This window comes from Cupressus sempervirens, chromosome 8 (genome assembly GCF_028749045.1).
Source record: "Cupressus sempervirens isolate cs-2001-9-10 chromosome 8, ASM2874904v1, whole genome shotgun sequence".
NCBI lineage: Eukaryota > Viridiplantae > Streptophyta > Pinopsida > Cupressales > Cupressaceae > Cupressus > Cupressus sempervirens.
In genome coordinates this window covers 295,329,096-295,401,184 of record NC_143125.1, presented here as the reverse complement: position 1 = coordinate 295,401,184, position 72,089 = coordinate 295,329,096, and the positions used below count along the sequence as shown (strand labels likewise).

General features: G+C 35.2%; 1 long non-coding RNA gene across 1 annotated transcript; it reads right to left on the bottom strand.

The window, feature by feature from the left end:
- Positions 1-16,875: 16,875 nt before the first annotated feature.
- Positions 16,876-54,915, bottom strand: LOC149542589 (uncharacterized). Its single transcript, XR_016355479.1, has 2 exons — positions 54,476-54,915; positions 16,876-17,519 (listed from the first exon to the last, which is right to left on the bottom strand). It is a non-coding gene; the product is annotated as an uncharacterized LOC149542589 (long non-coding RNA).
- Positions 54,916-72,089: the final 17,174 nt, after the last annotated feature.

The window sequence follows — 72,089 nt, the reverse complement described above, 5'->3', positions numbered from 1 at the left end:
CTTGTGTCAAGTGTTCATTACTTGCTTATGTGTTTTGATCATGTTAGGACATGTTAGATCTATTATTACATGATACTACATGGTTAATCACAAGGTTAAGAATAATGAGTTATATGGTGAATTATGTTTAGTATGGCTAATGTTTGAAGTGGTAAAAGTTTTTGGAGATCTTAATTCATTCCACACACCCCCTCCCCCCCCTCAGCATCTAAATTTCCCATTAGATTTCCAAAAATTGGCATCAAAGCTCAGATTTGTAAGCAATAATTATAACCACTTAAGAGTCAAAGGTCTTGGAAATCAAAGCCTGCAAATTGGGAAAGGTGATTGAAAATCATAAACTTTTTTTGCACATTGCATTAGGACAAGTTAAGGTTGCAAAGGAAGAACTAAGGAAATACTTGAAAAGAAGGAAGGAGGTGGCAATCTAGTAAAATGACAAACAATACTAGGAAGTAAGCATTAAGACTTACGTGATGAAGGAAAATCTAGTGAATTTGATATAGCAATAGCATATCTATTGGAAAAGAACATCAATCTAAATGAAGAAGTAAGAGCACTAAAGAGAGTACATGAAGTGCACTTAGTAAGGTTATGTGAAGTCATGGAACAAAAGAGAAAATTTGAAGATGATAAGGAAATGGTTGATGAAGATAAGAGATAAATGGCTACAAGACCTAATGAAAGGGTCGCTAAAATACAAAGTTTGATGCAGAATCAATTTGAAATGGTACTCAGTTATTAAGTGTCAATCATAAAATTTATAAGAAGGTGGAAAAGGTTGCATACTTGAGATTAGAAAATAATCAATCGAAAAATGAATTGAGATGTGAAAAAGAATTCAATGAAAGAATGAAGAGATCAAAAGAGGGTGTGAGAATACTTTATGCACAGTTAAAAGTCCAAAGAAGACATCATGATACTACTAGATTAGGTTATATTGAGTACATATCATCTACTAAGGTGGGTCATCAAAGCATGGAGAACAAAGGAATGGGAAACCAAAGAAAAAGAATCCTACGTGTTATCATTAGGGAAAACTGGGTCATACAGTAAATTTTTGTAGGAGAAAAACTGGTAAGTCCAATCCTAAACTTTAATTTGATGGTTATTGCCTTAATTGCAAAAAAGTATGGATACCAAGCATATGAGTGTAGATCAAAGATTAGTAAGACACAAGTTATATCTAGATTTAGAGGTTATTGCTATACATCTCAAAAGTATGGTCACAAGGTACAAGATTGTATATCTACTACAAAACACGGTTGGACACCTAAAATTCAATGCAAAACAAATAGGTAAGGTAATGTAATAAATTGGGATTACAATAATTGGGTAACTTGTTAGTTATGTGGCAGGAATGCATATTTTGCAGTAAATTATGCAAAAACATATTTAAAAGGAAGATATGGAAATTGGAAGAACTTTGGTATGGTATCCTTTCATTGTTAAAAGGTCAACCACCTAAGAAAAGGTAGCAGGAGCCGAGCACTAGCACCCAATGATGAAGAGAACAAAGGAAAAGGAAAAGTTAGTGTTGAAAGAGCAAGAATCCATATAAATCAAACCTGGAAGAAGAAATCTAAAGGAAGCACCAGTTCAAATGAAGCAGTTAAATCACCCAATTTAATGGATCAGGTCATTCCACTACCACTATCTAAGATAAAGAATTAAAGTATGGAACTGCATTTAAAATTATTAAATTATACATCATTTTCTAATATTGAAAGCATGAACCAAATGAACATAAGATGCATAAGAACATATTTGTAGTATGAAGAAGAACTACCATTATCAACTGAGTGAATGTATTTGGACACCAAGAAGTGAAGTCAGTAATGACTGAGTGTTAGTATTGAAGGAATTTTGAGAAGTGTTACTACCAAGTTTTGTACTAGTGGCTGAGACAACCTGTGATGCACCCACTCTAGGCATGGAACATTTATGAGGCCCTAAAATTGCATTTTCAACCTATATAGAAAATGTTATCATTCATTTTGATCACTTTGTATTCAAAATGTGAGAAGCAAGCTAAACCTAAGTAATTTCTATGTGTGGTTAAGGGGTTCTGAGAACATTTTAGTGTGTTTTGTCAACATTGGAAGTAGATTTGTGATAATTTGTGTTGAGTTGAGTTCATGAAATGGAGTTACAGTTGGAAGGAGAACCAATTGAAATTACTAGGTAGATCATTCATCGTCTCACTAACTATCCTATTATAGATAAGGTCAAAACCATTTGATGCTAGGGCAAGGAGGTTATTCAGGCTAATACATTAGTGAATTGGAACAAACGCGGGCTAACAATTTCAACCATCGAAGATGCAGAGATCAATTTTTGTAGTTAGGGTTATTATGCATAAGTCTTACCAGTTTAGCTGACTAGACAATGTTCCTTGCATGGATGTGGATGTTTCATGGAAGATAGTGAAGAAGGGTCATCGTTATGACCTTGCAGACCTACAACTGAAGCAAACTGGTCAAGAACCTAAAGAGAATTACCAAGGAAAAGAATAGTATGTGTAAGTTTGTCTCTCTTCTTGAATGCATTTTCTTTTATGTTCAAAATTTATTCCCTAACATAGGAGATGTAACCTAGAATAAGAAGAATCTTGTCACACAATAGATAAATAAGTTTATTGATCAACTTGGTAATAATTTTGAAGTATCCATGGATGGTTATTTTGAGAAGTATAAGAGGAAAATGAAGAATAGGACAAGGATCCCCAAGTCATTAATTGACAAGTATTATGATGATATTTATTTTCTAGTGGATACAGACAAAACATATATGTAGGCAGTTACACCAAGAATAGCTTGGTTAAGGTGATTAGGCTATGAAATCAACATTGATGATGCTAGTGTAGCCATTACAGCACTATTGGATAAACCTATTGATAAGGATATTGAGCCGTTCAGAAGATATGATACTACCAAGATGAAAATTCACAATGTAGATAAATGTTCCCAAGATGAATAAGAAGAGGAAAGCATGATAGAAAGTTTGGAAAGATCATTTAGGGAAGGTGGGGAACTAGAAAAAGTACTGCAGATCACCAAGAGCAAAGCAGAAGACGTGGCAATTGATGAAGAGGAAGGCAATGAAGAAGAAGATGTTGAAGGTAAAGGGAAGGCAATACCTTCTACTGAGCCACGAGAAAGAAAATGCAAGAAGAAGGTCACAAAGCCTGCCCCAACAACCCAAAGAGTTACAAGGCTAATTACAAGGGAATCTATTACAGAAATATATAAGCCTCACAAAGGAATTGCTAAAGTTACTAAGCTTGCACAAGGCAAGAGATTGACATAGAAGAAAAACATCACATAAGAGGTTGAGCCAAGAAAACCTACAAAGGAGAAAGGTTATAATGTCAAAAGATGATGATGAAGATGAAGAAAAGATTGATTTTTTTGGCATCAATCAGTTCAAAATTGTAGTACATAAGCCACCTCTGAAAATTGATGAATTTTGTGACAATATCATGGGGAGTGTAGGTATGGTTGTATTTAAGTTCGTGAAGTATGAAAAATTGGATGAAGTGGATAAGGCTAAGGTTGAAGAAGAATTTCTTGATATGATGGAAAAATTCAAGTATATGCCATTAGAATTAGGTAACATGGTACCTAATGAACTATATAGAAAGATAGATGAAAGATGTAAGTATGCACTGAAGACTAGGAGACAAATTGGAAAAGACACGCCTACCTATATTATGCCAGAACTAAGCAAGAAAAAAAATTTAAAGCCTTGAGTGACTACAATTTTTTTTTATTAAATCCTAAAAGAAGAGCACTTTTTATTTTGAAAAGTAAAGTACAAAATGTAGTGGAAGAAAGAAATTTTATATGGAAGAAGATCTATGGACTAATACTAGATGATGAGAAGAAAGATGAGTATGAGAAAAATAAACCTAAAAATGTAGAGTTGGATGATAAATAGGAAATCTATGATGACACAGAACATCTTGTAGACACAATTCACAGTATGGTTCAACAAAGTGAAGGTCAAACTCACCCAATTATGATTGAAGATGAACCAAAGGTAAGCCCAACAAAGGATGTGTCACATGAAGAAAAATTTCTGGTTGAATCTAAAAGAAAGAGTGAAGGTTGTATGCAGACCGAGCCAAAGAATATGGATGAAATTCTACCATCCAAGTCATCTCATGAGATCTTGTTGAATCCAAATCCTTTGATAGTGCAAGTGAAAGATTATCCAAAGATTGGTACATAGGAGAGAAAACATCAGGTAGATTTAGCACTCTCTATTTCACACAGTCAAGATCATACTCAAGGTGATATAAATGTTATTCAATTCAAGCAACAGAGTCAACTGGCTAATGAAGGTGATAACACTCAAAGGAAAGAACAGAAAGATGATGTCAAATAGGGCAATAATACTGTTAATGTAGATGGTGATAAAGATGAAAAAAGTCAAGATGAAAAATCACATCAGTCTACTACTAGTGATAGACCAATTTTCTCAGGACCTCTGAATGGGGGAGAAAAGGGGGTTGGATAATGGAGTTCCACTACTGAACTCAAAATTGAAGATGATAAGGAACAAGAGAATGAATCTGAGGAGAGCAAGCCTGAGGAGACAGAGCAATATGTAGAACCTCAAAAGGCTAAGGAGAATAAAGAGGCGACACTTAGGTAGAATCTAGAAGTACACACACAAGGACTACATCAAATAATATGGAGTTGTAGCACCCCAGATTCCAAGGGAAAGAAATTGTAGAAAAAGATGAAGTAGTCTCCACTGAAAGGTAAATCAATTACTCTTGATGAAAAGATCATGATTCCTAATAGGGATACTTCTAATTTAAGTGGTGAACACATGAGAACACTTAGTGACTTTTTAGACATAAAGGCCAAGCAAGAGGCGTTGAGGAAAGAGCATCAACAAAGACAGTTACTCTATGATATTAAAGATATATTTCTTTAGACTGTTGATGTAGAAAAGTTAGATGAAAAGGGCCCCTTTATAGAATGGGTGGTTAATATTGTTAAGAAAATTAATGATCCCGACATAGACACGAGAAAAATTGATGCAAAGGCTAGAGAGAAAGTTTGAGAACGGAACAATGGAGAAAGTAGCAACTAAGATTGCACTCAAATAGGTTGAACTCTCCACTCTTGTTACTGATTTGGAAACGTTGGTGCATAATGTAAACAAATTGTTTACTAAATTATGTAATGTCCCCATGTTCACCAAATATATCAGGGAGAAGATGGACAAGATTGATGTTGATCTGTAGAAGGGTGGTAAGGATTTGAACATGGACCCTAGTTCCAGTTTAGTATATTTTTCTAAGATAAGATTTTTGTAGGGCAAGAAATCAGAATTATTGTATGTGGAATGGAACATAATATCAGAGGTCACATCTATTCAACAATTGTTATTACCTAATTTGGAGGTGATGCAAAGACATCTACAGATTGCCAAAAGTCAAAAAAAAATCTATAGCTGACAATATGGTGAACTTAGTAGCAAAACTAGAGATAGAGGAACAAGTTCTTGAGACACTCAAGAACAATTGGGACAACAAAATGGCTATTATCTTAAGATTATACCAACCATTAATGGATGCATTTGTTATAGTCCCTGATCCAAAATTAAATTTCACTCTTCAGAATAAATAACAAAACCAATGGGGGAAATGTGTATGATCAAGTATAAAGGGGGATAGATAGTTACATATGTTGTATTGGAGTAAAAAGGAGGTAATTTACTAATCTAATGGTGAACAAAAATATTTTGAAGTTATAGCATACTACATGTAGACCAAGCAATAGGTATTGAGCACACCCTAAGGGGTAGCAAAATGTTTTGAAGATTTTGGTATGTTTTATTTGTTATCATGATAAGTCTTTTTGCAACTAATTCCAAAGGGAGGTATTGTTTACCATAAAGGAAATCTTGGTATTGTCTATTAGTGAAAAACACTTAGTCATTTACAAGGCAAAGTTAGTCAGTCAACATTGTGACCAAGCCACAACAAAGGCCAAGCTACAAAGAGTATAAGTGCACAAGTTTTGCATCGAGCACATAATAGTCTAGGTTTTACAAGAATAATTGAAGATAACAATCTATACATCAAGATTGACGGAGACCATCAAGTAATAGTTTTGGTCTATGTTGATGACATCATCTTTGGAAGTAGCAGTAATAAGATGTGAAAATGTATTTGCAAAAAAATATATAGTAAGAGTTTAGAATGTACATTCTTGGCTAATTGTCATTTTTCATTGGTGTATAAATCAACCAAGTATGTCAAATAGATGTTGAATACATTCAAAATAGAGAATAGTAGACCTATAAGTACACCTAAGGTTACAAATTCTAAATTGAGAAAAATTTATGTCCCTTGAAGAAACCAAATTTCATATAGATTTCACATTGGTAGCTAAATGTATGTAACTACATCAAGGTTAGAAAATATGCAAGTAATTAGAATGGTAGCAATATTTCCAATAGCACCTAGAGAGACTCACATTTAGGTAGTTAAATTATTTTTAAAATATATAAAAGGCACTTTATATTTTTTTCCTATGGTATCCTAGAAGTCAAGAACCAACTTTAAAAGAATACATAAATGCAAATCAGGAAAGTTAGCAAAACCCAAATTGGCTTTATCAAGGGTAGATTTTTCCTAAAGAACTTGCTAACTAGCTCGGAGGGCATGGATTGGGAAAGACATACTAATTTTACTTTTGGTACATTTCTTCTACACCTTAAGAAAGCTTATGCTAGAGTAGATTCGTCATTCGTACATATGGCCCTTGAAGCCTTTTGATTTCCATATAGCTTCTACAATATGGCTAAGACCCTACTAAAATATATATCTTTTCTCAAGTTGATGTTAGCAATTCCTTATTTGAGACCTTTGTTGTGGAGAGGTATACTATAGAAGGATGCCCACTTGCCGCTAAAATCACTTTTATTGTTTCTGATGCTTTAGTTTACCTATTGAAGGAGTCTTCATTGATCCCTAGGATTAAAGTTATCTCTCTCCATCATAAGGATGACCTACTTAATATGCAATTTTTTTATAACATTGTCCTATTTTTAGAGCTTGACAAAGGAAATGTGGGCTAGTTTTTATGCCAAATTTGAACTTATCATTCTCTACTAGCAGTGCTAAATTGTCTAATGTAAAATATATTATGCTTCATCATCATGATTCCCCTCCACCCTCTTCCATAAATAAAAGGGGTTTACGAAGTATGATATCTAATAGGGAGGGTTACCAAGTTGGTTATATAATCAGGGATCCCATTTAGGATGAATTTTTGTTAGAAAGATTAGTAGTAGGTTGGATAAATGGAATAAACATTTTTATCCTTTGTAAGGAGGACCTAGATTTGTGACAAAAAAAAAAAACCTTTCTTCTTATAGCTTGTACTATACTTTTGTTTGGCTCTTAATAGTTATCAATTTATTGAAATTCAAAAGAAAATTAAATTTTGCAATCAGGTGACAAAGGAAAGAAGAACAAACACTTCGTCAAGTGGGAGTGATCATGTTTCAATAAAATGTACAAGGGTTTGTATTTGAAATATTTGAGGTTTCATTGAATAACACGTATTTTAAAATATATTCTTAAAGCCTTGATGGGGGATGATCCCTAGAAGGTGCTAGGAACAATGTTCATCTTGTCCCTAAGAAGACCTAGTGTTGGAAGAGGTTACCCTTTTGTGACTTGCTTACTTGTAATTTCCCAAATGTTTATGTAGACTCTATTGTTTTTAGAAGAATATGGAAGAGTTGAGACTTAATGAAAAAGTTTTTTATTAATAATGGTATATTCAATCACAACAAAGAGTTTCATAGTGAAAGATCAATTTTTTCAAACCTTGAGATTAAAGGTAAAGCTTTTAATATTGCTTCAAGGTCGTTCCACTAAGATTTCATCCTCTAAAAAGATTAAATATTTTAAGGACATAAAGAGTGAAGGCTAGCTAAAATCATGGGCCTCTTTGAGTTATAGATTTTGATTTCCTCCCAATTGGAGGATTTACATTACTCTCAAGTAATCTTGTAGAACCCTTCAAATATTCAAAGATTAAATATAAGAAGTTGTGTAACGCCCCGCCAGGGGATCCAAAGAATTAACCTAAAATTTCACTAAGTTTGGTAGCACTTTTTTTTTAAATCATGAAAGTAAAACCATTCATAACATAGTAGCGAAAGCAATAACATGATTTATCTGAAAGTAAACATACATAATAGGTTACATTCTTCAAGGATCCCTTAATATTGAATCACATCTAAATTAACTATTTATGATTCCATCTAACATCACATCCTCGTGAAATAATAATGATAAGTCCAACGTTCTTAAAACAATATACTTTGTTCCAAATGTCCTTTTAGTAAATTATATTTCAGAATGCTCAATCATCCACTGTACATGTCACAGAGTATGAAAGGCTTAAAAGAATATACATCTGTGAAAATAAAGTACATCATCATCCTAATTCTAATCCATGATGCAATAAAGTAAATGAAACCACATATCATACATGATACATCATCATAGAAGATATAAACATCCATCATGAAAGATAACCATATATCACAAACATAACTAACTAAGTGCACAGTTCCTCCCAAACGTAAATAGCATCATAAGACTATCGTGGGCCCTAGCCATCCCTCTGTGCGTAACATTCCAAATCACTGAACATATCATCGATATTATCATAATAGGAATGTCACTCCTAAAATATACTACATCATATGCAGAAAGAAATCTAACGTGCTACAACATATGCATAAGAAATCTAATCATGTAAAGTAGAGCATAAGATAAGAAAACAAACATCATCTATCATATGCTAATCATCAATATAAGGATATGTGCCCACCATCATAATCCATGAACATAATACATCAGCCACGGTGTCTCGGACGAATCTCAAATGGTAAGAGTGAAAAAGTACTACCACCCGACTGCGTGAAACCTAAATGGTCCACTCCCACCACGCTGAGGAGATAGTCTCAAGTCCCAAACAGGTTATCAAATCACATAGCACAAGTACTTTCTAAGTCCAAGAATCCTAAAAGTATACTAACTCAAAGGTTTCAACACAAACCGACATCTAATCCCAGAGGCACAACAAAGACATGTAGGAAACCTATATGCAAGCAGGAAAGTGTCATCGCACGGATCACGCTAGAGTTACCCTGGTAGTCTCTCAATAGACCCCGGCCCCATAGTGATCCCTATGCAGCCACTACTATCCCCTCATACTGACGAGGCATACTATGAAATGCAAGGTTGCAACCAAGCGTTCTCTCTACTCCCATCCTAGTCTGTACTAGCACTCGAGGCATGGGCGAGAACAAACAATTATCATATTAAGTTTATTAAGTCAGTATTAAGTGTAATGTTTTCACTTATTAAAACAACTTACAATGAGTTACCATGGCAGCCACTTAGGGCCCTGGCCCCCATTGCAAGACACTTCCCGACAATACATGTAGATAACCTACCCTGAGCTCGTGGAACCATAAATCACAAAATCACCACAGTCCTATACAAGCGACTAGAAAAATACCAAAAGATAATCCATAATAAGAGCATCAAATCTCCATGAGCAACTGAAAAGCATCCATAGATAATCATGACTACAACAGTTCTCTACTTGCAACCAAAAATGTCAATGATAATCACAATATCCATTGGTTCTCAATAAGCAACCAAGAAATATCTCAAAGTAATATTGATCGAGACTCCAAAATGGTCGAGTCAAAACATTTCACAACATGACATCATCAAGATCAGATAAACAATTCAATTTCATCAAAGTGACTGGAAAGTAATCCAAATACAACTGATCGATAACTCATAAAAAGGTTACATATATCATAGCTTACACAAGAAGACTAAAGACAATATCAATCAGCATGCCATCGCATAACCATGGTTGAGTTTAAAAGATTGAGATCAAAAGACATCATCATGACATCACAATCATAACCCCTGAGCCTCTGGTAGACGTCCTATAACTGGTCAACAACTAGTCAACCCAAAAACCCAAAACAAGAAGTATAGAGAAAACACAAATGCAAGCACATGTTTTGGTTTGCTAAAATTGCATAGTTGAATTAAGTGTGGAGGTCTCAGTTTTCGTTTTCAAATTTAGATATCGAGTGGAGAAATTGTACATTGTTACCTAACCCATGTATATGTTTTGATGGATTAATGTTTTTCCCCATAGCTCAATTATCTAAAATATTTTACTTAATCTCTATATTGATAAACGATTCCTCTTTTAAAAAGATCAATTTCCTCTAAATTACTCTAGAAAGAATTATCTATTTAAATCGTCTATCATTTACAACTAATTTTATAATCATTTAAAAACATCGTCACATTCTATTAGACATCCCCATACCTCTTAAATAAATTCTAATTTATTTTAATGTTTAATTATAACTACATCTTTATTTGATATCTTATTTATTTAAAATAAAATATCACTAATAATCATAAATTATTAATATATAATAATTATTAATTATTAATAGTAAAATATATAATATTTAACATTTAAAATTTATTAATATTTAATAATATTAATTATGAAAATCGATATATATTAAAATCGATTTCATACATCATAAAACATTTTTTGTTTAAAACATATAACAAAATACAAAACCGCTATCGCGGTTAGCAATACCCTGTTGTCGCAAGGCTTGCGGCGATAGCGGGTACATAGTACCCTCTGTCGTTGCAGTACTTGCGGTCCGCAGTGGGTATGGGGTGCGGGTGTCTATCATATGGAAAAATCACAAGTGTCTACCTGGACACTGATGCTAAATCCCTTCTCCTCAAAATCTGCAGAGCAAGCTCCTTCCTTCTCCAACGTTCCTAGGTCCTCCAAACACTCCCCAAGCTTCTAGGAGTGCCTGAATATAAAGAACTCTCAAGAAGCACTTAGAATGTCTCTAGAAACAACCAGAAGATGAGATAAGCGTTGACAACTAAGCACGAGCTTTTTTCCAACCTTTTAGATGAGTCACAAGGTTGTAGACACCATGCGCTTAATTTGTGCGTTAACTCCTGTGTTGTAGATATACGTGCATAACAAAGGTGCGCTTACTCCTAGGTAGACTTATAACTTTTATTTTAATTCTTTTATTATTTCTATTATTATTATTTATTTATTATTTATTATTTATTATTATTTTTATTATTATTATTATTATTAATTTTAATTTCTTTTATTTAATTTTTTTTGTCAATTAATTCCCATTTAATTAATTAAAATCAAAATATCTAAAGATCATGATATTATATTAATTTTCCCCCAAAGAAATTAAATTATTAATTAAATCTTTTAATTTTAGACTTAATTAATAGAAAATTCACCATAGACCTCCAAGATAAAATATGAAAACCCATCAAAGAACAATCCACATAAAATCAGTCTAAAGGGTTAAAAATCACGAATTATGTCATCTGACACATTCGGAAGGTAAAATATCTTGGATACTTGTCCTACCTCTTTAAGACAATTGGTTTAAGGGTTTAGGATTTGCACTTGAGAATTTATCTCCCCTCTCTTACCATTGAGATAGTGCGATAGGGTGCGCTCATCCTGGCAATTCAGGGAAGTCGATACCCAGTACTTGCAACCGGCATAAAATCCATGCATGTACATACTATATATATATATATATATATATATATATATATATATATATATATATATATATATATATATATATATATATATATATATATATATATATATATATATATGCTAAGCTAAATAGGCAATGGCAGGAAGTGGTGCATCGTGTAGATCCTGACTAGCAGATGACTACGACTCCCTTCCTTAACCACATCAAAAACGTTATACAATAAGAGAACAAACATGCACACCATACACATGCAAGTATGGGGTAAGTATCCATAAGAAAAAACATGTGATAATAAACCATCTAACTAATCATCATCAATAACTGAAATAATGTAATATTCATCATGCATACATGAAATGTAGAGTCTAAGTAATCTCATCACATATCAACTAAATCTATAGCACAATATCTAATAGTCTCAAAACAATGCTACTAACCATCAACATAAAACTAGTCTAACAAAGTTCGGCCATAATAGCAACAATGTATCTAGAAAGATGTAAATGACGGCAGGCACTACAAGTTAATATTTTTAAACAATGAAAATGAACTAATGGCACTAATATTCAAAAAAAATATAGTAAGTTGGATTTAAAACTTGATGTAATAAGATATCTATGTTTGATTACCTTAATATGACATGGAGTTTGTCTTTCACTGGTAAGCAGTGACAAGCTATATTTAAGCAATTTTGGTCAAATGCCCTTGAGCATAAGTTAGTATGTTTAAAATGGTTTTTGATTTTTCATAAGCTAAACATCTCACTTCATGCGTATTTCAATCATCACCATCAAAACATTCATCATAAATTGGTAATCATAATTGTAGACATACATCATCATACTCATACATGTAATAAAATTATAATCATAACCATATGCGTGCATGATCATAACCACATCATCCATCATAAGTATACATGAACACACATATAGTGCATCTACACATCAATCTATAACCATAAGATTATAATCTGTCACATCGTGCTCAGAATCAAGGTATCAAAATCTCATCTATATATCCATCCTCAACAAGAGTACAATCTCCCCATAGTATATGAATCATTGTGTATATCTATATGATGTGTATGAGTGTTGGTGTGTGTATGTGTGTATGCTAGCATGTATCAATTGAAAGAGAAAAATACACGCGCGCGCACACACACATAGAGAGAGATTTGTGTGAGTGAAAATATTATCTCTATATGTATCCTCAACAAGAGTACATCAATCTTCGAAAGTAAATCAAAGAGAGAGTACATCAATCATGTGTGTGTGTGTGTGTGTAAAAATATCCTCTATATGCATCCTTAGCACAAATCCCTCAATCTCCAAAAAGTGCAAGATTCGATAAGTACATATCATATGTGGGTGTGTGTAAAAATCTCATCTCTATATTCATCCTCAATAAAAGTACATCAATAGTCATTCTGAAAGGAGCTCTCTTCTCATTTTGAGTCCATCCAAACCTCCATCTACCCCTACTTTGCCATCCTTGGCCATGGCAAATGCACTTGGGTTGGGGGCCTCAGTAGGGGCTTCCTCTTCATTGGTTGTGTTCTCTACTAGGTTGCCTAGGTATGTTGCCCTTGGATCTTCTAACCCTCCTCTCACTAAGGTTGGAATTAGGGTTGGGTCTGTAAAGTGTGTCCCCTCTACTCACTATAGGTAGATTCGAGACTTTTTTTGTTTGTGGTACTAGTAGTGGAGAGATCTCTTACTCTTAAGATGAAGGTTGGGGTTCCTCCCCCAAACTCTATTGCAATTGGTGGATGGAACTACACATGCTACTGAGTTTTTTGTCACTACTACAAAGGTGAAAACTCATTCCGTTGTCTGTGCCAAGACCTCCCATATCATTGTGTTTTGCCCAAATGTGGTGGATAATATGCATTTCTACCAACATTGTGGGTTGGTTTGTAGATTCACTATTTTTTGGCCCCCTTTTCTAAATCTCCATCGATGGGTGACAAATTCTAGGATATCTCTAGTCTCCAGTGGCATTAAGGCTTTTCCCTTATGCAAAGGGTTTTTTTATTTTGCTAAATAACGTGATTTTGTATTGAGAAAATTGTGGATGTGACGAGATCCTTCTCTCTCAACCAAACCTTGGACAATCTCTTAATCCTCATACTAAGCCTCTCACCATGCATCCAATATGAGTTCATTTCCCTAATCCTCCTCTTCATTTTTGGGAGAACTATTTCTTTGAGGCCATTGGCAACTCTTTTGGGTGTTTCTTAATTGTAGATGAAGTTGTGACTGCAATGGGCACATCTATCTTTGCTCACATTCTAGTTGGCATTAACATCTCGATATCCCTTCCAAGGGGTGTGGTTTTCATGGCTGGGGACAAACCTTACACCCAATTATTGGATTATGAGGGTCTCTCCTTTTGATGCAAACGGTGTTACTCTACTAGTTATGCAACTCCAAATTATTAGCTCTCATATCGTAAAGTTGTTGCCACTTGGTAAAAGGGCACAAATGGTGATCATTTAACTATCTTGGCCTCCAACTCCTCCATTGATTACTCTTAACGAGCTAATAATATCTCCCCTCAACGTGTTGTTGATTTTGTCCCAATGGATCTGAGTCTACCTCCAACTATTGTTTTGGCCCCTTCCTGGCAACATGGACCCTTCTCTAAATGTTATTGCTCATGATCTGTCTCAACCTTTAACTATTGAAGTTTAGCATTGCCAACACTCTGTTTCTAGTGCTATTGTTGATTTTCTCTTTGGGGGTTCCTCTACCCTCCTCTTGTGATGGGGACATCACTAACACTATTGCCTCAATGATTATCAAACGTCGAAGGAAAAAACACCATGTAGACTCACAATCCCCTCCCCATTTTGAAGATGACTTGAATACCCACTATTGAAATGGGTTACTAGCTATGTTCCTAATCTATTGTCAATGCTCTTCTTTGACCTCCTTATAAATTATTGTATTGGTGTGTAGTTTTAACGTCTTCGTGGTATAGTGGTGTAAGGGACCACCCTTTTTTGTTTTAATATCAAAAACAAGTACAGTAATCATTGTGAATTGTAAGAATCTATGTGTGTGCGCGTGTGCGTGTGCGTGTGCACGTGGTCGTGGCCATGTGTTTTAATATGCAAGAATGGATGTCTGTACGTATGGAACACAAGCATCACTAGCTCTAACTAGCACTACTACCTTAAGACCTTAGATCTAGCCCCCAACATGATGAAGGCAATAGTAGCTATATAACTAAAATAGAACACCCATATCTCCCTAATTCACTAGCTCTAAAGTTGGTCACTTGTCAACTTTGACTTGCAAACATTACCTAATCATGCAATGACCTATAATACCAAGTCTCACACAATGCATATATTGTCTCTCTTCTCATCTTATCTAGCTATATTGTCACTTACAAAAAAAATTGGTACTAACATTACACATGCTTGAGCTTCCTCACAAAAAAGCCTTTATATGTTGACATGCAATCATTTTAGTTGTGTCTATACCCTATCCCTCTCTGCTATCAAGCTCTCTGTCAACTATCAAGTTATCCCTTTCTAAAGCATGTTCATCTCTCTCTATAGCAAATCTATGTTTCTCTACCAATTAGTTATCCCACTCAAACTACAAGCTCTCTCTCCCCACCTAAAGCACATTTCCTCAAATGATCTCCCTATGCCTTGTGTGCATCCCACTTAATGTACACCAAATATGCATCTACACAAAGCCCTCATTAATCCTTCCAAATTCACATGTGCAAAAACATAATCATCTATAAGCACATCCTGTCATAAACCTAATTGATTATGCCTAGTCTAGCATTTAGCATTCTATCAAATGATTAAAGCATGTCAATAATGCAACATAATATGGGAGCATGAAGTAAGTATAATCTATCAAGGACTCACTCCTCACAACCCCCACGATGGCCTTCAGACTATAGCATCAATCTTATCAAACACCAACCTCTAATAGGCTAGGTCCCCAAGGAACCAATATGTTTCAACCCACTATCCACTAGCACAAATCAACCTAAGGATACTTATTGGCTCCCAATCCAAAACCTGTGGCAATTTCATTGTGTCAACATTGCCGCAACCTCCACCCAACCAAATCTATATTCCTATACAACTAAGCTATGACACAAGGACAATACACAAATTCTATCGCTCTCTTGCACATTCGAATAATAACTAGCCAATATAATCAAGGAAAACCTCCTCGTCTTTTCAAGTATAAAATCATCACTAATAAGAGCTCCCAACACTAAAGGCTCCTCTAGCATCCCAATACATTTTGTGTCAAGCAACAACATAGTCTGAGAGGGATTACCCCTACTAAATAGTCATGCTAGTGCTCCCTTTATGTCCCAAGTCCAATAATGCATCTTGCATCCACAAAACAGAACTCACCCAATCCATGCCATCCTCTGAGGTGATGGCAATCTTCCTAGTTGGCATGAAAAATGTACTCATCTCACTTATCATCAATTAACAATGTCGTTAGCATTGATCTATGTGTCCTACTCTGGCATTAGCACCACATCATAGCCTACAGCTCTCTTAACTCCCTAGTATCTCTCATCAAATCGGGTTGTAAGTTGCAATCATTTCCCTTGCTATCAATGTTAGCATCCATGCTTACATGCAAACAAAAAACATTTCAATCTCTTCCAAAATCTATTTGAGAAATGTTCATTGTGTGTTCCATCCCATAGGAAAAACTGTCAAAGCAGTGAAATGCTTGTATTTGCTTAGGTGCATTGCCAATCTGCACAACAAATGTCACTTTGTGATCACGTAAACCACGTCACAAAGCACATGCCTCACTCCCAAAATACACACTAGTCCTGACTGTCTCAGGGTAAGTGTGTACTTTCCCCCATGCACATCCACAATTCTAGGTCAAAGTGTTATGTTTTACTGCTCTGAAATTTATTACTTCAGTGTACCTGCTCTAGCAAAGAACATTTATACAATCTTGAAGAAAAAAAATCAATGACTTGTTTCAAACAATGCTTTTAATTAAGCTGAATCTGGAAGGCATTTGTTATATCAGAAGTGCCACATGCAAAGAAATTTTTAACTATAAAATTTATTTGAGTCTTAATTTGAAAAAGTAGTGCACAAATAAGCCTTCAGTATAACTTGAACCACTTTGCAACCAGTGTCCTATTCTACAATCTAGATGCATTTTCTCAACGAAAAAACCAATTAACCGAAAACAGTTTATTCTACCTAAAATTCTGGCATTTGTATTGGAAAAGCCATCATGATATTCCATCAAACAAAATATAAAAACATTGAGTACGGTAGTGGTTTTACAATCAAAGCATAGCCGATAGGCATACATGGCCCACCAATATAATGGCACCCAACATAAAATAAGCATTAACTATCAATGCTTTAAATCAGCCCCTTTACTACCAAGCAGAAAAGGAGAATTAACCACATGCATCCACACCAAATGGAGAACTATCCTTCGGTAAGGGAGACACCAATTCAAAAGGTTCCTCAATGGGGAGGATCTAGTGCCTCCCACACATCTTTTGCAGTAGTGCTAGTAAAAGCCAAAGTGCCAAGGATGCCCAACCCAGATAGAGGAGCAACTGCACCAAAACTTGCCACACTACGTGCAAGATATTCCCTCCAAGAAAGAGTAGTAACAATGGAAATCTACCCTCCTCACTGGCAAGAGATGAAGAAGCCTTCTATGTGTGGATTCTTGTAACAATGGCTATGTCACTGCTCCTCCATCCCAACCCCAGAAAAGAGCAACAGTAAACTTAACCAGAAAACGGCTCATTGTGCAAGGTGTAATAACTCGACAAATGACGGGTTATTCAAACTCCAATGACAGCTTCATCTGTGACTATAAATGAAAAAAAAACAGAGTAAGAACATATACTTCATTCTCAAGAGAAAAAATCCTGTTGAAAGAGCTCATTGCTATAATTGTAAAATTTCTTGATTTCCAAGCTGAAACAAAACAATAAATCTGAAGAAATGTATAGCCCCCAAATTATGAGTATCGCAATTTGCCCTAGATTTCAATTTTTTTTATAAAAACAAATAAGGGTTTAGAGATACTGTTCGCTTTGGTTTAGGTCCTGCAAGCAAGTTAGAAAAAATTATAATCATAATTCAAAACTAGACATTCTTAGAAATGATTTAATAAACATACATCACTATCAGATAAATAGATTGCTTGAATCAGATTTTACAATGTCTCAATAATAGAAGTAATAAGTTAATCTGATCAGGTTCCCATGAAACCCCTACCCTAGGCCTAAAAGTGGATATACCACCCCTCCTGGCCTCATGTGGTCCTTGCCATACAAATGAGGTGGTGTAACTAGTGTGGTGTCCCGTCACTATTCTCCTCATCCTTGTCACTTCTACCTCAACTCCACTGTTTGAACATCCATATGCATCGTGCATCAGTACACCATGATAGAGATCAAGAGGAACACTCACAGCAGGGTGCCTAGAAAGTCCCTCCTTCCAAAGCTTAAAGGAAGTCCCCTTGTCCCCATTGGGTCCCATGGGACTCCTCAGTCGCATAACATGGGGTGACATGCTTAAAAGGTGATCTCATTGCCATTTTCCATCCCGTGACTACCTCATTTCCCCTAAATGGCTGATTGTAGCAGACAGAGAACATGCAAGACGAACTCTATTTTACAACATTTGTGTTTTAACAGATGAAATGCAAATTAGTTCACAGGCATGCAGATGTATATAATTCGGTATGCATATCTATATGTAAGCTGTCAAATACTTATTATATTTCTGAATTGGTATTGTGATATAAGTAAAATCAGTGTTATGAAGATTAGCTGTACACAAGTATGTATTCACATCTATGAATAGCATCATAATTCTGGGCTACCTATTTAATCCACATAAAATAATCGTAAACAGATTTCTTACTTTTATCTCTTCTTCCTTCTGGTAATTGAACAATTAATATAGATTAGTTGAACTGATTGAAAATTTGATTGCAGGTCTGTTTGCTTGATTCCCAATTGATGTTTGATGAATGGAAAAATGATTTCCTTTGATCTGATGATTTGGTATGTTAGTGAACAATGATTGAATGAATGTCGAATTCATAGATTGAGTGATTTGATACATTGGCCAGTGATGGTAGATAAAATGATCTTTGAATGCTTGGAATTATTTCTCCTTTATACATTATTGGTGAAAGGGTCACCACCTTTCAAAAGAATTGAGCCACCATTTTCCGTCATGGCCTTTGCAAATAATATATTAGTCCCCAGCATCTCCCTCGGATGACCTCCTCAAATGCAACCTTCTCTTTATATATTTCAATCTGAGGGAGAGACACATCTCTTCAACATAGCTGCCCCTTGCAATGGTCACACCCCTCACAAGGGTCACAACCCTTCATCATTGCTATCCCTTTGGAAATTACTTCCATATTTTCTTTCCCTTCCCTCTTTTTCTTCTATGAATTCTAACTTAATTCCTATGCTCCCTTCTCTATGCCTTTAAAACAAAAGTTACTATGATTATCTTCCTAATGATGATCCCTTCCATGCTTTCAACAAATGACTTTTCCTCTTATTTATATCTCTGCGATGGAAGAGTCACAACCTTTCATTATTAAAATTTAAAACCTTTCAAGAGAGTCACAACCCTTCATCAATTCATCCCATTCTTACTCTTCGTCCATTTATCCTTAGTTCCCATGCTCCATTCGTTCTTTTTTTCTCCTTCTCAAACTCCAAATGAAATTCTCTTCTCCGTTTTATATCTCAGGTTTGAAGGAGTTAAAAATTTGTTGACTTGGTGGTCAGCACCTCCTTTGGGACTCATGACATAGCTTAACAGCCTCTCATGGGTCAAATTAATCTCGCATCTGTATCAAGTGTTGATAGTTTGCACTTTTGGCACAGCAGCAACTGATTCCAACAATCTGTTCATTTCATACCTTCTGCCCAGTTATTAAACTTGATTAATTTAATTGTATTTTAATTTAATCTTTAATATTTCAATTTTAATTCTATCTATGTTCTTTTTTATTTTAATATTTTTATTATTTATTATTAAATCCTTTATCAGAAAGGGAACATTAGAAGAAATTCCAAATGAAAGTAAAATATTTAGACCAATGAACAAAATTCCCAAAGCCAGAAATCTGCTGTATGATGGACTCCTGATGATAGGGAGAAAAGCAACCTTGAACTTTGCACCTGACACAAAGTTCTGAAAATGGTGCAAACAAGAACACTTCCTCTTGCACAAAACACAAACTCAATAAGCAGAGACTCTCTGCTCACGAATTCAAATGATAATAACACGAGATTGCAGCATAGAAACAATCTTTATTTTGTATCAAAACTGGGGCCTTTTGTTAGCCTCTCGAAACTCACAGACAAATTCCTCATTCTCCCTATGCACACATCAACATTCTTCTATTCCTCTGTTCTGTGCATCCTTGAGTTTGAACCACCATTGGAATTGTAACGTCCTGCTTCCAGCTATGCAGCCACAGCCCATTGCTTCTCTTCCCTGACTTATATCACCTTGAAAATTTTGTTCCCCGTCAACTCAAATTCAAATTCATTGATGCCTTGCCTTTTCTTTACCCAGACCCTTCCTCTTCCCTTGAAACCAATCAATGCTTATTAGATATTCATTTTCGATCTACAACATTCTACTTTCGTCTTTATGCAGGTACATGATTGGTTTTCTGGCTGGCAACCTTTGGTCTCTACCATGTTTGCCAAGTTGTCACCTGTGTTAATTTCGTGTAGCACTTTCACCCACATTTTGTTTCTGCAGTCCTTATTCATTTCCATTAAAAACGCCTTACGTGGTTTCTTTTTCTCCTTCTGGCATTACTTCTGAAGCGTTGTCCTTCTTAAAAACATTATTTTTTTCTGCTGCATTGTCATAGGCATCTGCAGCTGTATTAGTTCAAAACTTTGAAGTCTCTACTTGCTGTGCTTTTGTCGGTAAACAGATTTGTCATTGTAAAAATGGCCCAACAGAGTGTATGTGGCAAACTGTTCACAACAGTTGGATAGGCCCTTGATATGTGGCCTTCCTCTGCATTTAGAGGGGCAGCTCCCTCATATGATATAATTTTGAAGTTTTTCAAATAAAAGTGAAATCAAACTTTAAAAGATAAATAGAAAGCCATTGATGACGAATGCACCACACAACTTCAAAGCTTTCCTGGACTAACTTAAAACCGCTAATAACAACAATCAAGATCTACGCTTGGGAACTATTACTAGCACAATGCTGATCCAAAGATTCATAAACATATGCACCATACTGTGAGAATGCTCATTGCAAAGAGAATCAACATTTCTAACAATTTAGATTCAGAAGAAGAGAACTCAAATTGCACATTCCATTATTTTCTTGCACTAAGAATCTAAGAGGAATTTCTGATTACAAAGACAAAATTTGTACATACTTTCCAAATATCATCTTCTAATCAAAATTTTCGCATGGTGCTCCCTTTTTCTAAAGTCCAAAAAGTCCCTAGACAAAGATAAGACGATTCCTTATATAGAGATGGAGGTTAAGAACTATCCTTTTGTGGTTAACAACTACTTCCCAAATACGTGATTTGGGTGAGGTTAATTAACCTCTACAAAATTAACTCCAAAATGGAAAACCGGTTCTTTACAAGATCACATTCAAAAGACATGAGATTTGACAAAACTATCAAATAGGTAGCTTTGTGGACATAGAGTGTAGATTTCCTCTTATCCGTCCATGGCCAACTTACTAGCAATTTAGCCTTGAAATCTGTGCACGTTTAAACCACATATGCTAAGTGTCTTTCCTTAGAAACATGTATTTTTAAGGGATTGATTTGAACAATTTGGTGTTCACTATCTTATTACAATTAATGTGCACGCTCTCTCTATATTGCACTTATTGACATGTGATCACAGTGCTTGACTTGACCAATCTTCCCAGTGATGCCTAAGAAGGCTTTTTCTTCACCATTTCATAAAACAGTGTAAAGTTCTCCTTTGTAACACAACACCATGTCTACGGATTAAAATAAACATATGACCCCTTCTCATACGTATCTGTCTTGATTTAAGGTTCATCGTTTCCACTACTTGTTTAACCATACACCAAGGTTTTTATGGTACACCCACCCTCTGTCACACAATTCATTAGCCCCAAGAAGCTAAGCCTCATCATTTGGCATACTGTAAAATATATAGAAAAGTGTGTCCCATTTTACAGTAGCAATATAGCTTGGATTTAACCATGGAACTTGATGTCTCGGATAACAGCTTGGAAGGTTGTATGGCAATGAAGGATTAGGAATTCTTGCAGACCAAGGGAAATTATGTGTACCATACATATTATCATGTACACTAAAAGTTTCGTAGTCTCAGCCCACAGCTAAAGTTGAGACATCTAAGTTCCTCCCACTGAGAACATCTGCTAAACCTCTCAATCCAACGCAGTTAGAATTATCTTCTTCATCTTTACTGGAAGTACATTCACTTTTCTCATTAGTTGTATCATTTGATTTGTGCTTCAATATATCATTGTGTCGGCTATAAAGATGTGAACCCCCCTATGTCTGTGTTACCCACTTGCTGTAGTGCATTGTTAAGAATGACCTAAGTGTAGGCTAGAAGAGTTTGAGGGTACATTGGAAGAGTCGTATAAGGACAAGGATATAAATGAGGTGGTTTTATAATAGGAAGATAAGCTATGTTCGCATTGTCAGTATTGGGTAGTGGTGCACATGCAACTCCTTGGTTGACATTCTGCGCATAGTGACAACGTGCCTTGACTATGATTGTGCAAATACCTCTGATTTCCATTGGGAATTGTGGGCTGAAGGATGGAATTTCCAAATAGTCCACATGTTGTGCCTAAGATCAAATCAACACACAAGCATTTTACCATATAGTTCACATGCCTTCTTTGAGATGCGACATCTTATACTTTATCTGCCATATGATAAACAATTCGCACACAATCCTCACCAATTCTTTCTTTTATACTTGGACTGATTCCCATGTCACTGCAGATTTGGATCATCGGTTTCTCTTCCACGATGTGTTCAGTTCTATTCACCAACCAACCTCTCTATGTGCCACGGCTGGAAAAGATGTGGATCATCGTGCATGCTCCTCTAAGATTTTGAATCGCTCCACCAAGCTCTTTGCATCTTACCATATCTATGGCTATGTTTGCATCATCTCGTGATCGGACTGGTGTCTAAAGTGGGCCAAACATTTTGTCAAGCAGTTATCACATCTTCTTCTTCATATCAAATCAAGGTGCCACAAACTCCAAACTCTCTCCACATAGTGAATTCAATTCATTTGAAAGCGATTTAATAACACCATCCAATGTGCCACGGGTTGGACTAAGAAAATGATAGAGGTTGATTTGTCAAGAAAGTCACATGCTCACGTTGTCAATTGTTACTTCTATATTCAAATGCTTTTCAACTCTTGGAAAATCCGAACATGGCCCATGCTCACTGCGTAGATTCTCTTCAATATATGAGTAAGCGGTTTGAGAGCTTCTCAAACTCGGATGATTTTTGTTTGGCTCTGCATAATCCCCACAGTCTCTACCTTTCATTTTTTTATCAATTGAAAGGTTGATAACCATCTCAAAGATACGTGTTTTCAGCCTCTAACCTTAACCTTTTTGGACAACAGGTTAAGGTTAATGGTTTGGAATACGTGTTTTAGAAATTTATCTTAACCTCTTTTTGATAGAGAGGTTAAGATTTCAAAGTGAAACATGTGTTTTGTACCCCGAACTTGAACCTTTTTAAAGGTTAAGAAGTTAAGGTTAATGGTTCAGATTACGTGTTTTGGAATTTTATCTTAACCTCTTCAAAGGTTAATGGTTAAGATTTTGATTGAAAATACGTATTTTGGTTCCTTCCATTAACTTGTGACAACTTTTGTCTCGGAAGCCGGATTTGAAAAATTCAAAGTGTTGGACGAAGCTAGTGATTAGCTAGAGGATTTGAAATCATGAGACTGCCAAGAATTCAATAAGTCTTCGAACACTTTAAAAATTAAATTTTTATGTCCTACACATTTTGATTGAAAATTTTGAAATTTGGGTATGATAAATACCAAGGCAACAGCTGACTTGGCGACTCTGCTAGGGATCGAACCCAGAATCTCTGGTTTCGCAGACTCAACTGTTGCCTTGGTATATATCAATACCCAAATTTCAAAATTTTCAATCAAAATGTGCAGGAGGACAAAAATTTAATTTTTTAAGTGTTTGAAGACTTATCCAATTCTTGGCAGTCTCATGATTTCAAATCCTCTGGCTAATCACCAACTCCGTCCAACACTTTGAATTTTTGAAATCCGGCTTCCAAGTCAAAAGTTGTCGCAAGTTAATGGAAGGAACCAAAATACGTATTTTCAATCAAAATCTGAACCATTAACCTTTGAAGAGGTTAAGATAAAATTCCAAAACACGTAATCTAAACCATTAACCTTAACTTCTTAACCTTTAAAAAGGTTAAGGTTCGGGGTCCAAAACACTTGTTTCACTTTGAAATCTTAACATCTCCATCAAAAAGAGGTTAAGATAAATTTCTAAAACACGTATTCCAAACCATTAACCTTAACCTCTTGACCAAAAAGGTTAATCAATTACCTATAATGATGTAAGATGGTATTGCCACATGAGAATGTGTTTCTAGTTCTACAACCGAATCTTGGCTTCTAGGACACACAAGAAGATATTATTTCAGATTTGAACACTTTAGCCTGGAGGTGTAGACGAACTACTCAACAATAACATCAAGTGAACCAAGTTCTAGAAGAAGAATTCGGGGAAATCTTGCGAAGAGCTCCTATTGGTCAAAACGTTGTGGTAATTGAAAGAATAGTTTCTATTTCAAGAAAAAACAGGCAAAATCTTGGTCACATCCAAGATCAAGTGAACAATAACCAATAACATGGTTGATAAAAGGTACCTTCCCTTGAATGAAGGTTGGCGACTCTATTTAAAAGATTGAATTATTGGCAACTCTATCCAAGGTTCGAATTCAAAACATGGTTAAGTACAAAGGGAAAGTTGAAAGTGAGTGATAGCGACAGTGATGATGAATACTTTTCATATCCCAAGAAACAGATTCCCAATGAGCCTCTACAAGTTGAATTCTTGAAGAATTTCTATAGCAGCACGAGGCTAGATCCTAGAATGGTTCATCCTTGCTTACTGCAAATTTTCCAAAAGATCGAAGAGGCTAAAGAGTTCAAATCCAAAATAATATCTTCTTGTGTGTCCTAGAAGCCAAGATTCGGTTGTAGAACTGGAAACACATTCTCATGTGGCAATACCATCTTACCTCATTACAGGCGACTGATTAACCTTTTTGGACAAGAGGTTAAGGTCAATGGTTCGGAATATGTGTTTTAGAAATTTATCTTAACCTCTTTGTGATGGAGAGGTTAACATTTCAAAGTGAAACACGTGTTTTGGACCCCGAACCTTAACCTTTTCAAAGGTTAAGAAGTTAAGATTAATGGTTCAGATTACGTGTTTTGGAATTTTATCTTAACCTCTTCAAAGGTTAATAGTTAAGATTTTGATTGAAAATACATATTTTGGTTCCTTCCATTAACTTGTGACAACTTTTGACTTGGAAGCCAGATTTAAAAAATTCAAAGTGTTGGACGGAGCTGGTGATTAGCCAGAGGATTTGAAATCATAAGATTGCCAAGAATTGGATAAGTCTTTGAACACTTAAAAAATTAAATTTTTATGTCCTGCACATTTTGATTGAAAATTTTGAAATTTGGGTATGATAAATACCAGGGCAATAGTTTACTTGGCGACTTTGTTGGGGATCGAACCTAGAATCTCTGGTTTCGCAGACTCAGCTGTTGCCCTGGTATTTATCATACCCAAATTTCAAAATTTTCAATCAAAATGTGCAGGACATAAAAATTTAATTTTTTAAGTGTTCGAAAACTTATCCAATTCTTGGCAGTCTCATGATTTCAAATCCTCTAGCTAATCACCAGCTCCGTCCAACACTTTGAATTTTTGAAATCCGGCTTCCGAGTCAAAAGTTGTGTCACAAGTTAATGGAAGGAACAAAAATACATATTTTCAATCAAAATCTTAACCATTAACCTTTGAAGAGGTTAAGATAAAATTCCAAACCACGTAATCTGAACCATTAACCCTAACTTCTTAACCTTTTAAAAGGTTAAGATTCGGGTTCCAAAACATGTGTTTCACTTTGAAATCTTAACCTCTCTATCAGAAAGAGGTTAAGATAAATTTCTAAAACACGTATTCCGAACCATTAACCTTAACCTCTTGTCCAAAAAGGTTAAGGTAAGAGGCTGAAAACACATATCTTTGAGATGGTTATGAACCTTTCAGTTGATAAAAAAATGAAAGGTAAAGACAGTGGGGATTATGCAGAGCCAAACAAAAAGCGTCTGAGTTTGAGAAGCTCTCAAAATACTTACTCATATATTGAAGAGAATCTACGCAGTGAGCATGGGCCATGTTCAAATTTTCCAAGAGTTGAAAAGCATTTGAATATAGAAGTAACGGTCAACAACCTGAGCATGTGACTTTCTTGACAAATCAACCTCTATCATTTTCTCAATTCAGCGCGCGGCACATTGGATGGTGTTATTAAATCACTTTCAAATGAATTGAATTCACTATGTGAAAAGAGTTTGGAGTTTGTGGCACCTTGATCAGATATGAAGAAGATATGATAACTGCTTGACAAAATGTTTGGCCCACTTTAGACACCAGTCCGATCACGAGATGATGCAAACATAGCCATAGATATGGTAAAATGCAAAGAGCTTGGTGGAGCGATTCAAAATCTTAGAGGAGCATGCACGATGATCCACATCTTTTCCAGCCGTGGCACATAGAGAGGTTGGTTGGTGAATAGAACTGAACACATCGTGGAAGAGAAACCGATGATCCAAATCTGCAGTGACATGGGAATCAGTCCAAGTATAAAAGAAAGAATTGGTGAGGATTGTGTGCGAATTGTTTGTCATGTGGCAAATAAAGTATAAGATGTGGCATCTCAAAGAAGGCATGTTAACTGTTTGGTAAAATGCTTGTGTGTCGATCTGATCTTAGGCACGACATGTGGACTGTTTGAAAATTCCATCCTTCAACCCGCAACTCCCAATGGAAATCAGAGGTATTTGCACAATCATAGTCAAGGCACGTTGTCACTGTGTGCAAAAAGTCAACCAAGGAGTTGCATGTGCACCACTACCCAATACTTATAGTGCGAACATAACTTATCTTCCTACTGTAATACCACCTCATTTATATCCTAGTCCTTATACGACTCTTCCAATGTACACTCAAACTCTTCCAGTCTACACTCAGGTCATTCCTAACAATGCACTGCAGCGAGTGGGTAACACAGACACAGGGGGGTTTACATCTTTATACCCGGCACAATGATATATTGAAGCACAAATCAAATGATACAGCTAATGAGAAAAGTGAACGTACTTCAAGTAAAGATGAAGAAGATAATTCTCACCGCATTGGATTGAGAGGTTTAGCAAATGTTCTCAGTGGGAGGTACTCAGATGTCACAACTTTAGCTGTGGGCCGAGAGTACAAAACTTTTAGTGTATATGATAATATGTATGGTACACATAATTTCCCTTGGTTTGCAAGAATTCCTAATCCTTCGCTACCATACAACCTTCCAAGCTGTTATTTGAGACCTCAAGTTCCAAGGTTAAATCCAGGCTATATTGCTACTATAAAACGGGACACACTTTTCTACTTATTTTATAGTATGCCAAATGATGAGGCTCAGCGTCTTGCGGCTAATGAATTGTGTGACAAAGGGTGGGTGTACGATAAAAACCTTGGTGTACAGTTAAACACGTACTGGAAACGATGAGCCTGAAATCAAGACAAATACGTATGAGAAGGGGTCATATGTTTATTTTAATCCGCAGACATGGTGTTGTGTTACAAAGGAGAACTTTACACTATTTTATGAAATGGTGAAGAAAAGGCCTTCTTAGGCATCACCAGGAAGATTGGTCAAGTCAAGCACTGTGATCACATGTCAATAACTGCAATATAGAGAGAGCGTGCACATAAATTGTAATAAGATAGTGAACAACAAATTGTTCAAATCAATCCCTTAAAAATACATGTTTCTAAGGAAAGACACAGCATATGTGGTTTAAACGTGCACAGATTTCGAGGCTAAATTGCTAGTAAGCTGGCCATGGACGGATAAGAGGAAATCTACACTCTCATGTCCACAAAGCTACCTATTTGATAGTTCTGTCAAATCTCATGTCTTTTGAATGTGATCTTGTAAAGAACCAGTTTTTCCATTTTGGAGTTAATTTTGTAGAGGTTAATTAACCTCAACCAAATCACATATTTGGGAAGTAGTTATTAACCACAGAAAGGTAGTTCTTAACCTCCATCTCTATATAAGAAATCGTCTTATCTTTGTCTATGGACTTTTTGGACTTTAGAAAAAGGGAGCACTATGCTAAAATTTTGATTAGAAGACAATACTTGGGAAGTATGTACAAATTTTGTCTTTGTAATCAGAAATTCCTCTTAGGTTCTTGGTGCAAGAAAATAAAGGAACGTGCAATTTGAGTTCTCTTTTTCCGAATCTAAATTGTTAGAAATGTTGATTCTCTTTGTAGTGAGCATTCTCACGATATGGTGCAAATGTTTATGAATCTTTGGATCAGCATTGTGCTAGTAATAGTTCTTAAACGTAAATCTTGATTGCTGTTATTAGCGATTTTAAGTTAGTTCGGGAAAGCTTTGAAGTCGTGTGGTGCATTCATCATCAATGGCTTTCTATTTATCTTTTAAAGTTTGATTTCACTTTTATTTGAAAAACTTCAAAATTATATCATACGAGGGGGCTGCACCTCTAAATGCAGAGGAAGATCGCATATCAAGGGCCTATCCAACTGTTGTGAACAGTTTGCCACATGGCACATACACTCCGTTGGGCCATTTTTACAGTGACAAATCTGTTTACCTACAGCTTTCCATGTCTGTTTCCATGTATATTTGTATCCCGTTCCAACAGTGTAATATTCATAAGTTGGAATTTTCGGCTTTCCACTGTGAATTGTATAAAACCATTTTCAACAATTCCATTTTGTGCATATTCTGCAATTAGTGTCAACTAGTTTCACATGCCTGACTGTGCTTCTATATTTACATACACAGATCAATCTCTTATGATTGATGGATGTCCACACTCTGTTCTCCGACTGAGAATGCTAGCAAGGTTGCAGAATTTGGCTTTGCACCAGCCTCTTTGCAATTTTTTAATAAGTTGACAAAACTCTGAGGCATCTGTTATTATCCCTATGTTAATCTTTCCCTTTCACCCTCAACGCTCGTAGTCGAGCTTCTGCAAGCTGAATGAGAGATGCCAAAACCACAAAATCATTTTAAAAAACAAAAATAAAACCAAAGACAACAAACGAATATATATTTTGGTTGATGCCAACTGGCCATTCAGCCGGGATGCTCCTACATCAAAAAAGATACTTGAAGGTCTTAGTGAATCACAAGCTGAACATTCAGGATTTTAAAAAAAATAGATGGCACATTCATTCCCCTACAAGAAGACCTTGATAAGCTAAGCACCATAAGAAAGGAATCACCTTCAGCTGAATGCTAAACTCTAAAAGACACTGGAAATGGAGAAAGCCAAAGTTTAAGGAAAGAATTTGAAGACCTCATTAGCTAATAAGCTTATCAAAGGCCAAGTATAAAAAGTCTGAGGATTTAAAAATCTAAAAAATTATACAGGCCCGGGAGGGTAGGTTATGAGAGGTACACTACACTTATAGTGCCAATCTCTCCACCAAATGAAAGGCAATTCCAGACCTAATCCTTAGGTCATAAGATCAGAAATAAGCTGAAGTAATAATTAATCAGAATTTTAGATTTCTCAGTGAGATGAAAGAGATTTCAAATTCAGTAAACCATGTCATCATGTAAAATAAGGCAAAATTCACATATGATTTGATTTTTTCCCCATTTTTGTAGAATTAAGTACTGGCAATTTTATAGTTTTTGGTGCAACCGAATAGTCCAAATACAGTCAAAGAACTAAACACCCAACAGGAAGACCCTGATAAACTAGGTAGCATAATCTATGAGACAGCTTGGACTCAACTGTAGCCTCTCGATACAAGGGATCCAGAAGCAAAAAGAACTTAAAATTTTTGTATGAACACCCAGTAGAGTAGTCTTAAAAAAGGCGTGCCAAAATTACATTACCAGTAACTGAAAACCTAACTTGTAGTTTTTATAAAAATATCCAAACTTGCTTATGAAATATTTCTAAAATAATAACTTATCCTTGTTTTCTGCTGTGATTATTCTTTCCAATTAAAACAATTTCCTTTGTATGAATGTCTCCAATTTTTGGTCAAGGTAGGGGCTTTTGTCGATAAACTTGATATAAGTTACGGATTTCCATCTGTAAAAACTCTCCATGAACCTTGGAGAGGCTTCAACCTCTTTGGTTATATGATTGACATGGAATATATCACAATATTTCTTCCCAATTACCTCTTTCCTTCTAGATATAGGTCCTTTTTAGAAATGGTTCACAATATATTTTATGTTTTCTTGTCATAAGAAAGTTGATTAGGGTGCCATAAATTTGATGCTTGATGATTATGGTAGACTTTATCCCTAATATATCCTCCTTCCATCAATGGTTGTGACTTTTCAATCAATGAACAGTTGTGTCTTCACAATAATCATATCACTTCACTCAAGATGCTAATGCTTCTTAAATTAACAATAACTAATTAGATGTTTATTACTAGTGGTGACAGTTTCTGTCTTCATAGCTTTCCATGATTAGTTTGATGTCTTCGCTTTCGTATACTTAATATCATACTTTCCATGAAGCCAGATAACTACTCCACATATTACTATCAATGACCCCACACATTATCGCTCAACATAATAGAATATCAAATATATCAAATATAGTCATGGTGGGTGTTGCCCAAGGGTCAGCACCAACAATTTTGAAGAATATTATATAACAGCAGATATAGTAATTACTCCCCCAGCTGATATCTGCAGATAAATACTTTGATGATTAAACTTTAGCTTTTAAGAAGGCGATTACAATGTCACAGTCACCGCTATGCAGAGGCAATAAATCTCTGTTATTGTCGATACAAATGTCTCCAATGAGTTGCTGCTTTCACATGATTTATTTATGTAAAGTTAGGGGTCGTGACAGCCTACCTTGGCAAATTAAAAATATTTTAAAATTTATAAGTTTTCAATCTGCTAAGCCGACCTAATTGAGGAGGCATGACTGTTGAGTGAAAGGTGTTTATGAAAGGTTTAAAAAAGAAGTTTTTTAAGAATCATTTGTGCAAAAATTTATTGAAGATCTTTCAGGCAATGAGAGCAGATTTGCAGGAAAAAAAAGTCGGACATATTTTGGAGCAGATATATTGCAGTTTGAAAACATTAATTGAAGACTATAATGCAGATTTGCGCACAGAAATATTTCAGATTCATGAGCACTCATTGAAGATCATTTTGCAGATCTAAGTGGAGATGTTTTTGCAGATTTAAGAGCAGAGTTTTAAGGGAAATTTTGATGGTGTTGTGAGCAGATATTTAATGGTGATTTTGGGCAGATGCCAAAACAATGCAAACAAATTGTTATATTACATTACAAAGGTCAGTCAGTGCCTAATTTAGAATAAGATTGGAAGGTTGACACCTCTCATTATTAGAGATTGTTGTCTCTTTCTGAGTTGATGCTCAGTGGATGTATTGATGTCTCCGGTTAGTGCCTGCAAAGATTGTAAGAAGTTTCCTATATAAGCAATACTGTCTTTGTTTTTTCCCATGAGCGTTTCCTCAAACATGTGTGCATCTTGTGTTCTACATTGTTAGATCTTAGTTGAGTGGAGGCAAAAGAAAAATGTAAAAGTGGGCCCAATGAAGTTTTTTTAAAAAAAAAATTTGTGGAAACCCTAAAACGACCCTTTAAGTCATTATGCAAGTTCATTTACGCTCACATTTGCTCTCTATTTTGCTCTCTCATAGTTGCTAGTTTGAAGTAAAGTGCTTGGATTTGAAGAGATCAGTTGTGGAGCTCTAAATATCTTGCAAGAAATGTTTAAGGTATGCATTTCAACCATATTCTTTAGTTCTTTCATAGGTTATTGATTTATTTATAGTTTTCCACATTTTCAAATTTTTATGTAAGTATGAAGCATGGTTTTCTTTCATTTTTTTCTAGATTGCAAGAATAGAACAATGAGTAGTCAAGGCTCAGTGGGTGGGGCTGGATCACCAAACTTCAAAATTGATAAGGGGTCTCCTTTATGGAGACACCCAACAAGAATCACACAATCTCTTGGGGGTGGGGCATACATATGAAAATGCAATTATTGCAATGTACAATATAGAAGCTCCTATTCCCAAGTGAAACTATATTTTTTGGGCCCTACAGGTGAAGAAATCAACAGTGTCAGGGTAGTGGGCTAGATAAGAAGGGATTACCAGCTGCACAAATAGCAACGTTAGAAAAAGAGCAAGAAGATGTTGATAGAGCAGTTACAAAAGCAAAACGTGGTGCTTCCAAAAAAACAAATACACCAGCACCACCATCCAATCAAACAAGCACACGAACACATCCTTTTTTGCCTATGCCAACTACAAATGATGAAGATGTAGGACCCATCTCCACTCACCCGCAAGAAAGGCCCACTAGATAGGGCGTTCCAAAATGAATTGAGAGACATTGTCAATCACAAAATTGGATGTTGTTTAATTGCAAAAGGCATTTCATTTAATTTTGTGAGATCACCTTATTTTAAAGAGATGGCGCAAGCAATAAATGAAGCACTTTGTGGTTCCAGACCACCTCGTTATGAGAAGTTGTGCATTACCATATCACATGATGAGAGAAAATTTGTAGAGGTTGAACTTCAATCAATAAGAGATTCTTGGGTTCGATGGGGTGTGTCTATTATTTCGGATGGGTGGAAAGATTGTAGAAACCATCCATTGATCAATGTTATTGTTGTATGCCCTAAGGGGGCAATGTTCTTTAAGGCAGTTGATTGTGAAGGGCAAGTGAAAGATTAAGAATTTAATTCACACATTCTCATTGATGTCATAGAGTCAATGGGTCCTGATAATGTTGTCCAAGTGGTCACGGATAATGCAAAAGTTTACAAGGTTGCATGGAAAAATGTGGAGTTTAGATATGATTGTATCTTTTGGACACCATGCACCATCCACTCACTCAATTTGGTGATGAAATCAATTGGCACCGAAATCGGTTGGATGAAAAAGATATATGAGGAAGTTGAAGAGATTCAAATGTTTGTGACAAATCACGACATGTCACAAGCAGTTTTTAGGAGTTTCTCGGACTTGGAATTATTGAAGGTAAATTTTTATTAAAAAAATTGTTGTTTACATTAACATGTTTTAATTTTTAAATGTAGTACTAATTTAAGTTTAAAATGTTCTTAGGTTGCTGAAACCCGCTTTGCCTCTCACACAATCGTCTTGAGACGACTTATCAAGGTAAAGGAAGCATTGAAACAAATGGTCATTAGCCCCCAATGGGGCGTTTGGAAGAATTCCAGTACAGCAAGGGCCTTAAATGTGAGAAGAGTGATACTAGATGAGGATTGGTGGGGTCTTGTGACTTATGTGTTGGAAGTTACCAATCCAATAATGGCAATGCTTCGCTTTGTAGACAGTGATGAGTCATGCCTTGGAGATATTTATGATTCCATGGACACTATGTTGAAAAATATTAAAATAGTAAGTTTTACGCTCTTTTACAACAACTGTTTATTTGAGAGATATCTAGATTCTAAAGTTTAAATTGGCATAATCACTAATTATAATTATTATTCATATCTCATATCCTAGGTCATACAAAGGAGGGAGAATAATCCTTAGGACGCCTTTTATAACAAGGTGGAAGCAATTGTTCATCATCAATGGAACAAGATGACCACACCTTTGCACCTCCTTGCATATGCTCTATCCCCGAGGTATTGTAGTGCTTATCAAATGCTTGTGCTTATGTTATCCAATGTTTGCGTTATTGATATTTGATAGTGTTCAATTGTCTTTCTTTATCCCCAGGTACTATAGTGCATTATGTACTTCGCCTTCCAAGTAGAGTGCCACCATTTAGAGATGCAGAGGTTGCAAATGGGTATAAGAGGGCACTAGCTAAGATATTTCAAAATCCAAAAATTGGGGTAATTGTGAGGAGTGAATTTGTTGCCTTCATCTCAGGTCAGAATTTCCACCCTATTACTATAGCAGACCAAAGTAGGATGGATGCCATTAAATGGTGGTACCTTCATGGGCAAGCCTTCGCGTACCTCCAACCTCTTGCCATAAAGATTCTTTCCCAATTAAGTTTATAAAATTTAGCACCTAAAGTTGATTTCTAAAGCTTAAAGTTAACACTCTCAATTCCTTGAATTTATCTTGATTGTTGTATTGATATTTTTTAATTTCTCTTTAGGTTGCTAGCTCTTCTGCAGCAGAACGGAATTGGAGTACTTACTCCTTTATCCACTCAGTCAAACGCAAGCAGTTGGCTGCAAAAAAAAGAAGAAGACCTTGTGTTCATTCACAACAATTTACACTTGTTGTCATGGAAGGATCCTAAGTACAAGAAAGGGCCCGAAAACTTTGAGATGTAGCACCCGAGACCCCTGATTTAGATATGACCATCCGGGATCTTGCTAGACCCACTTTGATTGATGTGGATGATGAGGAGGATTATGAGTTTACAGCCCCCTCTCCTAGTAGTGGTTTCAGTTCCTCTAGTGATACAAATATAGCACTTGCAACTCATCAGTACCCCTCTAATGCGGATTTTCTTGAAAATCCATTTGATGATTAAATCAAAAACTTTAGTCTTAACTCTTGACTCTTTTATGAGTAAATCATGTTACAAAATTTAAGTTTAATGATCTATATTTTAATGTTACAAACTTTCACTTTTAGTAATTCAATGTGAATGTGTTGATTTTCTTTATAATCATGAAAATAGATCAATTATCAAGTATACTAGATTCATAGATGCATACTAGAATCATAGATTCATACTATGAAATGATTTAGTTTTAGAGTTATGTATATTTCTCTTATTTTTTAGTAATAATAATGCATATATGTATATATATATATCCTCCACAAATCATAATTGAGAAAAAAAAAAAAAAAAACTGAATCCACGGATCTGATTCATGTGCCTGAATCAGATTCGTGTCACGAATCGGCAACTAAGCTAATTTCACTTCCCACAACCAAGAATCTTGGGCATTGGGGACGATAACATAAAGGGTGACTGAGGCAATCTATAACTAAGTTCAAGGGGACAGTGTATCAAACCAGACACCTCAGCCCCTTGGCCCACAAGTGACAGGAACATCCAACCAAGAGGTATACTACTTGAGGAGAAACTTGTATCTATTCTCCCAAATGTGTCTATATTCTCACGCACATAAGATAGTTTTTGGGAGAATAAATAAATTTATTAAATCTATTTTACATCACTAGCTATACAAAATAATTTAAGGTTTTTTATGTTAGATAGCATCTCCACCATGCCTACTACAATAATTACCATATTCAAATATGGTCGTATTGTACTTATTTATGCTAGATTACTTATGCTTTCAGCTTTGATCATATTTGCATGATGTTATATAATGATATCTGGTTAATGTTATATCTAAGGATATTGTGATTATGTTTATCTTGATGTGATTTCATGAGATTCACTGTATGTGCCAATGGTTATTAAGATGTTATGATTGACTCGTTGATGTATGTGTCAGTGATCACTAACATATTGTGCATCACCATGCTTTGTCATTATCTGGTTTGGGGGTTTATTTGATATATATTCTTAAAGGTCATAAAATGTTATTTAAATGCTTAGATTGAATGAAATGATTATTTGTGTTTTAAATAAGGATAAAATATGTAAGTAATAGTTTTGTAACATTCAAATACATAAGAATGATTATGCCACTAAAATGTCCTTTCATTAGTTTCATTTCTAGATATTTATGTGCTTCAGCTAATGATTATGCCACTAAAACGTCCTTACATTACTTTCATTTCTAGATATGTACGTCAACTATTTATAATGAGCAGATACACTTAATGTGCATGTGTTTTAGTGATGACAAGTACCGGACATTGAACTCCTCCCCAAGTAGCAAGTCCATAATTTGCCACAATTGAGGTTTGTCAATCTGAAATTTTGCCCTTCATCCTCTTCCTGGTTCCTAAACCTGATAATGTTTGTTGTTATCTTACTGTCCAAAGAGAGTTTTATCCCACTTAATGCCTCCCAATTTACATTTGTTCCTTCACCTTATTCACACAAGCCATTTGAGAGCTTGATCTAGACTATTCTATTTAATGAGTAGCAAGGTACTCTGATCCTTCTCCATGTCGGCCTTGGAGTCCGTAGAATTAATTGCAATCTACTTTGGGTAATAATGGTGTTGCATATACAATACCCCTTGTTTAAAACATTAATCCAAATGTGATAAAAGCTCATTGGCCCCATCACTGTACCTTTAACAGCTAGTGGGGATAAGAGGTAAAGCAAAACATGATATTTTTAAAATTTCCAACTTCTCCAATTGTTTCTAACTTGAAATAAGCTTAACTCTTGACTTTTGCCAAGGCTTTGTCTCCAAGGTCTGATCATCTTTTAGCATCTGACTTTGTTTTGCAACTATGGAACAAAGTCCAAATCCTTCCCATCAATATTCAGAAAGTCCTCTATCAAATCCTCGCTTCCTTAATCTTTCAAAGTTACTCCAGATGTTCCTACTTTGTTGTTCTCTTGCTGACAAGGGTTATTTTAAAGTCTTCAAAGCTTTAGATTAAAGAATTGATCCTTCTGATGTACTTACTTGGATACCACACTCCAAATTCCCTTTGATTATGGCATTGACATTAACTGGCAAGTTTCCTTCCAAATGAAGTTAATTAATTTAAAAGATTTAGCACTACTATTAGTGTTTGCTTGGTTGAAGGAAAACAATTCATAAAGGATTTGATAAAGGAAAGTATGTGTTTTGCTTTGATTCCTAAGAAAACTGAAAAGGAAATTGAGGATGAACAACCACAAGAAATTAAGGAATTATGGTCAGATTTTCAAGATGTCATTTCAGATTGTGTACCTGAAGGGTTACCTCCAGTTAGAAGTATCAGTCATTGCATGGATTTGATACCAGATGCTAGTTTGCCTAATAAATCATCACACTGGGCAACACTTGCAGATAATGAATAAATTAACAAACAAGTTCAAAAATTGTTGCAGAAAGGTTTGATCAGAGAAAGCTTGAGCCCTAGTGCAGAAACCAGTTGTGTTAGCATATAAGAAGAATGGGGATGGCATATGTGTACTGATTCTAGAGCTATAAATAGGATTACACTGAAATACAAATTTCCTTTACTGAAAATGGATGACATAATGGATTGTTTGAGTGGAGCAATATGTTTTATGAGGATTGATTTGAAGAGTGGTTATCATTAGATCAGAATCAGAGAAGGTGGTGAGTAGAAGATAGCTTTCATGACAAATGAGGGGTTATATGAGTGGTTGATTGTGCTTTTTGGTTTGACTAATGCACCTAGTACTTTTATGAGGTTTAATGAAGTTTTAAAGAAATTCTTGGGTAAGTTTGTGATTGTCTATTTGGATGATTTTTTGATATTCAATAAGAGTAAGGAAGATCATTTGTTGCATCTAAGGCAAGTGCTACAAAAATTGAAAGAGGAAAAGTTGTTGATTAATCTTAATTAGTGTTTCTTCATGAAAGAGGAGATCATGTGTCTAGATTTTGTCATTTTACTTGATGGTTTAAAGATGGATCCTGAGAAAGAAAAGGTAGTCTTGGAGTGGCTACATGTGAAAATGTTGGTGAAGTTAGATCTTTTCATGGACTAGCTGATTTCTAAAGGAAGTTTGTTAGGAATTTCAGTTCAGTTTGTAAAGCTATGGAAGAGAATATGAGGGGTGATAAGGAGAAGATCAAGTGGAGATCAAGTGGACACATGGAGCTTATAGAAGTTTTGAGACACTAAAACAAAAGGTGACCAAATTACTTGTTAGAGTGGGGTTGTCATTGCACCAAAAGACCGATCTAACAATGCTCGACACAACCACTCAACTTTAGTACACGGGAGGCAGTTAAACCCTTGTCACAAATCTCAATGGGAGCACTGAACAAATCTCCAACTATCTCCCCCTCAATGTTATCCAAGGGTCTAAGGATTGGAACCTATGACCAGGGTTTGATACCACTTGTTAGAGTGGGGTTGTCGTTGCACCAAAAGATCAATCTACCAGTGCTTGATACAACCACTCAACTTATAGTACACAGGAAGCAGTTAAGCCCTTGTCACGAATCCCAAGGGGAGCACTGAACAAATTTCCAACATTACTTTTATTAGCTTTGCTTGATTTCACTAAGGTATTTCAAGATGATCATGATGCAATTGAAGTTGTATTGATTCAAGAAGGTAATCTTATTGCTTTTTACAATGAGAAGTTGAATTATGCTAAGAAACATATTCAGTTTATGATCAAGAATCTCATGCTATTATTCAAGCTTTGAAGAAATAGAGACATTACTTAATGCCTAAAGAATTTGTGTTGTATACTAATCAAAAAGCTTTGCAGTATTTGGGTAGTCAAAGTAAGTTGAATCAAAGACATATGAAGGGGGTTGAATACTTGTAGAGTTTCACTTTTGTCTAAAAGCATAGAAGTGGTCAATCTAATAAAGTTGTTGATGCATTAAGTAGGAGAAGAAATTTGTTAATTGTGACGAGAGTTGAGGTGCTTGGATTTGATGATTTAAAGACCTTGTATGAGACTGATCCTGATTTTGCAAAGCTTTGGAAAACTTGTAAGACACCGGCAACAAATAATCAAGGTAAGTGCATTGATTATTTTATTCAAGAGGACTTGTTGTTTAAGGTCATTTGGTTGTGCATACCTAGAGATTCAATGAGGACAATATAATTACCAAAGAAAGAAAACATACATGCAAACATAAAGAAAACAATTACCAACACAACCGAACCTTAAAGAGTATCAAAACTGCATAAGACTCCAATAACATACAAGGACTGCAAGGGGTGTCGATGCCATTAGTAGACAGGCAATGATCAAGAACTAACTATGCCATAAAGCTTAAAACTGGAAATCAATCTCTACAAGCACCACCGACGGATGACTATCATTACAGAGTTCATCAAAAATTTGACTGCCTAGAGACTCCCGATCAAAACAACACTTGGCTTTTCTCTCCTTGGTCAATACTCTTCCAAAAGGTAACCATCAACTGGTGAGAGACATATTGAAGCTCACGCAAATGATGACTACCGAAGCTCACATCAATTCAAAAAAAACACGAATACACATTCACTGAAAATGAATCAAGAACTCTCGGCACGAGAATGGGTCAATATAGGATTCTGAGAAATATCAAATGAAGGGAAATCAAATCTTTGAAAATTGCCATCAATTTGTTTTCAAGTCAAAAAAAAAAGAAATCATTAAAATCTCCAATAGCATATAATAGTATAACCAAAACATGCAATTCTCATAAATAACTTGTAAAATAGAACTTACCTGTCATCCGAATATGCAAACATTTCAAAAAAAAACTTGTGCAATCATGACTAATCATTGAATAAGAAAGACAAGCGAATCCATACACAATGTCGTTAATGATCCGGAAGCCCATCTAGGAAAAGATCTGCCAAATTAAACAAAAGATCTTTAATAAAGTCATGCTGGAAGCAAAGATCCATAACATGAGTCATAGGGAGAGACTTATCTGCCATGCTGGAAAACACACGATGCAAAGTGTTAGACGTAGAGTCTCCATATATATTTTCATATCAACACAATCTGAAATCTTCTCCAAATGTGTCAATTAACACTTAGTTCTTTAGTCACTGAGAACAGTTATCCTCCTCCCACGCGACTAAGATTTATACAAAGTACAAGAAGGATCGCGAAGCACAAAAAATAAAACAAATGCTCAACAACAAACATCCACTATGCTCCAATGAACTTCATTGCATAGACAACCTTTCTTACAGCTGTTATCTAACCTAGCTCTGATGCCATGTTAAGTTTTATGCCCAAGAATTAGATAAACAGCATAAGGAAAACTAAATAAAAAAATGCACAGGAAACACCAAAGATTTATCTTGGGAAAACCCTTCCACTTGAAGGGAAAAACCCAGCCACACCACCAAAATATCTCTTTTATTGATCATAATGTAAATGAGTACAAGGCTTTTCACTTGATCAATTACAATATAGCAAACAATCATATAAATAGATTGCATAAGACTCTTCGTCTAACACACGAACGTCTCTATGAGTCTCACAAAATAAAACCTTCAAATTTCCACATATTAAACGCTTCATATTTCCATACGTATACCTCTTTGCATGACGTATGACACATCTTTTTGCACAAGTATTAACTTAAATATAATCACAAATATCTTTTTCAGCTGACTATGGCCATAAGGGTCATAACAAGCAAGTTTCTATCTCGTAAAATCAGAGATAAAGATTTCTATCACAGCTACAAACTCCAACACAGCCTTTTCACATTTAAAATTAGCTAACAATTACATGTATTGAGAAAACATATAATCGATAATTAACTTACAAAGAAGATAAAATAGGAAGGAAAATGGAATAATGTTAATTTAATAAATATTAACATACAAGTTTTATTAATATAAATAACTAAACTAAACACTACTCTAACTTTACCCTACCCCACCCCCTAACAATATGTACTTTTTCATTAAGGCATTATACTTTAATAAAGCTTTTTGGCCAATTTTGGCATGAAACATGACTTGGGCATTTCGAAGGTTTGAATACAAGTCATTTAAGCGTTTGAAAATAACTATGTGTCCCCCTAGGTAAGATGGTGTTTGTTTTTCTGCCAGCGTGGATATAGAGATAATTCTGCTTTAAAAAAAGAAAATCCCATCAAAACATTATAGAAGTTTCTAGGGTAAAATAACCCTAAAATGACTTTGGCCATTTCATTTTCACCCTTCATTTTGCTTAAGCCTCTCAAACAGTGGCACTCATGGGTGAATGAGGGTTTGAGCTGGAGATTGGTGGTCAAACTCAAAAGCTATTATCAGTTTTCCCTTTCATTTTACCATCTGTCTTGATTGTTGGAGCATTGACCGCCTATAGAGGATGAGAATTTTGTTCCAAAAATACGCAGACCTTCTATTGGAAGGGTTGCCATGTAGTTCTTTGGTCTCTCCATTGCTGTAACTCAGAGATTTTGTGGGCTCTTACAAGACTAGAGTTTTTGTGAAGAAATTCTACAGTTCCATGCAGGTACACGGGTTCTCTGCGCATTTCTTATGAATATCTGCAGCTTCCCTTCTCTAGAAGGTTTTAATCTGTTTTTTTTTTCTTAAAAACACCATCCTTTGAGGGCCTCGAGCCTTTCTTTCTGCTCACTCTACATTGTGGCCTCTCTTCTCTATTTGGCCTGGACAATTTCCCCTCACTAGTCATGACACTGAGCTTTCAAAACAACAAATCTGAAGATATGAGTCATGAGTCATAATATATATGCTGAATGTTTGAACTTTAGATGCATAACAGAGAAGGCAAACTTTATATATGAACAAGAAGATCTTATATCTTATAACAACATATTGCAAATGATAAACTTCTAGTTCTCACTTGAACAGTGAAAATCAGATAAAGTTTAGTAGTTTACTGCTAATCAATATTATATCAAAGTTTCAAAAGTTCGAACTGATTACACATATTGAATTAAGCCTGATAAAAAGCAAGCTGATATGCATATGAAAAAGTGAAACAAAAATCAGACATCTTAATCTACGTGGCAGTTTTTTTTTTCATTTTGAAAGGGGGAAAATTTTCTGAGCTGATGTGGTATTTCCGACCGCAGGATATGTACCCAGGCAAGTACGTAGTACGGGATACATGTACCAATACCCGGTATATGTACCAGGGGTCTGGGTACGCATACCCGTGCAACCTTGATTATCTATCAATTACATTTCTGATATTACAATGTATCTGCCTTACACTTTGTTTTTTCATAGCTGATTTCTCAATGGATCAAGCTATCTCTCTCGCAACTTTGAAGACACCACTCTCATACTTTGTACAACCTATGATCTCGTTATCATTTTCTTGTATATTATGCTTTCGGGTGGATGTTACTTTTCTGATCCTTGTACTTATGCATGACTGATTTTCCTTTGTCACCGCTTCCTTGCTGATTGGTGTTGAGTATACTTGAATATCTCCAAGGTTGCACAGAGGTACATGGGTACTTTGGATACGGGTACGAGTATGACTTTTTCAAAACAAGGGATGGGGATACGTGAGTGTGCCTAAAAAAAATTTTAATTAATTTTAATATTTTATAGAAAAACTGAAAATATGAGTCATGACATTGAGCTTTCAAAACAACAAATCTGAAAATATAAGTCATGAGCCATAATATATATGCTGAATGTTTAAACTTTAGATGCATAACAAAGAAGGCAAACTTTAAATACGAACAAGAAGATCTTATATCTTATAACAACATTTTTGATACTTGATTATCTCCAAGGTCGCACAGGTACAAGCTAAGTCACAGGATTCGCCGAATTTCATCCTTTTGATTCGAATTTCAGCGAATTTCAACTCTTTCCGAATGTCATCCGAATTTTATGAATTTTAACATAATACTGTAATTTAATATAATATTATTTAATTTTAAACTGATATTGAGTTATTTAGTTAAACTATTTAACAATGTTCAACTATTTTAACAACTCTGTGGATATATTAGTAATATTTAAAAATATATAAATATATATAACTAAATTTTAATGTCGAATTTTTTCCCGAACTTTTACCCTTGCCGGATTTCATTCGAATTTTATGATCGACGAACTCGAATTCGAATTCGAACCTTGTAACTTAGGGTACAAGGGTAAATGGGTACTTTGGATACGGGTATGAGTGACTATTTTTCAAAACAGCGGACAGGGGTATGTGAGTGTGCCTAAAAAATAATTTAATTTAATTTTGATATTTTAATTTTGATGACTATTTCTCAAACTTGCCACCATTTTTGACTTGATTTGGTTTCTTCATCGGCTTCGTGGTTTTTTGGAGTTGGATGTTGACCGACACAGATACTCTCATCTGGCATATTGTTCTTCTATTGATATTATGAGATCCGATACTTTACTAGGTCTCGCTGTTGGTATGCCCAAGCCACCTCTTTGTTGGGTTTGATTGGTATTGAGATAGATCATCTTCCTCCTTACTAGTTTTCAAATGATTCTCCTGCTCATCTTTTCCCCTCAAGTCAGGAGTTGAACGAGCATGTCAGACAGGAAATTTATAGATAGTACATTACCACTACGTGGAGTAATCCCCCGGGAGGTCTGCGACCTAAGATGGCCTTCTATGCTGAGCATTTTCTCGAGATCCAGGATAGTATTATAGTTCGCCCTGCTTATCTCTATCGACGCTGGAATCATGCCTTACAATTTTCTTTAGGCTCTTTCAGAGTTGGTTCTCACCGCCTCAGGGCTCGGACCGATCACCATATGGATCGGTCTGATCGGATATGTCAATTGTGTACTTTGGTAGAGGTTGAGACTGAGATCCACTTCATTTTTCGATGTCCTCTCTACTATGAGATCAGAGGGAGATTTTACTGCCTTTTCAAAAACTGTTCTTCTCTTTCGATGTTCTTCAGCTATATTGATCAGTGGTGTCTTGCACTTTTACCCTACAGTCTTTTATTCCTCAAGGGAACTTCTGACCAGCTCATTACTGTCTTTTTCTCTCCCTTGTCTCCTCCACAGGGTTTGAAAAGGCCTTTCAGTACTTCTCATTCCAGATCGGTTAGACACTGCACCAGTCTCTCCAGGCAGCAACAGTCCTACAGCGGTTCTACACGGCATTCTAAGATTATGGATCATTCACGGGTTTACTCCTCTATTACTGATTTCTTTGTGGCAAGGAAAGACCCTTAGTCTTTACCTTGCCTTCTCTCTTGTGTTGCTTCTTGCTTTTGTTCTTCTCAGTCACCATTTGGTGCTTCTGCTTGGTCGGCTCTTCTGTTTGTATGCTCAGTCCCATAAACCTTGATGGTTTTTCGTGGACATTTATATTGTTATCTTATCTTATAGAAAAACTGAAAATATGAGTCATAATATATATGCTGAATGTTTAAACTTTAGATTCATAACAGAGAAGGCAAACTTTAAATATGAACAAGAAGATCTTATATCTTATAACAACATATTGCAAATGATAAACTTCTAGTTCTCACTTGAACAATGAAAATCAGAAAAAGTTTAGTAGTTTACTGCTAATCAATATTATATCAAAGTTTCAAAGTTCGAACTGATTACACATATTGAATTAAACTTGATAAACAGCAAGCTGATATGCATATGAAAAAGTGAAACAAAAATCAGACATCTTAATCTACGTGGCAGTTTTTTTTCATTTTGAAAGGGGAAAATTTTCTGATCTGATGTGGTAATTCCGACTGCAGGGTATGTACCCAGCCAAGTACCTAGTCCGGGATACATGTACCAATACCTGGTACATGCACCAGGGGTCTGGGTACACATACCCATGTAACCTTGATTATCTCTCAATTACATTTCTGATATTTTCTTTCTTGCCTCTCAATGGCATGTTAAGCTTGAACCCTTGTGGGAGCCGCATCTACATTTGCATGCCATTAACAGACACCTGTGACTGCACAAGAAGAAAATATGTTAAGAATAAATCTGCATTTTGGTTTTTAGATGTATGCACTTGTGGGGTATATGTGCGAGGCAGGACTACTCATTGCTTAGATTCATTGGATCTAACTCCCTTTGTTTGTTTTTTCCTTTCAAGATACAGGGCAGAAAGGAAGCAAGGATACAGAATAGCAGGAGTCATCAAAGCCATCGGCATACCAACCAGTCATTCAGGCAAGGACTAGCCCTACTTTACATTATGCCTTTTTGTTACATAGATCCATGCATATTTTGAATTCAAGACAATGAATTCCTTTCTAGCTAATTTCACAGCTTTTCTAGAGCAAAACAATATTTAAGTATTACATTTTCTAAAAAGATTTGCACAGTGTTACTTCTATGATTTGATCTTTTCCTCACAGATGTAGTAATTAGGATTTGCGAAAAATTTCAAAGTTATTGAATTTAATGCTTGAAGCACATAATGTGGAACAAGTCTGAACGTACCTTTTTTTATTTTGCAATGCAAAAGCTCTACCCAAATTGAGTCAGTGATGAAATTTAGGTAGCAGTCACAACGATAGGGAACCATTTTAGGGATTTGTGATGACATATCAAGGCTTGGGGAGCTAGTTTGACCAATCTTGGGTGGTCTCCTAGAATTTAGCGGAGCCCCTATTTCTTAGGAATGAACTAGGAGTTAGCAGGGACACAACCAAAGACCTCCAAGATCAGCCTGGACATTTTTGGCATGGTTCCTGTTTTTATGAGAATTCCTAGATTTCAGGAAGCTACTGCCAATTAGATCACAGTGGTCAGACAACATTAGCGGACAGGGGGCATTAGACAGAGTCCAAATCAAGGTCAAGACGAACGAACTAGAAATTATTGAGAAATAATTTAATCATTTTCTGAGTTCAAAATAATTAAATAATAATAAAATGATTATTTTAATCAAATTATGATATAATAAAGTATTATAATATATGGCCCAAGTCCCTAGGCATTAAAAATTGAGTTTATAACTTAAAAGAAACCCAAGTTCATAATAAATAATGACCCCTCGTGACATTTGAATACCTAGGTCAGGGAATTAAATTAAATTAAATATTATTTTACGATTAAAAGGATGAAGAAAAACCCTAATTTTGAAACTACACTTTGAGAAAAAATAGAAATGAATAAATAATAGTTGGAGAGCCATTTTTCATATCTAGAAACCAAATTTTTTGCATCAGCATTTTGAGTGAGAGCTCAAGGATGAGTTTTCAGCAGATCTATACTTTCTGAGAACTAAATCTCTCAAAGAGATAGTTCCCTACAGCTGTGAAATATCACCCAAGAGTGACTTGCTGGGAGAGCATCATTGTAGATTGAATACATTAAAGACCCAATGATCTGCCTGTAGTAAGTAGAATTTGTAGGTTCCGATTTGATTATATCATCCTTCAACTTGTGCAGATTGACTTCCATAGGAGTAGAAGCTGGTTTACATTCCATCATTCCAAATTTTGTTAAAATGTCGACTGTATATTTTCCTTGATTCAAAAAAATATGGTTACCCTGTTGCCAAACTTACAATCCAAGAAAGTAGTGAAGAAGACCTAAATCTTTCATTTCAAACTCTGCTGTGAGTTCTTGTTTGCATTTCTTTATGAGATGTTCTTCACCTGTTATTAACAAATCATCAACATATAACACAAGAATAATCGTATCATCACCATCTATTTTGAAGTATAAGTTAGGATCAGCTTCATTTTTAGAATATCCTAACTTCATTAGATAGTTGTCTATCCTTTCATACCACGCTCTGGGAGCCTATTTGAGACCATATAGAGCTTTCTTTAATTTACAAACGTGAGTTTTGCTGTCATGAGTGTTGAATCTTCTGGTTGCTCGATATAAACTTCTTCTTCAATTTTGTCATTTAGGAATGTTGTTTTGACATACATTTGATGAACCTTCCATCCCTTGGATGCTACAATAGCCAAGATGGTTCTACCTGAAGTATATCTAGCAACTAATGCAAATGTTTCTTCATAATCAATGCCTTCTTTCTGTGAGAAACCCCGTGCTACAAATCTGGCTTTGTACTTTTCAATGCTGCCATCAGATGCATGCTTAATTTTAAACAACCATTTTGAAGAAACAACTGATTTGTTTTTAGGTCTTGGTACAACATCCCATACATCATTTTTTAGTATGGAGTTATATTCTTCAATCATTGCTTCTTTCCAAGACTAATTTGAAAGTGCTTCTTTAACATTTGGAGGTTCAGTTTTTATAAGTTCAGTTAATAATGCAACATAACATGATTGATTTCTCGTTCTTTTACTTTCTCGAATCACTTCATTAGGTTCAACCTGATTTTCTTCTATCATTTTCCTAGCCCAAAGTGGTCTCTTTTTATTGTTGACATTTTCAAAATCTTCATGATTAGATGTAGTGGTGGAGGATGGTTCAATATCATTCTCCCTCTCAATTTCTGCTTGGTGATTTTCATCTTCTTTAGGAATAGATTCAGTAATAGATTCATCACTGTTTCTAGAAATATTAAAGGCGATATCTTCTTCAAATTTTACATCTCTACTAATCTCAATTGTTTTTTGACCTGGAATGAAGACCCTATAGCCTTTTGTTGTTTCACTGTATCCAATGAGTATCCCCTTCTTTCCGAATGTTTCTAGTTTTGTTTTTTTCTCTTTAGGAATGTGGATATAAAAAGGACATCCAAATATTCTTAAATGACTTAGATCTAGTTTAATGCCTGTAAATACTTCTTCAGGAGTGGTGATCTCTAATACTGAATGTGGACATCTGTTTTGACTGTAGATTGTAGTGTTAGATGCTTCAGCCCGGAAGGAAGTATGAAGGTTTCGATCGTGCATCATTCCTTTGGCTGATTCAACAATTGATCTATTTTTAGTTTTGCAACTCCATTATGTTGAGGATCATATGGTATAGAAAACTCCTCCTTAATCCCAACAGCAATGCAAAAGTTTTTAAAAACTCTGGAGATGTATTCACCTCTATTGTCTGACCTTAGTATTTTTATTTTCAACTAGGGCTTTGAATTCTTTGAATTTTGATAATGCATCAGCTGATTCTTTCTGCTTCAGAAAGTAGATCCAAGTTTTTCTAGAGTAATCATCAATAAAAATTACATAAAAGAAGCACCCATTGAGGGAAGGTACAGACATAGGACCGCAAAGGTCAGTGTGAATCAGTTCAAGAATGGATTTTGATTTGTGAACACTTTTATGAAATGATTGCTTAGTATTTTTGCCTAAAGCACATCCTTTGCAAATACTTAAGTGATCAGTTCTGAGACTAGGTAAACCTTTTACAATTTTTCCTATGTATGATAATGCACGATAGTGAAGTTGACCTAGCCTCCTATGCCAAATTTTGTTGGAATTTGAAGTTTCATGACTAAGAGCTAAGTTTCAATTATTACAAAGTTTATATAGACTTACATCTCTAAATCTAATGGAAATGGCTTTCTTGATATTAGAGTTATTTGGCCAAGATAGAACTTTGTCCTCTTGGAAAGTGATTCTGAATCCTTGATCAGCAAGACCAGAAATAGAGACTAGGTTTCTTTTTATTCCTGGTACATATAAAACATTTTCGAGTTGGAGAGTAATTCCTGAAACAGGAAGCAATGCCTTTGATAGGTTGAGTAGAGTTATCTCCAATGGTAACTTCTTCTCAGGATTGTTCTAAGAAAGTTTCAAATTTGTCTTTAAAACCAGTGATGAGCCGAGGTGCTCCACTATCTATGATCCAAGTGTTGTGGTTTGAGTTTAATTCACTTGAAAGGGCTAAGTAAAAAGCATAGTTTTCTCTTTCTTCTTTCTCTACTTTCTCTCCTTTGATTTCTGCTAAAGCTGTTTGAATTCTCTTTTTTTCGGGGCAGAAGTTATGGGAGTGGCCAATTTTATCACATTTGATACCTCTAACTTCGGAAAAATTACGTTTCTTATATGATTTGTCAGATTCCCTTCTATTATGTTTGAATTTTCTTTTCTTGTTTGAATTTACATGAAGTGCTTGAATGTCTCCCTCTTGATTTGTACTTAGTCCTCTTGAGACTAATCTTGATTCTTCTTGTGTGCATTCATTCTTTAGAAAATCAAATTTAAGGAGTTTGGGTTGAGAGCTTAAACCTCGAATAAATGTTTCCCAAGATAGAGGAAGACCTCTTAGTGCTATCATGCTGAGTTCTTTGTCATCAATGCGATTTTCCATTGTTACAAGTTGATCTTTTAATTCAGATATCCTTAGAAAGTAGGATGTAATAGATTCTCCATTTTTCATCTTTATATTTAGTAGATCTTGTTCTAGGGTTAATAATCTACTAGCATTGTTGATTTCAAATGTATCTCTTATAGTGGAGAACATCTCAACTGTAGTCTTGAGACTAGATATGGATGGAAGAATATGATCTTTTACAGAATCTATTATAATTTTCATTGCTTTGTTACTGTGTCTTTTCCATGTTACTTTCTCTGAATCATTTTCAAGTATGGATACGTTTGTTTCAATATACTCCTCTAATTCATTTCTCTTAATATTATCATGACTCTAATTTTCCATGATGAAAAATTTGATGCACCCTCCAACCTATCTTCTAGCCTTACATGATTCACCATTTTGATTTAAGAATATAATTTAACTTTTGTAAATCTGAGACTTTAGATTTAATTTTGAGAAATAGATTTTCTTATCAGAATGGCTCTGATACCATGTTATTTTTAGTGATCTCTGATAGATAAAACTATTACAATAGATATGAATCACAATAAATACTCTTACTTGAATAACAGTAGCGCAGAGTTGTTCTTCAAATAAAGATGATCTCGAATATGTTCAGATGCAGAATATCCTTTAATGTATATTGCTGATAACACAGACTGTAGAACGAAAATGGTGATAGTCTTCCAAATCAGATCATAGAGGAGAATGCTGAGAATATATTCTACAAGATTAATATGTAGATCGTTGGGTCTATGATGCCTTAGATTGATGACATTCCCATCGATCTGCACTTTGTTTATATAGGTATGAGAAGGGTCATGCCCCGTAGAGTCATGACTCTACGTGGTCTTTGGCCACGTAGGATCATGCCTCTACGGAGGCACAACTAACTAATGTTAGTTAAACCAAACCAACATAATCAAAATTAATACAATACTCCCGATGGCATAAGATGTCCGCCAATAATCTAAACATGATATTGCCTGCCAATGATATTATCAATTATCTAATACAAGTTAAGACGATTATCTAAACATATATATAGACAAAATAACATCAATGACTATTATTAGATAAACCTTATATAGATTCGCACATGTCTAATGAACATTATTACTTCTACATATGCTATACATCAATAGGCGACTAAAAACATAGGAGATTTTTTATATAGAGAGTGAGAGAGACAAAATTCAAATATGCATACCATAACATTGATAAAACATTCACCATAGACATTTTAGAAGATCAATACATGGAATATAATCAAATGACAAATACTAAGTACTTCCATTATAACAATATCACATACATATATAGCAAAAATCAAAATGCCTAAAGGCTCCAAGTATCATGTTGAAATCATAATGAAATAAAGATAAGTCCAACTAAAATAGTTCGTAAATAGTAAACGCAATCTTTCCTCACTGCTGCTATTGCTCTTATGTTTTCTTCTTCCTCTTAAAAAGTATGTCAAATCTAAAAATGAGTAGAAGAGTTAGTGTTTTAACAGATCAAATATGGGTTGCATATTTTATTATGTCTTTAAGACGACTAGGGGCTGTGTGGAAAACAAAAATTAGGAAGAAAAAAAAATTTAGGGTGTTTTACCTTTAACAAATTGGTTGGAAAAAAGGGGATGGCCAGCAGTTTTGGGGACGAATAAAGGATGGCAAAACCATCCCCAGAACTGTTGGTTGTCCCCAAGTTTCTTGCCAAGAAAAAATAGTTGTTTCAAGGACGTTTCCGAATTTTTCAAAAAGGGAACGACTCAAGGGACGGCCAAAATCCGTCCCCGCATCCTCATTTGTCCCCGATACAAGTACGACCCCAAAACCATAGGGGACGTGTCCCTGTGGAACATAGGATAAAAGTCCAAATCTGCAAGAAATGATTAATCACCATGACCAAATATTCTACATTGAATGATTAAATCCAGGATCTATACAATCAGAAGATCAAAATGCTTGGTCTATCCTCGTGATCTAGACTGTAATCAATCTACCAACTAGCACTTGGGCGCAGTTCTTGAGGGGACGCAGATAAAAGATTGGATTTATATATGTGAACAATTTGAATTAGAGTTTCATTTGCCAATCATAATCACTGGTATTGGAAGTAAATAAAATGCCATATAAGTGAGAAAATACAACCAAGGAATAATGTCAATCGAATCATAGAAATTGAAGAAGTAATGCAGAGAAGAGGAATAAAGACATAAAGGCATGGCTGAATAAACATACTAGGCGACAAATAATTGATAAGGGCAATCAGAAATAACCAGGCAACAAATAATTGATAAGGGCGATCAGAAATAAGGAGAAACTGGAAGGAGAGCAAATAGCAATCAAAGTTGACCCTTAGCAATTTGCAAACCATGATAAGAAACAAGACAAAGGAAATACATCAAAGTTATCAGGTTGCCTTGTCAACACCAAAAAGCAACAAGAGAATTATGCAATTACTTGCCTTGAATACTTTATCCAACATACCATTGTAAAGGTAATAAATGAATCCGCAAATAGGTAAGAGTGACACTTAAACAAAGAAGAAAATGGTAAAGCTAAGATCAACTATGGTGCATAACATGGGACGAATAACGAAAGGCATCTAATGTGCCATATCAGCTAATAGAAGGAAATCACCACAAATCGTGGTAAGTGGAGGTAAGGTTTACTCAATGTTTATTATTTAGTAAATAAAATAATACAAAAGAGAATGTGTATATTTTTATGAATTAGCAAGATGATATTAAGGGAAATATGAATGATAATAATAATATGATGCAAAATATAATGAGGTATGAGAGAATAAATGTTAACAATATATAAGGTAACATTAATGGTAAGTATTTGTCTATTTCATTATAAAGATTAGTGAATATAGATTTGAAATTTGTTATCTTATATTATCATATGTGGCATTAATAAGGAAATAATAATTTTGGAAATATAGATTTAGTACATATAGAAGATGGAATATATGCATATATATCCAAAGTATATACTCAAATTAGATATTTACTTGATCTATATTATATTGGAATAATCTTATATTATTATGTAGTATTACTTATTATCCTTGAGTATTATTGTAGTCTCTCTCTTTTTTTGTTTCGATACATACTATAAGAGTTGTGCCTTGATCTTTTCCTATGAGAATGTTATTGCAGGAAAGGGAGATTGATTTCAGATTCCGAGGGAGTCTGATATTTCTTCAAAGGCAACTTTAGATTAGGAACTCAGATAACTAATATTTAGGAGTAAACCAAGTTGAGATGGATTCTTTTAGTGATCAATAAATTGTAGCAGACAAGAGGGTTGTGATTCATGAATATACCTCGTGAATATACAATTTTAATGGGCCTAACCCCCTATGTACATCATGAGGAAGTGACATCTTCCAAATGATGTCACTTTTAGTTGCAGAAGTTATTTAAAGGTGACAATCTTACAATAACTTAATTTTCTATTATGATGGATATCTTACGATGTCTATGCAGGTCATAATAGATTATACTTTGCATGGTGTATGTTTATATGGTAAGCATTATGAGAATGCATGTGCACATACCTTATAAACATTTTTTGAGTTCATGGTGAATGTTATGCATATTGATATTCTGGAAGGCCATTACATAGAGTACTTAGTGAATTTCATGCGTCCTGATGTTCTAGAAGGCCACTACACATAGAGTACTTGGTGAATATCACATGACTTGATGTTCTAGAAGGCAATTACTCACAATATTTGGTGAATATCTTGCATCTCAACATTTTGGAAGGTCATTACTCAAAGAGTATTTGATGAATATCATTGATATTCTAGGAGGCCAATACTCATGATTTCAAATATGATATCAAACATTTTTTAGTATTGGTGAATATCATGTATTTTGGGAGACCAATACTCATGATATCAGATTTGATATCAAACCTTATTGAGTATTTGATGAATATCATATGTTGCTATTCTAGGAGACCAATATTTCTTGGTACCAAATGTGATATCAAAATGATGTATATCTTCTGATCAAAGATATCCTTAATTTTGCTAACTTGACACTACTTTGAGGTAATACATATGTTTATCCTTCCTAGCTAAGGAGTATTGATGTTTGGTAGCTTTTGACGGATAAACATATATATATATATATATATATATATATATATATATATATATATATATATATATATATATATAAGTTTATTGTTATATGACAGATATATATATTTTTAAAACAATGATTAAATTTTATTATATTAACAAATAGACATGTCCCATCCATTGGACATGTCTCTTCATGGCTTATTCTCAATTTAAATAAAAGGTCGCTGCCATTTGGAAAGACATATCAATTACATGGCAGCGCCATTACACTTGCAGAGATCCTCCAAACTTAACAGACAGGAACCTGAAACAGTGTTATTATAACAGAGGTCTCTAGTTTGTTGACCCTATGTACACCTGTTTTATTGCCTGAAACATCTTACAGGATTTGAAATTCACATATATGTCTGCCATCGCTTGTCTGTATATGCATCCACATTTATCTTAATGCTTTCATGGATATCCATAATCGATTTAAAATTATCGCAGGCTCCAGCTTATTCCAAGGTTGATTGTTTTTTTTTTAAGTTTCTCTTAAATGGCGACCATGAGACATCATCTTTTGTGAGGCATTTCAACATTATTTCTTGTACATATCTAGTAGGTATTGAATTCCATTAAACCACATTGTCCACAAGCATTTACATTTTGACCTTAATTTATATTTTAGCCTCTTCCCTTACACCTTTTATAGTCATATAGCTATTGAACATGGAGAAAATGAAACACTGTATAATTGATCCGAACCTAACCAAAAACTCAAAAGCAAACCCAAAATTGTTTTTGGGTGATACTAATTGTGGACTCCACCAGATGTTCCTGCACCAGTTTCAATCAAATTCCATTTTCTATGAATTAATATTAACTTTGTAATTTGCAGTGCAATTCAATAGTTGGAAGGAATGAGCTAAAGTGATTAAATATAAGGCTTTAAAATCTACAGGAAACATGACAGCGTATTGAAATTGGAAATTTATTTCAATGTGGATGGTCAATTGAACTCAGTGGATGCAGCATAGTCCAACTGATGAGACTAGATGCAAGTAATTGAGCACCCAAACTCACGAGATTTAGCATACCCCAATGCACAAGAACTGGTGACCATAAAAACATAATGAAGCGATAATAATCGATAAATTGCCGCATCCAACTTAGCCAATCCAGCATCTCCACAGTTTTACAGCAGTCAGGGAATTTCTCAAATAAGTAAATAATTGATAAATATATAAAGTATCTACAAGGATTCATATTCCAATTTTACTAAATTAATAACTTTGTTAAAAATCTTGCGCTTCGGCAATCCAAACTCCCCCTCGAACCAATTATTTGAAAATTATCTTCAAAAAACCCTTATTTTAGACCTTATAAAAAATTGCAATCTTAACATTCAGGATGCAAAAAGAAGAGTGAAAATAATGTAGAAGCCTTTAGAGACTATGAATGAACCGGATCAATTCACAATTTCCCCTCGCCATTTCTTTGAGAGAACCCCTAAATTTAAAGCCTGATTAATACGAATAAATTTCATAATGTCAATTGTAACCCAATAAATTTGTGTAAAGTAACCGCACTTACGCATTCAAATTGCGGATACTGGTATTTATCTTTGGCCGATCTAGTTGAAATATGCTATTCAGTTTGATGGGCACCTATACAGAGCTCGAGCCTAATCCGAGCTTCCTTGCATTGTTTTTGTTTGAGGGTAGTGCCGGCACTGGAGCAGTAGCTTTGAACTGCATCCGCCTCGGAAGGACATGCTGTGGATACGAGGCACACTCCCAGCGCATGATTTATGTGTTTGCAGAACATTTGTCTCTCAGATCCTGAGAACCTGGCATGACAATCCTTAAGAGCCTGGATTTTGGACCTACAGTTGCTTTGCTCCTTCCCCATCTCCTCCACTCTCAATGAGAAACGGAGTTAGGGTCAGTTCCCCATAATGCTGCTTAGGCCGGGGTCCCATGGAAGGGGGCTTCATAAAAATAGAGCTATGCCCTCTTGGATATTTTAGGAATATTTAGATGTTAGTAATCTAATGAATTTTATATTGTATTTCCTTTTTAAAGTTTTCTTTTAAGAACTTGTAATTGATGAAATATTTTTTTCAAAATAACTTTATTTTCTTTCTAAAATTTTAGTTTTGATGGGAATAAATTTTACAAAATTTTTGACATGTGGCAAATATTTCTCTCCCCTTAATTTTAGATCTAAAAATGAGAGGCTTCTATTTTAGAGGAAAAGATTCGAAATGATCTTGCATCCTTTCTAAAAAAAACTCATGAGATCTCTCATGCCTAAAAAATAGAGTTGTAGTCCCTCTCATAGGACCTTGCCTTAGTTTATTTTGGTTGCAATCTCATTGAATATTTAAATATTTAAATTTGCCTTATATTTTTTGTATTGAATTGTTGTACTACAATAAAATTAGTAATATTTTTATTCACTAAAAAGTTGGAGGAAAAAGAGGTAAAGAAAAAGAGGAGGGAAAGAAATATATGGAGCCACCTTGTTGCTTATTGTTAGCCCCCACGTTTTCCCAAAGCTTAATTTCATTTCTTATACTTCAATTGCTCTGCTTTAATAGGAAAATATTCTTATGTTTTCTTATAATTAAAAGTTTGAATGGGAACATACAACTTAAATTTAATCAAAATTTGTGTTTAAAGAGAAAGAAGGCTTCCCACCTTAAGGCTAGGGTTCTATCGAGGGGGCTTCCTAAAAAATAGAGTTATGACCGTTAAGATTTTTAAAGAATATTTAAATGTAAGTGGTCCCGTGAAATTTTAAGTGTATTTCATTGTCACAATTTAAGCTCCTCAAGGATTGTGTAGTTAATAAAATATTTTTAAAAGGTAAAAAAATTATTTGATATCTAAAATTTTGAATTTATTTTTTTTATGGAGGTCATCCACAAACAAGTTTTAGGTACCCGATACGAGCCCACACGTGCCTGAAACCTCTTCGTCTAAGAGCCAAGGACTAAGCGGGAATAAATTTTATAAATTGTTGACATCTGGCTAAAAAAATTCCTATGTTGGTGGGGCTATATCCAGCCCCACCCCATTTACACCTGCTCAAATTTAGTAGCCTAAAAAGGAGGGGCTCCTATTTTGTAGGAAAAGATTCAAATGATCTTGTAGCCCTCCCAAAAATTATCATGGGACCTCTTGCACCTAAAATTTAGAGTAGTAGCCCCTCCCATAGGACCCCTGCCTAAGAGATGGTTGAGATGTAAGGTCCACCAAAATATTTCAAACTTAGATGCATTCATTGTGTGTCTAACTAAGAACTGTTACTAGCAATGTCAAAAATGCATTGACCTTTTTTCATGTCATGGAGTATCAAGGTTTACTCGGCTAGGCTATTCGGCGAGTCCCATGACTTACACTCACTGCACCAAGAAGTGGGAAAATGAGGCATAAAATGTGGGTTGAACATTCCAAAAAAAATCATTTTTTTAACCTTGAGTATTAACTAGTTAATGATTAAAATTATGTTCTTTTATTTATTTAAAAACTTTCAATGTTTATAGCCATGGGTATACTTTGTAGACTTAGTATTTGGCAAGTTATGTTTGTGGATTTATAGTAGAAGTGAATACTTATGCATTTATAATAAATAAAAAATCAATTAATTTAACTAGCATTTGCACTAAAAGAAAGCGCAAAGGTAAAGTTGGTAGTATAATATAATCGAGTAATATATAAGAAGATACAAAGTGCATTGTGCATAAATTATATTAAACAATGATAATTATTTGCACTGTAAGTGAATTGATTTCTATATTTGAAAATAGCTTGTCATGCATTGGATTTGTAAATACATTTTTCTATAATCCTAATCCTAATCTAACTTAACAAGATATGCCTTGTAAAAAAAATTTGAGGGTATAAAAACAAATTGAAAATAATTTGATATACTTTAGTTAATGTACGAGAGGTTAAAGGGAGGGAAATTGCATATATCATTTTTGGAAACTCACACTGAATTGAATCTCCATTGATTATCTTGGCTTAACCTTGGGCTTGATTATCTTGGAATTATTCAAAAATTTGATTTTGACAATGTGTTGCTATGTCATATTTGTAGCTTGTTAAATATTTATAGTTTGTTAACTATCTATGAACTATGAACTTTGTAAACTTCTATAGCGAATTATAATTTTTGAGATGCAAATTTCATTTTGAAAAAATTGTGATAAGTCTCTTGCTTTTTATTATTTTCTTAACTACTTCAATACACAACTTTTACTATTAAATTTTTTGTCAAATATAAGGGGAAGAGACCTAGTAGGAGTCTAAAGACTATGAGGGTTTCATGATATATACTCCCAATTGTTGCTTTTAAAAACCCTCAAAAAATGATAGCACGTGTATTAATAGAAGATAACATGTGTATTAATAGTCAATCACGCATGTACTAATAGTTGATCATTTTTTAACTTTCTTGGTGAGTGGCTATTGGGGTTTAACATAACAAATATCAAGCAAGTAGGCAAGTGTTTTAAAATGACACTTGTCGACCACTTCACATTCCACAGCCTCTACAAAGATATCCATAAATATCCAAACATGGAAACCTTAGCTTTACCCTCTTGAGTCACCTACAAAGGTACACCGAGAAAATTGACATAATTTGACTAGTGATTTAGGAGATCTAGGTGTGTGAAGTTAGCTTGGATGACTACTGGGTCTTTTTACTCATTGTTGAGAATTTATTGGGAGCAATATATCTTAAATTAAAAAACAATCACAAACCTTAATTTCAAACAACATATTTTGCAAATTTATGTATCATACTTTTACTTTCTTTTTTCTTTTTTTTGGTCGGTAATAAGTTTTTTTTATTAAAATATCAGAATAACATAGTTACAACCAGTTTCCCAAGGTGGCCTTCCTTTCACATATACATTACTATAACTATAACCCCTAATTTATACAACCAAAATTTATATATCCCTCAACCTCCCTATTACGGAGCTTTCCCCATATACATCTTAGCCATTCATACTTGGCTTCATCAAAAAACATCAAATAAAGGAGAAAGAGGAAGAGAAACGAAATTCACTTTTCCTCTAACATTTCAGGTTTTGCCTTTGCCCTTGTCCTTTCTTCATTTTGGCCCTTTATCCTACACGCATTCCTCAACATCATCTATTCAACTATCCACAATGTGCTCTCAAAAACTATCCTTTATATTTTGCTTCAAATTCCCCTATTCCGCATTCTAAATCCATTGTGTGCCTCAAAAAGTCCCTTCCCTTAAGCATTTAGACCATCGATCAATTATGCCTCAAAATTTTTAGCAAAATTGCCTTTCTTCCCCTTCATCTTCATTCATCTTCCACCCTGATCAGGAATTTCTTCCTATCCATCCTCCTAATCCTTCTTCCCCTCACACTTCTCATCTTCCACGAGTGATTTATAAAAAAACCTCCTACCCGCTTTCCTCCAAAAGGCCTTCAATTTCTACCACCAACTTTGCATGTTGCCTTTGCTTTGTCTTTATAAACTTCTTTCTCCACACCTGTAGGCCACCAAAAGAAGCCCATTCGGCCCTATCTCATTCCTTCCTCGTAATCTTCATAGCATTCATTGTAATCAAAACCTTTCCCCAACCATGCCCACTCTAAAAGGGAGTTCATGCCCACAATTAAATTCGTAGGGAATAGGTTCACCATCACCCACTCCACCTCCTCCACCAAGCGTTCAACTTCCAATCCCCATGCCATTACAATAGTTGCAATGCCCACGTTGATCTTCCAATGATGCGTGGAGTTTTGAAAAAAATCATGAACTGTCTCTTTCACCACATCCACTACACCGGGCGTCAGGCATTTTAGTAACAATTTTAACCTCTTGTCCTGCATCAGCACAAAGAGCGCTTTATGTTGTCAATTCATTCAGAAGGTAAAGGTCGCCTCCATTGCTTTCAAATCTATTGCTTTCACTTCTATTGATTATTGTTTAAGTGGTTAAACTACATTCCATTCATTGCTTTATATTGCTTTTCAATTGCCCTTCTCTTGAAGCAAACATCCCATCATTCTTCCACACATATCAAAATCGATGTAAGTCACCTTTTGTCATAATGGAAGTAATAAATGTTGATTTGCCAAATCTCTTTTACTCTTACTGATAGTCCTTTCTGATATGACATCAATCATCAAATCAATCAAACTCCAATTCATTCGACCAACCTTAAAAAAGGTGAACTTTTAATCAATGCAAATTTATGCTCCCTCCATCATATTCTAATGGCTACAATCTTCAAAAATTGGTTTCCCATCATCCTCTAAACCTACTACCCACTTTAACAAAGCATCTACCTCCCTATTAGCTTCTCTAAACACATGACAATTTTTTAATTCCTCGAACCCATTTAACTCCTCCATAATTGATTCTAACAGATTTCCTAAGTGCCATGCATGAATTAAATTTTTACTTATCGCCTGCACCACCACCATTGAGTCACCTTCTAAAATATTTTTTCTTCCCCCACAACTTTTTAAACATTTTAAAGCTAATGATGTAGCTTGAAATTCAGCTTCATTATTTGTCCCATCCTTCAATCTTAAAGCTCCATAAGCCACTATATCCCCCATATTATCCCTGACAATGCAACCAGCCCCTAAATTTCCCATATATCAAAATTTACTTTTAGCCATCCTATTTCAGGGGCCATCCACTTCACCCCCTCCCTATTCTTAGCTTTAGAATTTGTTAATCGTGTATCTCCTACCTTTCCAATTTTAATCCTTGGCCAACTATACTAAGTTACCCTATCCAAATCCATAAACACACTATTTGATTAATTTTTCCTAAAGATTGCTACATTCACAACTTCTTCAATAGAATGATCTATTTGATTTAAAAGTTGTTATTGAATCTGATTTATCCTAAAAAATCCTCCTGTTTCTTTCTCTCCATATTTCCCATATTACTATTGAGGGGCATATTCTTCAAATGCATTCAAAACATTTTTTTCTCCCTCCCCTCGGCCATGCAATGAAAAAATCTTTGAAGGTAGAGCTCCAAGGACCTTCCCATCCCAACTTTCTTTGAAGATGACTCCAACATTGTGCTGGTATCTCATAGTTTAGAAGTAAATGATCTACATTCTCCTCATCCTTTTCACACATTACACACTTTTCAAGGCCATGGAAACCAAATCTTCTTCTTCTCTCTCCTATTAAGATCCTTCCTTGAATTGCTAGCCAAGAAAAAGTGTCAACCTTTGGGAGAATTTCTTTGCTCCAACATAAGTCCCCTGCTTCAAAGCATTCATCAACCCTAGAATCTAAAATTTCATGTCCCACCTTAACTGAATATTTACTTGAGGCTATTTCACACCAACTTATCCTATCTTCTTTATTTAATATGCATACCTTCCTTCTCTTAAAGATCTCCTTTAGGGATTGTTGTTGTCCCTCCAAAAGACCTTCCGCACGCCAGTCTGTCAAAATCCATATTTTCTAAAGGACCCCATCACTTTCCTCCATATAATCTCTAACATTCCTGCCCCATCTTTCACACAAATTTTGTTTCAACTATTCATCACCTAATTCTTCATCTAAGGATTTGTATCCATTCCAAGAATCCTCCTAGAACTTTGCCCTAATTCCATTTCCTATGACCCAAGATGTATGGTTAGTAATAACATGTCTGCACGACAACATAAAATTCCATATGGCTGACCCTCTTATTAGGTTTTAAATAGTTAAAATCCTTATATTCTCATTAGTATCCAAATATTTAGCCTTTAGGATCCTCGTCCACAATTGCTCAACATCATTTGCCATTTGCCACACCAATTTAGCCCCTAAGGCAATATTCATTGTAGTCCAGTCCCTAATACCTACCCCTCCAAATTTCTTAGGCCTACATATTTTCTCCCACTTCAATAGTAGCCATTTTTTTCCCTCTCCTGCCCCACTCCAGAAAAATTTCTTCAATTGCATTTCCACTAGATTAATCACCTTTTTCAAGATTTTTAAGCACATCATTGAGAAAATTGAAATTGCTAAAACAACAGCTTTTAACAACAAAATCCTTCCTATAGAAGTTAGCCACTTACCTTTCCAGCCTTCCATCTTCTTCAAACACTTCTTAGCTAAGTCTTTCCAAACTTCACTTTTATTTTGTCCTTGGAACAGAGGAATTCCCAGATTTTTACTTAGCAGAACACCTTGTCTTATGTTCAAAATTATTCCTATAGCTCTTTTTCTATAAAGGGGGGTGTTAAAAAAGAAAATTTCAAACTTTTCCCAATTTACTTTCTTTCCTAAAACTTTCCCATAAATTTCCAAAGTTTTCTTTATTAATCTAGCTTCTCGTTCTGAGGCCTACCCTGTGAGGAATGTGTCATCCACAAATTGTAGATGTGAAATAGGATCTACTTGCCTTGCCACTTTGACCCCTTTCCATAGGCCTTTATCCTGTGTTTCCTTAATTAGCCTTCTAAAGACTTCTGCCAAAATAATGAATAGGAAAGGAGATAGAGGATCACCCTGTCTTATCCCTTTTTCCAATTCAAAAAAACCTTGGGGATTCACATTAACCAACATTGAGAACCTAACTGAATTTAAACAACCCTTTGCCCAACTAATCCATTCCTCTTTGAAACCATTTTTTTTCAAAACTTTAAAATTAAAAAACTATATTTACCTCATCATAAGCTCTTCTTATATCCAACTTGAACATCATTTTGGAGAGTTTCTTTGTTCTAATTAAATGAATCATTTCATGAGCTATAATCACCCCTTCAAAAATTGATCTTCCTAGAGCAAAACCACTTTGTTCCTCTAAGATTACATCTTTTAGTACCTCTTTTAGCCTGTTTTCCACAACCTTTGATATAATTTTATATACAATATTGCATAAAGAGATAGGTTTGAAATCCTCAAAGGAGTTACATTCCTCCTTTTTTGGAACAAGGGCTATAAAAGTGTTATTTAGATCTTTGAGAACAAACCCACCCTTTCTAGATTCCTCCATCATCTCCTAGATTTCACCTTCAATGCTTTCCCATATGAGTCTAAAGAAACTCCCTGTGAAATCATTTGGTCCTAGACTCTTGTATTTCCCCAAGCCCCAGAGTGCTTTTTTCACTTCCTCTTTAGAGACCACATCATTTAACCTTGTATTTTGTTCATCTGTAATGCACTTTTGAATGCATTCCAAAACCTCCTCATCTAAAACCCCATCATCCACCTGAGATCTTCCTCTATCCTTGAAGAAATTTACTACAACATTTTTAATCATGATGGGGTCATTTGTCACCTCATCCACTTCATTTTTAATTGAGAAGATTTTATTATGAGCTCTTCTAACTTTTACTGAGTTATGGAAAAATTTTGTGTTCCTATCTCCTTCCTTTAGCCATGTTTCCCAGGATTTGTCTCCAAAACACTTCTTCTCTTAATAGGGTTTCCTCATACTCTTTTTTAGCCGCTTTTCATTTTTAAAATCATCCTCAGTCATTCCATCCTAAATTATTTTATCATTCAAGATTTTCAATTCAGCTTCCAAATCTTCTTTCCTTTTAAAAATATTTTGAAAAGATTCTTTATTCCACACCTTCAATTTTCCTTTTATAAATTGGAGCTTCTTAAATATTTTAAAAGCCATGTTCCCCTCCCTCTTTGGAGCATCCTTCCACCACCCTTCAACCATTTCCTTAAAACCATCTGCCCTCAACCACATAGCCTCAAATTTAAAAGGACACCGATCCCAGGTGAGTCCCTCCTATAATCTAAGACTAATGGGGAAGTCATTAGACCCATGGATAGGCATAATCTTTGCATCTACAGACCAATCAACTTTAGTCCAATCCCCCCCTAATAAGAACCTATCCAATTTTTCAGCAATATTAACAAAGCCTTGGCTCTGGTTGTTCCATGTAAACTCTCCCTGTTTAAAGGGAATATTGATTAGTCCATTGTCCATCACAAAGGCTAAAAAGTCCTCCTGTGAAATTGACTTCCATCCTTTTCCTCCCTTTTTTCTCTAGGGTATAAAATAGCATTGAAATCCCCCCCTACTATGGTAGTTTCATCTTGTAAAATTTCCAACAATTATGTAAGTGTTTTCCAAAGTTCTTTTTCCTTCCTACTTTGAGTAGGGCTATACACATTAACCACATTGAGATTAGATCCCAATTGTTTTGAGGAGAGTTTTAACCATTGCCAATTCCTTTCAAACTACATTACAATTCCTTTTACTATTTCCTTTTTCTAAAGGATGCCTAAAACTCTAGAGGCTCCTTCTGTGGCTTCCCATTCACTTTCCCATCTACAAAACTTTCTTCTCATGCCTTCTACTTCACTAATATTTACCTTAGTTTCTTGCAAGAAAACTACATCTGGTTTTGCTTGATCCAAGCCTCTCTTGATCAAGCGAGTTTTCTCCGGGGAATTGCATCCCCTAACATTCCATGAAAGGATCTTCATCCTTTCTAGGAGGGGTTCTCACCCCTTCCCAATTTCAGTTTACTTTGGCCTCTAACACTTCCTGCTATCTGGATCAATGCATTGATTGTTCGTCTTCCCCTTTTTTGACTTTCCCCAATCGATGCCTTATGTTTTTTACTTTCATATTTTTCAATAGTTCTATGTTCTTTTAGAATCAAATTCTCCTCCATCCCAAAAAAACTTCCTCGTCTTTAGCCCCTCCATCTATTTCCTCCCCGTTCAGACTCTCCTCTGAACTTGATTCCCCTGATCTTCCTTTTAAGTTTCGGATTGGGGAGATTTCATATCCTTAAAAACCTCCCCGATCCCCCTATCCATATCACCCTCTTGCCCAGTCTAATACCCTTCAGTCTCTTGCCATTCTTTATGTCCTTCCCCTAAACTTTCAGGCCCCAACATCAAATGACATTCTCCCCTCTGAGGTTTTACCATTCCTACCTCTTCCCTGCACCTCCTTATTTCATTTTCATCTTCATTTCTATCTGTGCTTCCTTTTTCTTCCACTTCCCTTGCCTTCACACCAAACTCTATCTCATGACTCTCTGACTCATTCCTCCTCTACTTGTCTGCCTCGCCCATTTTTTTATTATGTTGTAAATTTAAAATTCCTTCTTCTACTCCCAAATCCACCTCCATCACCTGATCTTCAACCATAAACTCACAGCTTCTTCAACCTCTTCCTTGACAGTTATTTTCTCTTGTTTTTACTATCATCACATTTCCTATTTCTGCATTATCCCTTTTCTATCACTGATCAATCTCCCCTGTCTTCACTTCGAAACATTTTTCTATCTTTGTCGCCCTCTTTAGAAGACTTTCCACTTCCTTTTCTTTATTCCATCCATCTTGTTTGCATTCTTCCGAGTCATGTTCCTCTTTTAGACAATATTCATAGACCTTTAACCCCTCTTCCATAGACACTAGTTGTCTCCACACCACACAATTACTAAAAATCTCAATCATTTCTGGGATTGGGTGGCTATCATTCCACATTATGCAAATCCTTGGCAACATTTGCAGGGTTTCTTTATCCACCATTTCTACTGCCTTAATAAAGGTTCTGAGTTTACTTCCAATCACTCTATAGCATTGCTCATGCCAATATTCTTGAGGCTGATTTCTTGATCCTATCCATATAGGGAGTTTCGTTATTACATCCTTTGTTGGGTCAAAGTTGATGTTCCACTTTTTAAAATAGAATCCATACCCATCCATAAAATATGGTCCACTATTTAGAATCTAGTCTCTATCTTGTGCTATTTCAACTATTACCATGCAGAAAGCATTTTCCAACATTTTGAAATCTTTCACTTCACCCCATTTCTCATCACACCATTTTTTAACCTTCTTTATAGCAAACTTTGGCCCTCCCCATTTCAGAAATAAAGTGTTTTTTCTCCAGAAAGTTGCTTCTCCCCTTTACCAAGCCTCTATCTAACACTACTTTCTCCATTGTGCATCTAGTCCATTACTGATCCTCCACCATTTGTTTCTCTTGATTTTCAATAGCTTGTTCTTAGTTTTTTAGCTATATTTTCAAAAACCACTTTCCTGCCCAAATTTATTGAATTAAATCTTTGCATCGCGTGAGTTCTCCAACCATTTTCATTCTGTCTTGCTCTCCTATTTTGTCATTTATCCTCATTATTCTATCCCACCTTCTTCCATTGAAAGCTTTCCTTTAGAGATCTATTCCCATCTTGCCATCTCCCCTTCCTATTCTCCAGTAAACCCTTCCTTCATGTCTCCTAAATGGTTCCCAACCATTTCTCGCCTTTCTAGACCACTCTGAAAACCTGTTGTTCACTTAAAATCTTCTTTGGTTTCCATTCCACCATCACTCCCCCATCTTTTTTCGCCTCCACCCACACTTTGATATGTTTCCCCCACAACTCATGGCCATAAAGAACCACCAGCATGACCAACAAACCAAAGAGAGTTTTCGAGTTTTCTTAGTTTTCCAATCCCATAGTTTTGTTGTCCTACATCTATTTTGAAGTAGAAATGAAGCTTTCCATACTTTTACTTATATATTTGAAATATAAAATACACATTTAAATAGAAAATGAATAGTTTTCTATTTAGTTTCAAATGTAAAACATATAGTATTAAGCATAATGCTAATGTAAAAAGTATAATATAATATATAATATATATTAAAAATGTATAAATTAATACAAACATATGTAATAATAATATTTTTAATTATTAATTGTTGTTCTAAAGAAAATAGATACAAAATTAAATGATATTTAAAATCTAATCTTTTAGATTAAGATTTATAAATATAATTAATATGGTATAAAAATAATTTTATTTAACCTAAAAAATAAATCCATATTCATTGGCAATGATAAAATAATTAGTTACAAAAGGAAAATAAAAATTGTACACAGCATATTTTGTTAACAGATTAACACGTAAATAATTATCTACATCAATGATTTCATCAAAATCTGTCTTTTATTATAATAAAGGAAAATAAGAAAAAGAGTTTCAGACTTTCGTTTCCTTACATTCGCATGGAAGCAGAAAAATACACCCTTTCATACATGCCACGAATTGATGAATAATCCACTCTTTTAATTTGAAGTTGACAACGATGTTAATTCTTGCACAATGTCTTAAGGGCTTGTTTGGTTGTTGGAATATGATTTAGGAATTGGAATTTGAAATCTTTGATTTGGGATTCTGGAACTTGAAATCCATATTACAATTTTTGGATTTTTTTTGGGATTGTTCTTTTCAAATTTAAAAATATTTGATATTTGGAATTTGTTATTCCAAGCCTGTTTGGTTCAAAATACTAATATATGGTTCAAAAAATGAGTATAAAAGTTACAATGAGAAAGGCAATTCATAGCTCTAATTTTTTCAAGGACCTATTCATGATGCTTCCAACTCACACATGGCAAAAATGTCAATGTTCATTGCAAAATAATAATTCAAGAAAAATTTAAAAGAAAGACAAAAGAATTTAGATGTGTGGTACTAGTTATTTTATTTAATCCAAACATATGAACAAGTAATAGCAAAAAAAAATTCTTCCCATTTAAAAATAAATAAATTTCAAAAATTTGTGCAAAAATAGGTGTCCCCAAATGGGCATCTGGATGTCAAATCTAATTAAATTTTACTTTAGCTGAAATCCTCATCTTCAAAAAATAGGAATTCAAAATAACAAGTATTTTGAGGAATTTAGAATTCTTGAAATCTGTATTACGATTTTGGGAATTTGATTTGGGACCTATTGTGGTTTCACAATGCACGCACCATTTCTCCTAAAAATGGGAACTCCCTACTAAATTTTTGTCTCCCTAACCCCTAGTCTAAGGCCTGGGTCATTTTGAACTCCACCTGGAGTCTGGGTCCAACCTTTTTCCTCTAAACCCAGCTATCAGAACAGATGAAATTGAAGAAAAGAGTGAGTTTATGCTAAAGTTTGTGCATGCACAACTACCATAGGTGCACAAGTGTGCTTCTATATCCTTTTGGAGATGCACACCTACACACGTGTGAAGGTGTGCACCTCTAAAGGGTGTGCACTACCTTGGGCCTATAAAAGCTTGGGACCCCCTCCCCTCTCCTCATTGTTTTCTCCGCTCCCCAAAAGACCCCACCCTCACACATCAAGAGGTGTGCTAAAATTTCACTCCAAACCTACACCCAACACAAAACAACACAAAGCATTAGTCACCAAAGGTGCGCACATGTGCACCTTTTTTTTGCACTAACCTTAAGATACCTATGATAATGGTGCTCAAATGCTCAACTTGTCCAAGTGCGTATCTGTGCACCATTTTGAACACTAAGTTCCCCCCTCCCACATATACACTTGCATTAAAAGCATGTCCACAGTTGTGCATATGCACACCTTACTTGGGTGCGCACCTACGTAGGTGTGCAACTACCCCAAAAGACTCTAAAATACCTTCTAAGCGCACCTAGCATACTTATCAAGGTGTGCAAAGTGTGCTAATTTGTACTTCAAAGCTCTAAGGGGGGGATTTTAGCTGGTTTTTTAGGTTTTGGTATTTTGGTTTTATTTTTTGGCAATTAGGATTTGTTTAGGTTTTGATTTTCAACTTTCCAGACTAAGGATTTTATATTTTGTGCAAATAAAATGACATCCACATCATCCTTTCTTGCAAAAGAGATGGCTCCAAAACCTGTTGTCTTCAAGTTTCAAGGTGCACCAAAGAAATCACATTTTCAGGATAGACATTCAGAGATTAGAGATATTGAGTTGGGACACATAGATTGGAATGCATTCATTGTAATCTACAATAAGCCTAAAGAGAGGTCTGCAATGGTCTCTACACTTATCCAATCTGGGTTGGTCAATGCAACATCTCATCCTATATCAGTGCAATCCTTAGAACTTATCCTAGCATTGGTAGAAAACTGTGTCAAAAGAAAGAGTTGTTAAAAGTGTCATAGGGGAGATAGTCCTGGACCTTAGACCTAGGAATATCGAGAAATTCTTCCATCTCCCTAGAGTTGATTAGTATATAAAGATAGGTTATGATAGAGTAGAAAGATGGTATAGAGAGAATGAAAAGAAGGCCACTAAGATCATACAATCATTTTTTATTGATAGAACACATGTGGGACACAGAGCCAAAAAGGTAGATATGACTAGGGGGTATATGAAGGACGACATTGGATATGCCATTATACTTTTGAGCAGAGTTATGGGTCTACCAGTAACTAGGTATCTTCATATCTGGATGGTCCATTTCATAGACACCATCAGAATAGCCAAAATAACAATTAATTGGGACACAATGTTGAGTGAAAACCTAGATGAATAGCTAGTAGGAGTTAAAGTCAACCCCAAGTTTTATATGACATCATATTTGGTGTACTTATTGGTGGTAAGGACAACTGATTACCAGGACTATATAAGAAAGGGATCATGCAAGATGCCAATCCTTGGCCCTATGTGGTATATCCTTAGTCGGTAAAGAAGAAGCTCATAGATTAGAGCAAGGAGTACCAAATAGTGAATGATGCTTTTATATTTGTAATCATCTAATTCATAGAGAGTGATTATGCTGAAAGGATGTCAGTGGAGGCGACAATAAGGATTATAGAGCTTGATGCCTATTACATCTAGTTTAAAATATTCACTTATCTAAGGGTAGTTGGCACACAAGTTAACCCAAAGAAGTTCTCGAGATATCCATCGGATAGGCTCATCTTATTAGAGATTGAGCTAGGCACCTCACATCTGCATATGACAGAGTGAGAAAATAGCATAAGAAGACATGTGTATGGCCTATTACTATAGGTGCATTTGAGGTCAAACAAGAATAAGATATTATGACCTTTGATTCAGAGTGGGATCAATATCCCTTGGAATATTACAACTCTCATCGCCCTTATTTTGATACTATTGGCAGAGCTTAACATTTGGTAGGGAAGCAGTTTGTGCACGAAGATGCTATAGAAGACCATTGGATGAACATAATATATGAATATGATATCCGAATAAGGGATTATTGTAGGGTGACTCTATATCTAGTAAAAAAGGCCTTAAAAATAATGATCTCACTCAAAATTGTTCAAAAGGACACTCAAGATGTCTTGGATCCATTGTACAACTGTGACAAAATCTATGATAGGTTGATATGAATGCAGAGATAGATAGAGATGAGAATATAGATATAAACCATAGGATAAGGCACATAATTCAATTAATGAGGGAATGGATCAAGAAGCCTTTTAACCTTGACCCAGTTCCATAGGCTGTTACCCTTCAAGCCACAACATGCCCAATCAAGGGTAAAGATGCAAAAGTTAGAGTACCAACTTTCCCTGCTCAATCCCTAGTTAGGTCAAAAATGGTACATCAACATAAGAGGGATGTTGAATACTTTAGGGTAGATAAAGGGAAGAATAAGAGGAAAAGAGAGTCCCCAAAGCAAGCTGAGCCAAAGATTGAAGAACCTCAAGATGAAGAGGCAACTTAAGCTCAAGATACTAAACAAGTGCCCCCACTTGGACAAGAACAAGGACAGGAGCTAGAAGAAGAAGCGTAGGAAGCACCACCATCTAGTCTAGAGGAAGAAGCCTCCCCTTTAGTTTCCAAGAAGGCTAGGGTTGAGCCTATAGTGAAAAAGGACAAGAGGAAGAAAGTTATAAAAGAAAGTCATTCCCATCCCTCAAATTCCAAAGACCATCCCTGAGGCAGATGCAGATAAAGATGATAATCTCCCTTGGAGTCAAAGGACTTGTTTAGCTAGGGTTACAATATAAGAGAGTAGGAGGAGAAGCTTGACCATAACACTGTCATCCATTCCTAGGCAACCTACTCAGGTTACGACTTAAGAAGATGAACAACAATAATGGATCGAAGAACAAGAAGGGAAAGAAACAAATGTCTTTAACATTTCAATTTTCAATTTTATGCCTGTGGACACTGAAATGGTAAGGTACAAGATACACCTACAAATCAACCTTTGGGAGAGGATTGGAACCAAATGCCACTTCTACCACAAGGGTCTCTAGGTATGTCACCACCCACCATTTTAGAACTTATCTTTCTTGGACAAAGGCTTAGTCACTCCTCTCCCTCCTATCACCAAAGAAGAATAAGCAGTGGATGTAGAAGAGCCATAATAGATGTTAGTTGATGAAGTATCAGAGGAGGGATAGATACCTGAAGAACCTCACCAAACTTCTCAGGATACAAAGGCAAGGACTTTGGCTACAATGGATACAGGAACTCCCAACATAGATCTCTCTTAGAAGGAGAAGGCTCTAGAAAGGAGTGATAAGGGAAAAGGGCCAGCAATGCAAACCTCCTCTTCATCCAAATACATGTCTCCCATGGCCACTACACTAGCCTAGATAAAGAGGGAGGTTATGGTTTGACAAAAAAGGAAACTAGACTTGAGTGTAGAGGAGGGAATGGATGAGCTAGCGAAAGCCATCAAGAAGCCTAAGCCACCTACAAGTGATGCTCAAACATTGGCCTTCGTAATGAAAAACCAAGATCAAGACTTTCTTGCGCATATTTCCATCCCTCCTCCACATGCTAACATCAAGGATTTGACTTCTAGTGATTACTAGATCAAGGAGGTCCTATTATGAAAGCCCACAATAGATATTGCCAAAGTTTTGATCGCTACTGGCGTAAAAGAAGTGTTCGAACAGATAGATAGAAATGAGTTAGAGTTGATAATGTTGAGGAGACAAAATGAGCTTATGAGAGGTTATTTATATGGAGTAGTGGGCCCCATTGACCTTGCTAGTCCAGATATTATTCTCATTGCAACATTAAAAAGGAGAGAAAAGGGGAGTGTACAAATAGATTCATTTTTGGGCGCATGTCAAAAATGGCATGACAATTTTAAGGAATAAAGGTGTACAGATTATACAAGCTAATTTGGACTTTTTTACACCATGTTCAATCTAAATGGAAAAGTTACTTTCTATATTGAACCAGGATTTTGGGCTATTGGATGAGGTACATACCTGGGGAAAGGACCTCCAAGCACTTCAAGAAATAAAGGGTCAAAGTTATCATAAACTTATGGAGGTGTAATTAGCTGAGGAACTGGTTCAATTAGAGGATTGGATTGAGAAGATAGCTTCTAGTAATAAAGTAATGGAAACATCACATGAGGGTATACAGAAGCTTAGAGATCAAATAGAAGAGCAGATTTTGGAAGTTGAGAAGTATTACAACGATGCCTGGCTTGATATTTTTGAAGATGAGTCAAAGACTAAACTCATTCTAGTGTAATCATTTTTCTAGTAGTTCTAAAAAACCTTCAAAGGTGCTTTGTCAGAAGAAGATATTAGACAAGCATTCAGGATTGAATAGGTACTATTGGAGCCAAACACTAAACTTGACGATTTTGCACATATTCATATGGAGGTTAGCAATTACTGAAAAACAGTAAAAGATAAGTATAACACTTTAGATTTTCTAGATGCTACCCAAGTGACAAAAATTATAGAGAAATTCAAGAGCAAACATCCAAACATCGAGCTAGTATAAAGGGGAAGAAAACCCAAAAGCTAGAAATTCAGTTTTGACACTTGGGAAAATTTTGGATTTTATGAACCTGTCACCAAGGTATGCAAGGTGCACTTTTCACAGAGGTGGGTTGACAATTTTTGAAGAAGTAACAGTGCACCAACAATTAACTATCATTTGCTAATTTAGAGCTTTCCATGCACCAAAACACATTTTGATGGTAGTTCAACTCCCAAAAATGTCTAGAGAAGGTCAAGCTTCTATTTTTAGAGCCTCTAGTGACTCTCAAATCCTCTTACAACTTCCTTCTTCTTTTCTTCTTCTTCTTTTATTGTTTCAAGTCATGTAAAGACTCGTGCACCCATTAATTGATATAAACAAGGGTGGAGTCCCACTTAGCACCATTTAGAGAGTTAGTTTGCACATAATTAGATTTGTTTAATTAGTTTGAAGCATATGTTTACATTAAGAGATCTCTCACTCTCAACACAAATTGAGGAGATGATTTCTTATAAATACAATGATGTAATATGTATTCCAGGCTATTATTTTGATGCAATAATATATGTTATTGGTGCTCTCATTCTGAGTGTAACTATTCTTACTATAGTGTGTTATTTTTGTGAATTCTTGTTCATGAATAATAATGGATCCAATGGTTTTGTTGTGTTGATTTGATTGTGTGATCTTTAAGTTTTGGTGTTTGGTGCATGTTGACAATTTTTTTT